The sequence below is a fragment of the Oncorhynchus keta genome, chromosome 19 (assembly GCF_023373465.1).
Source record: "Oncorhynchus keta strain PuntledgeMale-10-30-2019 chromosome 19, Oket_V2, whole genome shotgun sequence".
NCBI lineage: Eukaryota > Metazoa > Chordata > Actinopteri > Salmoniformes > Salmonidae > Oncorhynchus > Oncorhynchus keta.
Window position 1 is genome coordinate 1,217,715 of NC_068439.1, and position 72,089 is coordinate 1,289,803.

Below are 72,089 nucleotides of genomic sequence, written 5' to 3' on the forward strand. Positions count from 1 at the left end.
AATATATAATAATATATGCCATTTAGCAGACGGTTTTATCCAAAGCGACTTACAGTCATGTGTGCATACATTCTACGTATGGGTGGTCCTGGGGATTGAACCCACTATGGCATTGTAGCGCCATGCTCTACCAACTGAGCTACAGAAGGATATGGTATGGTAGGATATGGCATTGTAGGATATGGCATTGTAGGATATGGTATTGTAGGATATGGTATGGTAGGATATGGTATTGTAGGATATGGCATTGTAGGATATGGTATTGTAGGATATGGTATTGTAGGATATGGTATTGTAGGATATGGCATTGTAGGATATGGCATTGTAGGATATGGTATTGTATGGTAGGATATGGTATTGTAGGATATGGTATTGTAGGATATGGCATTGTAGGATATGGTATTGTAGGATATGGTATTGTAGGATATGGCATTGTAGGATATGGTATTGTAGGATATGGTATTGTAGGATATGGTATGGTAGGATATGGCATTGTAGGATATGGTATGGTAGGATATGGTATTGTAGGGTAGGATATGGTATACTAGGGTAGGATATGGTATAGTAGGATATAATGATGTATGGTAGGATATGGTATAGTAACGTATGGTAGGATATGGTATTGTAGGGTATAATAATGTATGGTAGGATATGGTATACTAGGGTAGGATATGGTATAGTAGGGTATAATGATGTATGGTAGGATATGGTATACTAGGGTAGGATATGGTATAGTAGGGTATAATGATGTATGGTAGGATATGGTATTGTAGGGTATAATAATGTATGGTAGGATATGGTATAGTAGGGTAGGATATGGTATGGTAGTATATGGTATTGTAGGGTATGGTAGGATATGGTATGGTTGGATATTGTATTGTAGGGTATGGTAGGATATATTATTGTAGGGTATAAAATTGTATGGTATTCTATGGTAGGGTGGTGTGTTATGGTAGGATAGTGTAAGATATGTTATGATATAGCAATCCAACTGCAATGGATACCTAGGCTGTTATGCTAAATTATTAACAGGGTAGAGCTGGAAATATAAACTGAAAAAATGTAGACACCGACCATACCGGTAAGATTGCAGACATTTTACTGATATCCTTCATTACGATAAGTAGCACATACTAGATAGGGAACTGTATGGTAGGGAACTGTATGGTAGGGTATAATATGGTAGGCTGCATCCTTCATTACGATAAGTAGCCCATACTAGATAGGGAACTGTATGGTAGGGTATAATATGGTAGGCTGCACCCTTCATTACGATAAGTAGCCCATACTAGATAGGGAACTGTATGGTAGGGTATAATATGGTAGGCTGCATCCTTCATTACGATAAGTAGCCCATACTAGATAGGGAACTGTATGGTAGGAACTGTATAGGGTATAATATGGTAGGCTGCATCCTTCATTACGATAAGTAGCCCATACTAGATAGGGAACTGTATGGTAGGGTATAATATGGTAGGCTGCATCCTTCATTACGATAAGTAGCCCATACTAGATAGGGAACTGTATGGTAGGGTATAATATGGTAGGCTGCATCCTTCATTACGATAAGTAGCCCATACTAGATAGGGAACTGTATGGTAGGGTATAATATGGTAGGCTGCATCCTTCATTACGATAAGTAGCCCATACTAGATAGGGAACTGTATGGTAGGGAACTGTATGGTAGGGTATAATATGGTAGGCTGCATCCTTCATTACGATAAGTAGCCCATACTAGATAGGGAACTGTATGGTAGGGTATAATATGGTAGGCTGCATCCTTCATTACGATAAGTAGCCCATACTAGATAGGGAACTGTATGGTAGGGTATAATATGGTAGGCTGCATCCTTCATTACGATAAGTAGCCCATACTAGAGAAATGTGATGTTGAAATTCAATAACTTTGTTAATATGGGTGAATGTTCATGGGACAATTGATGGCCACAACCATCAAACAAGCAGTAGTAGTTTAACGGATAGTAGGAAACTAACTGTGGTGCACATTAATGTTAGAAACTGTGGTGCACATTAATGTTAGAAACTGTGGTGCACATTAATGTTAGAAACTGTGGTGCACATTAATGATAGAAACTGTGGTGCACATTAATGATAGAAACTGTGGTGCACATTAATGTTAGAAACTGTGGTGCACATTAATGTTAGAAACTGTGGTGCACATTAATGATAGAAACTGTGGTGCACATTAATGTTAGAAACTGTGGTGCACATTAACGATAGAAACTGTGGTGCACATTAATGTTAGAAACTGTGGTGCACATTAACGATAGAAACTGTGGTGCACATTAATGTTAGAAACTGTGGTGCACATTAATGTTAGAAACTGTGGTGCACATTAATGTTAGAAACTTAGAAACTGTGGTGCACATTAATGTTAGAAACTTAGAAACTGTTGGTGCACATTAATGTTAGAAACTGTGGTGCACATTAATGTTAGAAACTGTGGTGCACATTAATGTTAGAAACTGTGGTGCACATTAATGTTAGAAACTGTGGTGCACATTGATAGAAACTGTGGGGCACATTAATGATAGAAACTGTGGGGCACATTAATGATAGAAACTGTGGTGCACATTAATGTTAGAAACTTAGAAACTGTGGTGCACATTAATGTTAGAAACTTAGAAACTGTGGTGCACATTAATGTTAGAAACTGTGGTGCACATTAACGTTAGAAACTGTGGTGCACATTAACGATAGAAACTGTGGGGCACATTAACGATAGAAACTGTGGTGCACATTAATGTTAGAAACTGTGGTGCACATTAATGTTAGAAACTGTGGTGCACATTAATGTTAGAAACTGTGGTGCACATTGATAGAAACTGTGGTGCACATTAACGATAGAAACTGTGGGGCACATTAACGATAGAAACTGTGGTGCACATTAATGTTAGAAACTGTGGTGCACATTAATGATAGAAACTGTGGTGCACATTAATGTTAGAAACTGTGGGGCACATTAACGATAGAAACTGTGGTGCACATTAATGTTAGAAACTGTGGTGCACATTAATGATAGAAACTGTGGTGCACATTAACGATAGAAACTGTGGTGCACATTAACGATAGAAACTGTGGTGCACATTAACGATAGAAACTGTGGTGCACATTAATGTTAGAAACTGTGGTGCACATTAACGATAGAAACTGTGGTGCACATTAACGATAGAAACTGTGGTGCACATTAATGATAGAAACTGTGGTGCACATTAATGTTAGAAACTGTGGGGCACATTAACGATAGAAACTGTGGTGCACATTAATGTTAGAAACTGTGGTGCACATTAACGATAGAAACTGTGGTGCACATTAATGTTAGAAACTGTGGTGCACATTAATGATAGAAACTGTGGTGCACATTAATGTTAGAAACTGTGGTGCACATTAACGATAGAAACTGTGGTGCACATTAATGATAGAAACTGTGGTGCACATTAACGATAGAAACTGTGGGGCACATTAACGATAGAAACTGTGGTGCACATTAATGTTAGAAACTGTGGTGCACATTAACGATAGAAACTGTGGTGCACATTAATGATAGAAACTGTGGTGCACATTAATGATAGAAACTGTGGTGCACATTAACGATAGAAACTGTGGTGCACATTAACGATAGAAACTGTGGTGCACATTAATGTTAGAAACTGTGGTGCACATTAATGATAGAAACTGTGGTGCACATTAATGTTAGAAACTGTGGTGCACATTAATGTTAGAAACTGTGGTGCACATTAACGATAGAAACTGTGGTGCACATTAACGATAGAAACTGTGGTGCACATTAATGATAGAAACTGTGGTGCACATTAACGATAGAAACTGTGGTGCACATTAATGTTAGAAACTGTGGTGCACATTAATGATAGAAACTGTGGTGCACATTAATGATAGAAACTGTGGTGCACATTAATGTTAGAAACTGTGGTGCACATTAATGTTAGAAACTGTGGTGCACATTGTTAGAAACTGTGGTGCACATTGTTAGAAACTGTGGTGCACATTGTTAGAAACTGTGGTGCACATTATTGTTAGAAACTGTGGTGCACATTCATACTAGAAACTGTGGTGCACATTGTTAGAAACTGTGGTGCACATTAATACTAGAAACTGTGGTGCACATTAATGTTAGAAACTGTGGTGCACATTAATGATAGAAACTGTGGTGCACATTAATGATAGAAACTGTGGTGCACATTAATGATAGAAACTGTGGTGCACATTAATGTTAGAAACTGTGGTGCACATTAATGTTAGAAACTGTGGTGCACATTGTTAGAAACTGTGGTGCACATTGTTAGAAACGGTGGTGCACATTGTTAGAAACGGTGGTGCACATTGTTAGAAACTGGTGCACATTGTTAGAAACTGTGGTGCACATTCATGTTAGAAACTGTGGTGCACATTCATGTTAGAAACTGTGGTGCACATTCATACTAGAAACTGTGGTGCACATTGTTAGAAACTGTGGTGCACATTCATGTTAGAAACTGTGGTGCACATTCATACTAGAAACTGTGGTGCACATTGTTAGAAACTGTGGTGCACATTCATACTAGAAACTGTGGTGCACATTAATGATAGAAACTGTGGTGCACATTAATGCTAGAAACTGTGGTGCACATTCATGTTAGAAACTGTGGTGCACATTATTGTTAGAAACTGTGGTGCACATTATTGTTAGAAACTGTGGTGCACATTAATGATAGAAACTGTGGTGCACATTAATGTTAGAAACTGTGGTGCACATTAATGATAGAAACTGTGGTGCACATTGTTAGAAACTGTGGTGCACATTCATGGTTAGAAACTGTGGTGCACATTGATACTAGAACCTGTGGTGCACATTGATACTAGAAACTGTGGTGCACATTAATGATAGAAACTGTGGTGCACATTAATGCTAGAAACTGTGGTGCACATTAATGCTAGAAACTGTGGTGCACATTAATGCTAGAAACTGTGGTGCACATTAATGTTAGAAACTGTGGTGCACATTAATGTTAGAAACTGTGGTGCACATTAATGATAGAAACTGTGGTGCACATTAATGATAGAAACTGTGGTGCACATTAATGATAGAAACTGTGGTGCACATTAATGATAGAAACTGTGGTGCACATTGTTAGAAACTGTGGTGCACATTAATGTTAGAAACTGTGGTGCACATTAATGTTAGAAACTGTGGTGCACATTAATGTTAGAAACTGTGGTGCACATTAATGTTAGAAACTGTGGTGCACATTGTTAGAAACTGTGGTGCACATTAATGATAGAAACTGTGGTGCACATTAATGATAGAAACTGTGGTGCACATTAATGTTAGAAACTGTGGTGCACATTAATGTTAGAAACTGTGGTGCACATTAATGTTAGAAACTGTGGTGCACATTGTTAGAAACTGTGGTGCACATTAATGTTAGAAACTGTGGTGCACATTAATGTTAGAAACTGTGGTGCACATTTGTTAGAAACTGTGGTGCACATTAATGTTAGAAACTGTGGTGCACATTAATGATAGAAACTGTGGTGCACATTAATGATAGAAACTGTGGTGCACATTAATGATAGAAACTGTGGTGCACATTAATGTTAGAAACTGTGGTGCACATTAATGATAGAAACTGTGGTGCACATTATTGTTAGAAACTGTGGTGCACATTATTGTTAGAAACTGTGGTGCACATTAATGATAGAAACTGTGGTGCACATTAATGTTAGAAACTGTGGTGCACATTAATGTTAGAAACTGTGGTGCACATTGATAGAAACTGTGGTGCACATTGATAGAAACTGTGGTGCACATTGTTAGAAACTGTGGTGCACATTAATACTAGAAACTGTGGTGCACATTGATACTAGAAACTGTGGTGCACATTGATACTAGAAACTGTGGTACACATTGATACTAGAAACTGTGGTACACATTGATACTAGAAACTGTGGTACACATTGATACTAGAACTGTGGTGCACATTGTTCGAAACTGTGGTGCACATTAATACTAGAAACTGTGGTGCACATTAATACTAGAAACTGTGGTGCACATTGATACTAGAAACTGTGGTGCACATTGATACTAGAAACTGTGGTGCACATTGATACTAGAAACTGTGGTGCACATTGATACTAGAAACTGTGGTGCACATTGATAATAGAAACTGTGGTGCACATTGATACTAGAAACTGTGGTGCACATTAATACTAGAAACTGTGGTGCACATTAATAATAGAAACTGTGGTGCACATTGCTAGAAACTGTGGTGCACATTGCTAGAAACTGTGGTGCACATTGCTAGAAACTGTGGTGCACATTGCTAGAAACTGTGGTGCACATTTGAAAGAAACTGTGGTGCACATTGCTAGAAACTGTGGTGCACATTGCTAGAAACTGTGGTGCACATTGCTAGAAACTGTGGTGCACATTGCTAGAAACTGTGGTTCACATTGATACTAGAAACTGTGGTGCACATTGCTAGAAACTGTGGTGCACATTGCTAGAAACTGTGGTGCACATTGCTAGAAACTGTGGTGCACATTGCTAGAAACTGTGGTTCACATTCATGTTAGAGACGGATCCGTTATTATATCAATTCAGGCAATTTATGGGCATATCATCCAGCTCTGTTACAGGGCTTCAATCAGTGTTATGTGGACTTAGTTTGTGTAGGGGAGCGTTGGTCTGAAATGACACCCTATTCCCTTGTCTTGACCAGAGCCTACCCTATTCCCTATGTAGTAAACTAGTTCTGACCAGAGCCTACCCTATTCCCTATGTAGTAAACTAGTTCTGACCAGTAGTCGTGAACTGTATAGGGAATAGGGTGTCATTTCAGATTTACCCTTGGAGGAGTGTGGAGACTCTGTCCTCCGATCTCCCTCCCTCCCTCCCTCCCTGAGGCCAATGTGACACCTCTGCCTGCCAGCTACGATCTCAGGTTTTGATTTAGAAGGCCACAGATGCTAACATCAAGACCATGTCTGAGGCGTGTGTTGACGTCCTGTGACTGTGTGAGAGAAGAGACCAACGTCTGTCTGTTCAGATGGTTTCCGATCCCAGCTGTGGTGTCCAATTATAACTGCTGTGAAGGAGTAACATGACAGGTAGCTAGATTAGGTTAGGAGCCGGCTAGGCTAGGAGTCCAAGGAGTTTTGGGGATGTTGTGGGTCACTCATCAGAGAGATCATATACAGTTTGTGGACCAGCTCAAATGTGACAACGGACTGGAGGAGTGGAGGACATTGCATCTGTAATGGGGGACAGAGAGGCAGCTGTAGAAGTCAGTCCCACTGTTCACCCTACTGTTGAACTCCAGACGACCAGATGATGTTGATCAGATGTTGTGGGTCACTCAGGGGGGGTTGGGTCTGTTGGAGACACAGACCAGAGGCAGGGAGCCGTGGTCGAACAGTTTGTATGGCAGCGTCCCCTTGGAGGTCCACGCGTCCGTCTTGGGGTCGTAACACTCGAAGCAGTCCGAGTCCTCGATGGTGTCGTGCCCGTTCAGGAAGCGCCCCCCCGTCACGTACAGCTTGTTGTTGATGACCGTGGCGCTGTGGTGCATTCGCCTCTCCTTCAGGTTCTCACACTTTACAAACTTATTGGCTTTGGTGTCGTAGGCGATCATCCGTCTAGTGTACCCTACAAATGAAACATTTCAAATACACATGACTTAAGGGAGCCGGCGTCCCAAATGGCAGCCTATTCCCTACGTAAGTGCACTCCTTTTGACCAGAGGGAATAGGGTGCCACTGGGGACAAAGCCTACCCACAGATTGTTCAGAATCACAACATCAAAGTAAATCAAGTTGAAAGGAGATGACTCCATTTAAGATGAAAAAGAGACACATGCTATCAGCTCATGTGGACTGTAACAGCTGTGGGTATTCTACATGATAGACCCGGTAAACCAGATAAACATGTTGAAATTGGCAGCCTGTTCACCTCCAATGATGTAGATCTTATCTTCGATGACAGCAGCAGGTGCACAGACGTTCTTCACTGTCCTGGTTTCCAATCTGGACCACAGGTTCCTGGAGATGTGGTACACCTGAGAGACAGAGATACCAGAGAGAGTTTTAGTCAGCCAGCCAGCCAGCCAGTCAGCCAGCCAGTCAGTGACAAGGGCTGCCAGAACATGTGTGGTGAGGCAAAGTGCTGTTTTTTTAGACCAATTTGCCTCAATTGCGTATCTTGACCAATCAGATTAATGGAAATCGCAGGTCTTGTGGGCCGGGCACAAAGCTCAAGGGTCACTGCTATTGGGATGTCCCTGTTCTAAAACTCTAACATTAACCTAATCCCTACCCTGTCCCTTAACCCTTACCTAACCTAGCCTTAACCCTTACATTAAACATTTTACAATGGGATAGGTTGTTCCCAAGGGAACTGGGACAGCACAGACAAAAGCTTAAGGTGTGCTCTTCCAGTATTGATTTAGCAAGCATGATAACACATCACTCCTGACAGACACAACCAAAAATGTACATAAATGTAGCAGCCTATAGACCAGTGGTCGCCGACTGGTCGATCTAAAAGGCATTCCTAGGCGATCACCAAATATTACTGTAGAAAAGCCAAAGAACCATAAAGGCTTACGATCCTTTTATTTAAATCGTGTTGAGCTGTTGCCGGTGGGTGCACTTGTTTCAAAAGTCCTGCGCACCGGGTAGCAAAGTGTTCCCAAGAGACAAACTCCGCCTACCCGGCGGAACGGCAAATCTGTGACTAAATCGAGTGCACCTACTGCGCTGCCGATCAGATGGCTCAAATCACCGTGGGAACAGAGCTTCCCCGACCCTGGCCACAGCCACGTCTAATAGGCTACTCGCCTACGTCAGATTTAATCACTTTTAAAACCATGACAACAGAGAGACTGTCAACAAATACAGCAAAGAGCTGCTGTTTTTATGTCATGTTTAAGTTTATATTCAACACTATTACAAAACGCACTTCTCCGTACATCCGTTCGGGGCTGCGGCTGCAATGAATGAGTAGCCAAGTATCGACAGCCCTACGTTTTTTATTATTATTAGCAGCTCGTCGTTTCCATTTTAATATGAATGAATATTTCACTTTCTCTGGTCATAGGAACAACATGAATTTGCGCATACAGTGCGACTCGAGTTTCGCCATCAGGTGGAAGACGGTGTCCCCTCTCTCTGGTCAGTCTCACCGGAGGAAAGGACGGAGAGAGCAGGGACGGTGTCCCCTCTCTCTGGTCAGTCTCACCGGAGGAAAGGACTGAGAGAGCAGGGACGGTGTCCCCTCTCTCTGGTCAGTCTCACCGGAGGAAAGGACTGAGAGAGCAGGGACGGTGTCCCCTCTCTCTGGTCAGTCTCACCGGAGGAAAGGACGGAGAGAGCAGGGACGGTGTCCCCTCTCTCTGGTCAGTCTCACCGGAGGAAAGGACGGAGAGAGCAGGGTCCCCTCTCTCTGGTCAGTCTCACCGGAGGAAAGGACCCGGTGTCCCCTCTCTCTGGTCAGTCTCACCGGAGGAAAGGACGGAGAGAGCAGGGACGGTCCCCCTCTCTGGTCAGTCCCTCTCTCTGGTCAGTCTCACCGGAGGAAAGGACGGAGAGAGCAGGGACGGTGTCCCCTCTCTCTGGAGAGCAGGGACGGTGTCCCCTGGTCTCTCTGGTCAGTCTCAGTCCGGAGGAAAGGACGGAGAGAGCAGGGACGGTGTCCCCCTCTCAGTCTGGTCAGCAGGGACGGTGTCCCCTCTCTCTGGTCAGTCTCACCGGAGGAAAGGACGGAGAGAGCAGGGACGGTGTCCCCTCTCTCTGGTCAGTCTCACCGGAGGAAAGGACTGAGAGAGCAGGGACGGTGTCCCCTCTCTCTGGTCAGTCTCACCGGAGGAAAGGACTGAGAGAGCAGGGACGGTGTCCCCTCTCTCTGGTCAGTCTCACCGGAGGAAAGGACGGAGAGAGCAGGGACGGTGTCCCCTCTCTCTGGTCAGTCTCACCGGAGGAAAGGACGGAGAGAGCAGGGACGGTGAGAGGCGGCTGGGAAACATCGTTTTGAACGGTCATCCAAGTCGGAATCTCGGGCATCTTTCTAGAGCTCCGATTTTTCGACCTGAAGATCAATGACGTCGTGATTTGACCTCGATGCAGGTACCACCAGTCCAGTTAAATCAAATATATAATTATTTAAATTCATGCTCCACAAACCAACTGATCTATTTTGTTATCAAAGCTCGAGTTTTGAAATATAATATGGTCTGATTAACAATATTGGCAATCATATAGCCAACATGCTGTGATAATGGACTAGGTTTACTGCCCAAACCTCATTCCTACAAAACTGTTTGTGTGGGTTAATGTAAAAAAAAAAAAATCTGAGCAGTAGATCTCAGTTTGCTTTTTGCCTGGGAAAGTGATCTTGACTCAAAAGGTTGGTGACCACTGATATATAGACCTAAAACATTAGCTGTCTTGCATGGCAAATATAACAGATGTCTCTGTCTGGTCAACTGTAGGCTACTAACAACAGCAGCTTCATAGTCAACAGCCTGGACTGAGAGGTAGATGTAACATGGTAAATGTACTAACAACAGCAGCTTCATAGTCAACAGCCTGGACTGAGAGGTAGATGTAACATGGTAAATGTACTAACAACAGCAGCTTCATAGTCAACAGCCTGGACTGAGAGGTAGGTAGATGTAACATGGTAAATGTACTAACAACAGCAGCTTCATAGTCAACAGCCTGGACTGAGAGGTAGATGTAACATGGTAAATGTACTAACAACAGCAGCTTCATAGTCAACAGCCTGGACTGAGAGATAGATGTAACATGGTAAATGTACTAACAACAGCAGCTTCATAGTCAACAGCCTGGACTGAGAGGTAGATGTAACATGGTAAATGTACTAACAACAGCAGCTTCATAGTCAACAGCCTGGACTGAGAGGTAGATGTAACATGGTAAATGTAACTCTCAGACACTCCAATTAGTATGTTTCGTTTCGTATGTTTTAATTTGTGGATGTCCATCATCCATTTCATACAACATGTTATGAATTTGAAAATCGTATTATATGTAGCAAATCCAATTTGCCGTGGCCAACGTTAGCTAGGGGTTCAAGTTAGCGGAAGGGTTAGCTAACATGCAAAGTAGCTAAAAAGTAGAAAGTAGTTGCAAAGTTGTTAATTAACTAATGTACTCCTTGATGAGATTCGAACACGCAACCTTTGGGTTAGAGTAATATGCCCACCCATTCACCCCGACCATCCACCCTTATTTTGCCTTATTATATAAAGTTCTGTCTTGTGTAACCATACCAAACGTAACATATCATACTAATTTTAGTATCCCGGATTTACTTTACTATGTTACGTTGAGTTCATGAGACCAGGCTTTAGTGTAGCTTACTATGCGCCCTGCCCCTCTGGCCAGTGTAAAGGAAGTGGTAAAGTTTAATATTTATAGCCCATTTGTTTGTGAGAAAAATGTGAACGGGATCAAATTTGATTGATATTCAAACTTGGGCTGACGAGACTACCTACACTTTACAATCCAAAATGTATGAATTAATTCCAGTTAATAATTAACACAATAGCTGACAGTCTGTTAGGTAATGTGTAATTAGGCCTACAGTTGCATAGGGCAGGACTACACGATGAAAAGCTGCATAAAACAAGCTCTGTGAGATTTATTGTCCAATCACGTTGCTTTCTCTGTGTATAGGAAACGCCCCTAGTTCTTCTTTAAAACACAACTCATATGAACAAGAACAGGGTAGCTGCAGTTTGACAGGGTTTTCATCCGCCCCAAGGCCAGGAGTTTTTCAAAACCATGTGACCTGATTAGAAAAAGGATCTTTTTTACAAACGGATTAGTCGCGTCATACCGTATACGGTCCAGAGTTTTACATGGTTAGGTCACCAAATCAGGAAAAACTACGGGCCCCATCATTTTCTTCTTTTCTTCGCCTCACCACTCTCTCCACCTCTGGTCAATGATATCAAAGATTAATATCCATCAACCATCTGTCAGTCTGTTAGCATAATACACGCTAAAGTTTAAACTGGTTCTGTTCTGGATGGATTAGTTGGTTGATTGATGGGTTGATTGGTGGGTTGATTGATTGATTGATGGGTGGATTGATTGATTGATTGATTGGTGGGTTGATTCATTGATTGGTGGGTTGATTGATTGATTGGTGGGTTGATTGATTGATTGGTGGGTTGATTGATTGATTGGAGGGTTGATTGATTGATGGATTGATTGATTGATTGGTGGGTTGATTGATTGATGGGTGGGTTGATTGATTGGTGGGTTGATTGATGGATTGATTGATTGATTGATTGATGGGTGGGTTGATTGATTGATTGATTGGTGGGTTGATTGATTGATTGATTGATTGATTGATTGATTGGTGGGTTGATTGATTGGTGGATTGATTGATTGATTGATTGATTGATTGATTGATGGGTGGGTTGATTGATTGGTGGGTTGATTGATTGATTGATTGATTGATTGGAGGGTGGGTTGATTGATTGATTGGTGGGTTGATTGATTGGTGGATTGATTGATTGATTGGTGGGTTGATTGATTGATGGGTGGGTTGGTGGATTGATTGATGGGTGGGTTGATTGATTGATTGATTGGTGGGTTGATTGATTGATTTATTGATTGGTGGGTTGATTGATTGGTGGATTGATTGATTGATTGATTGGTGGATTGATTGATTGATTGATGGGTTGATTGATTGATTGGTGGGTTGATTGATTGATTGATTGGTGGGTTGATTGATTGATTTATTGATTGATTGATTGGTGGGTTGATTGATTGATTGATTGATTGGTGGATTGATTGATTGATTGATTGGTGGGTTGATTGGTGGATTGATTGATTGATTGATGGGTGGGTTGATTGATTGATTGGTGGGTTGATTGGTGGATTGATTGATTGATTGATGGGTGGGTTGATTGATTGATTGATTGATGGGTGGGTTGATTGATTGATTGATTGATTGATTGATTGGTGGGTTGATTGATTGGTGGATTGATTGATTGATTGATTGGTGGGTTGATTGGTGGATTGATTGATTGATTGATGGGTGGGTTGATTGATTGATTGGTGGATTGATTGATTGATTGGTGGGTGGGTTGATTGGTGGATTGATTGATTGATTGATTGGTGGGTTGATTGATTGATTGATTGGTGGGTTGATTGATTGGTGGATTGATTGATTGATTGATTGGTGGGTTGATTGGTGGATTGATTGATTGATTGATGGGTGGGTTGATTGATTGATTGGTGGGTTGATTGATTGATTGATGGGTTGATTGGTGGGTTGATTCATTGATTGGTGGGTTGATTGATTGATTGGTTGATTGATTGATTGATTGATTGGTGGGTTGATTGATTGATTGATTGGTGGGTTGATTGATTGATTGATGGGTGGGTTGATTGATTGATTGGTGGGTTGATTGATTGATTGGTGGGTTGATTGATTGATTGGTGGGTTGATTGATTGATTGATGGGTGGGTTGATTGATTGGTGGGTTGATTGATTGATTGATTGATTGATTGGTGGATTGATTGATTGATTGGTGGGTTGATTGATTGATTGATTGATGGGTGGGTTGATTGATTGATTGGTGGGTTGATTGATTGATTGATGGATGGGTGGGTTGATTGATTGGTGGGTTGATTGATTGATTGATTGATTGATTGGTGGGTTGATTGATTGATTGGTGGGTTGATTGATGGGTGGGTTGATTGATTGGTGGGTTGATTCATTGATTGGTGGGTTGATTGATTGATTGGTGGGTTGATTGATTGATTGATTGGAGGGTTGATTGATTGATTGGTGGGTTGATTGATTGATTGGAGGGTTGATTGGAGGGTTGATTGATTGATTGGAGGGTTGATTGATTGATTGGTGGGTTGATTGATTGATTGGTGGGTTGATTGATTGATTGGTGGGTTGATTGATTGATTGGTGGGTTGATTGATTGATTGGTGGGTTGATTGATTGATTGGTGGGTTGATTGATTGATTGGAGGGTTGATTGATTGATTGGAGGGTTGATTGATTGATTGGTGGGTTGATTGATTGATTGGAGGGTTGATTGATTGATTGGTGGGTTGATTGATTGATTGGAGGGTTGATTGATTGGTGGGTTGATTGATTGATTGGAGGGTTGATTGATTGATTGATTGATGGATTGATTGATTGGTGGGTTGATTGATTGATTGGTGGGTTGATTGATTGATTGGAGGGTTGATTGATTGATTGATTGGTGGGTTGATTGATTGATTGGTGGGTTGATTGATTGATTGGTGGGTTGATTGATTGATTGGTTGGGTTGATTGATTGATTGGTGGGTTGATTGATTGATTGGAGGGTTGATTGATTGATTGGTGGGTTGATTGATTGATTGGAGGGTTGATTGATTGATTGGTGGGTTGATTGATTGATTGGTGGGTTGATTGATTGATTGATTGATTGATTGGTGGGTTGATTGATTGATTGGAGGGTTGATTGATTGATTGGAGGATTGATTGATTGATTGATTGGTGGGTTGATTGATTGATTGGTGGGTTGATTGATTGATTGGTGGGTTGATTGATTGATTGGAGGGTTGATTGATTGATTGGAGGGTTGATTGATTGGAGGGTGGGTTGATTGATTGGAGGGTTGGTTGATTGATTGATGGGTGGGTTGATTGATTGATTTGTGGGTTGATAGATTGACTGATGGTTACCTGTATCTCCCTGACAGGGTTCTGCATGGCGTCCTCCCCTCCGAACACATAGACCCTCTGGTCGTTGGCGGCGACGGCGGGGTGCAGCACGGCGCTGGGGAGAGGAGCCATGGCCTCCCATTGGTTAAACATACTGTTGTACCTCTCCACGGAGTTGGATATCTGTTTGTCAACTCCGATCCCCCCCAGGACAAAGATGAAGTGGAGATAGGAGACACTCTGATGGGCGTAGCGCGGCTCCAACATGGGCTCAGCCGTCCTCCACTGGTCACAGAGACATGCGGGTTTCAATAAGGCAGCATTACATGGTATCAATAGAAGGTTGAAATGTTCCATTTTCATAAATACACAATACAAAATAATTATCCATCAGCACAATAAAATCTCATTTAAAAATACCTATTTTCTGGACAAACCGTCAGTGCTGTGGGTATGCTAGCCCCTTCATACCTGGTTGGTCTTGAGGGAGAGGGTGTAGACGGTGGAAGACACAGAGCTGTCTCCTGAGGCCATGCTGAGGCTGAGCCCCCCCACCACATACAGGATGCTGTGGATACAGACGTAGGAGGCCTTGTAGAGTCGCAGGGGCAGCTTGGCCAGCCACTGCCAGCGCTGGGTCCTCTCGTCATAGAGCAGGGCTTCCCGGGATGTCTGCTCGTTATTCTTGCGCCCGCCGACCACAACGAGCGTCTCTCGGCAGGTGTAGCGGCGCGGTGTGGTCCAGAGGGGCTTCAGCTCACGACCGCACTTGGCACTGACCGAGAGCATGAGGCGACGGACGGACTCAATGATCTCAGTGCAGAGCGTGGAGGACTGCACTAGCGGGTCGTTGGCGATGAACTGGAACAGGTAGGTGGGGTGGATGTAGCGCAGGCGCACCTTCTTGAAGAGGTCGTGGATGGCGCCGCGCCGGGAGAACGGGTCGTGGTGGATCCACGCCAGGAGGGTCTCAAACACCTGCGAAATTGGACTTTTAGTACCTCCCCATGTTAGAAACAATATTATTGTCTAATCCTATTTTTTCACATCTCTTCTCTACTCATCTCCACCCAATCTCATCTCATATCACCTGCTCCTCCTCTGCACACAGTCGGTCGTCCTCCAGGTAACACATAAGCTCCGGTAAGGAGAGCTCACAGAAGTCTTCGGAGGCAGCTACGTCTGAGAAGCTCCTCACGGCCATCTCCTTCGCCTTCTCCTTCAGACTGTCGCAGTGGAGGATCTCAGACAACCTGATCATACTGAGACAGTTGTCTGGGCTCAGCTGCTCCTGAAATATATTATAATTTAACAAAGACCGTGTCTGTGCACATTATTATTATTATTATGTATTTAATTGAAATGTTTATTTAAGCAGGAAAGTCCCATTGAGACAAAAGTCTATTTTGCAAAGGGAGGCCTGATTCACAAACACAATCTGGAGTTAGTGGCACAATCACATCAATCAATGCTGCAGTTTCTAAATCAATCTAACAGTCCCAGAGTGAGCAACAAAGCTGATTTCCATCTGTAGTCACCTGAAGGAAGGTGGAGCAGGCCTCAAACAGCCGTCCATAGTGCAGCATAGAGGCAGCCTGCATTAGAGGCAGCACTATGTCCATGCTGATGGTGATGGCTCCTGTATACACATAGTCCACTATGCCACTGAGCACGTCAGGGGAGATACCCTTCAGATCCACACGCCCTTGTCTGCTCTCTACGAAGTTACTGCAGAACATGGCCCTGAGGAACAGACATGACAAGTTACTGCAGAACATGGCCCTGAGGAATAGACATGACAAGTTACTGCAGAACATGGCCCTGAGGAACAGACATGACAAGATACTGCAGAACATGGCCCTGAGGAATAGACATGACAAGATACTGCAGAACATGGCCCTGAGTTACTGCAGAACATGGCCCTGAGGAATAGACATGACAAGTTACTGCAGAACATGGCCCTGAGTTACTGCAGAACATGGCCCTGAGTTACTGCAGAACATGGCCCTGAGTTACTGCAGAACATGGCCCTGAGTTACTGCAGAACATGGCCCTGAGGAACAGACATGACAAGTTACTGCAGAACATGGCCCTGAGGAACAGACATGACAAGTTACTGCAGAACATGGCCCTGAGGAATAGACATGACAAGATACTGCAGAACATGGCCCTGAGGAATAGACATGACAAGTTACTGCAGAACATGGCCCTGAGGAACAGACATGACAAGTTACTGCAGAACATGGCCCTGAGGAATAGACATGACAAGTTACTGCAGAACATGGCCCTGAGGAACAGACATGACAAGTTACTGCAGAACATGGCCCTGAGTTACTGCAGAACATGGCCCTGAGGAACAGACATGACAAGTTACTGCAGAACATGGCCCTGAGGAATAGACATGGCCCTGAGTTACTGCAGAACATGGCCCTGAGTTACTGCAGAACATGGCCCTGAGTTACTGCAGAACATGGCCCTGAGGAATAGACATGACAAGTTACTGCAGAACATGGCCCTGAGGAATAGACATGACAAGATACTGCAGAACATGGACCTGAGGAACAGACATGACAAGTTACTGCAGAACATGGCCCTGAGTTACTGCAGAACATGGCCCTGAGGAATAGACATGACAAGTTACTGCAGAACATGGCCCTGAGGAATAGACATGACAAGATACTGCAGAACATGGCCCTGAGGAATAGACATGACAAGATACTGCAGAACATGGCCCTGAGGAATAGACATGACAAGATACTGCAGAACATGGCCCTGAGGAATAGACATGACAAGTTACTGCAGAACATGGCCCTGAGTTATTGCAGAACATGGCCCTGAGGAATAGACATGACAAGTTACTGCAGAACATGGCCCTGAGTTACTGCAGAACATGGCCCTGAGTTACTGCAGAACATGGCCCTGAGGAATAGACATGACAAGTTACTGCAGAACATGGCCCTGAGTTACTGCAGAACATGGCCCTGAGGAATAGACATGACAAGTTACTGCAGAACATGGCCCTGAGGAATAGACATGACAAGATACTGCAGAACATGGCCCTGGGGAATAGACATGACAAGATACTGCAGAACATGGCCCTGAGGAATAGACATGACAAGATACTGCAGAACATGGCCCTGAGGAATAGACATGACAAGATACTGCAGAACATGGCCCTGAGGAATAGACATGACAAGATACTGCAGAACATGGCCCTGAGGAACAGACATGACAAGATACTGCAGAACATGGCCCTGAGGAATAGACATGACAAGTTACTGCAGAACATGGCCCTGAGGAACAGACATGACAAGTTACTGCAGAACATGGCCCTGAGGAATAGACATGACAAGTTACTGCAGAACATGGCCCTGAGGAATAGACATGACAAGATACTGCAGAACATGGCCCTGAGGAACAGACATGACAAGATACTGCAGAACATGGCCCTGAGGAATAGACATGACAAGTTACTGCAGAACATGGCCCTGAGGAATAGACATGACAAGTTACTGCAGAACATGGCCCTGAGGAATAGACATGACAAGTTACTGCAGAACATGGCCCTGAGTTACTGCAGAACATGGCCCTGAGTTACTGCAGAACATGGCCCTGAGTTACTGCAGAACATGGCCCTGAGGAATAGACATGACAAGTTACTGCAGAACATGGCCCTGAGTTACTGCAGAACATGGCCCTGAGTTACTGCAGAACATGGCCCTGAGTTACTGCAGAACATGGCCCTGAGGAACAGACATGACAAGTTACTGCAGAACATGGCCCTGAGGAATAGACATGACAAGTTACTGCAGAACATGGCCCTGAGTTACTGCAGAACATGGCCCTGAGTTACTGCAGAACATGGCCCTGAGTTACTGCAGAACATGGCCCTGAGGAATAGACATGACAAGTTACTGCAGAACATGGCCCTGAGGAATAGACATGACAAGTTACTGCAGAACATGGCCCTGAGGAACATGGCCCTGAGTTACTGCAGAACATGGCCCTGAGTTACTGCAGAACATGGCCCTGAGGAACAGACATGACAAGTTACTGCAGAACATGGCCCTGAGTTACTGCAGAACATGGCCCTGAGGAACAGACATGACAATAATAACAATAATAATGTCATCTGTACACCTGTTCTCACTACTGTACTGTCTAGACCCACCTGTTCTCACTACTGTCCTGTCTAGACCCACCTGTTCTCACTACTGTACTGTCTAGACCCACCTGTTCTCACTACTGTCCTGTCTAGACCCACCTGTTCTCACTACTGTCCTGTCTCACTACTGTCCTGTCTAGACCCACCTGTTCTCACTACTGTCCTGTCTAGACCCACCTGTTCTCACTACTGTCCTGTCTAGACCCACCTGTTCTCACTACTGTCCTGTCTCACTACTGTCCTGTCTAGACCCACCTGTTCTCACTACTGTCCTGTCTAGACCCACCTGTTCTCACCACTGTCCTGTCTCACTACTGTCCTGTCTAGACCCACCTGTTCTCACTACTGTCCTGTCTCACTACTGTCCTGTCTAGACCCACCTGTTCTCACTACTGTCCTGTCTCACTACTGTCCTGTCTAGACCCACCTGTTCTCACTACTGTACTGTCTAGACCCACCTGTTCTCACTACTGTCCTGTCTAGACCCACCTGTTCTCACTACTGTCCTGTCTCACTACTGTCCTGTCTAGACCCACCTGTTCTCACTACTGTACTGTCTAGACCCACCTGTTCTCACTACTGTCCTGTCTAGACCCACCTGTTCTCACTACTGTCCTGTCTAGACCCACCTGTTCTCACTACTGTCCTGTCTAGACCCACCTGTTCTCACTACTGTCCTGTCTAGACCCACCTGTTCTCACTACTGTACTGTCTAGACCCACCTGTTCTCACTACTGTCCTGTCTAGACCCACCTGTTCTCACTACTGTCCTGTCTAGACCCACCTGTTCTCACTACTGTCCTGTCTAGACCCACCTGTTCTCACTACTGTCCTGTCTAGACCCACCTGTTCTCACTACTGTCCTGTCTAGACCCACCTGTTCTCACTACTGTCCTGAGTGTAAGCGGAGGCAGGTACCCTAGTGGTTAGAGTGTAGAGGCGGCAGGTACCCTAGTGGTTAGAGTGTAGAGGCGGCAGGTACCCTAGTGGTTAGAGTGTAGAGGCGGCAGGTACCCTAGTGGTTAGAGTGTAGAGGCGGCAGGTACCCTAGTGGTTAGAGTGTAGGGGCGGCAGGTAGCCTAGTGGTTAGATTGTAGGGGCGGCAGGTACCCTAGTGGTTAGAGTGTAGGGACGGCAGGTAGCCTAGTGGTTAGAGTGCAGGGGAGGCAGGGTAGCCTAGTGGTTAGAGTGTAGGGACGGCAGGTAGCCTAGTGGTTAGAGTGTAGGGACGGCAGGTAGCCTAGTGGTTAGAGTGTAGGGGAGGCAGGGTAGCCTAGTGGTTAGATTGTAGGGGCGGCAGGTACCCTAGTGGTTAGAGTGTAGGGACGGCAGGTAGCCTAGTGGTTAGAGTGCAGGGGAGGCAGGGTAGCCTAGTGGTTAGAGTGGAGGGGCGGCAGGTACCCTAGTGGTTAGAGTGTAGGGGCGGCAGGTACCCTAGTGGTTAGAGTGTAGGGACGGCAGGTACCCTAGTGGTTAGAGTGTAGGTACGGCAGGTACCCTAGTGGTTCAATGTAGGGGCGGCAGGTACCCTAGTGGTTAGAGTGTAGGGGCGGCAGGTACCCTAGTGGTTAGAGTGTAGGGGCGGCAGGTACCCTAGTGGTTTGAATGTAGGGACGGCAGGTACTTATTGCCTTCTTGGTTATATGCTGGGACATAAGGGAAAATGGTGTATTATACAGTATATGTAATGACGGAGGGTACCCTAGTGGTTAGAATGTAGGGACTGCAGGTACCCTAGTGGTTAGAATGTAGGGACGGCAGGTACCCTAGTGGTTAGAATGTAGGGACGGCAGGTACCCTAGTGGTTAGAATGTAGGGACTGCAGGTACCCTAGTGGTTAGAGCATTGGGCCAGTAACTGAAGGGTTGCTGGATCAAATCCCAGAGCCGACAAGGGGAAAATCTGTCATCATTGTAAGTAAGAATTTCTTCTTAACTGACTTGCCTAGTTAAATTTTTAAAAGTTTAAAAAGATAAAATAAATAAAATAAAGATTAATCAGGAATCTACACCTCTTCTATTACAAGCATTTCGTTACACTCGCAATAACATCTGCATGTGACCAATACAATTAGATTTGATTTGAACAGTAGGTGGCAGCATAGCCTCTCCAACCTCACTCCTCTAAATATTCAACGGCCATTTTTTGGAATGTAACAAAAAACCCACATTGGTTGACCATCTCTTTAGGTTGATGGAGCCCATATGCACAAACCATGTAGTTAGTTAGACTTCTTGATTTTGTTTTATTTATTTAAGAACCTGATCAAAGTTAACCTTGTCTCTTCCGTCCGTCACTGAAGAACCTGATGATCAAAGTTAACCTTGTCTGTTCCGTCTGTCACTGAAGAACCTGATCAAAGTTAACCTTGTCTGTTCCGTCTGTCACTGAAGAACCTGATCAAAGTTAACCTTGTCTGTTCCGTCTGTCACTGAAGAACCTGATCAACGTTAACCTTGTCTGTTCCGTCTGTCACTGAAGAACCTGATCAAAGTTAACCTTGTCTGTTCCGTCTGTCACTGAAGAACCTGATCAACGTTAACCTTGTCTGTTCCGTCCGTCACTGAAGAACCTGATGATCAAAGTTAACCTTGTCTGTTCCGTCTGTCACTGAAGAACCTGATCAAAGTTAACCTTGTCTGTTCCGTCCGTCACTGAAGAACCTGATGATCAAAGTTAACCTTGTCTGTTCCGTCTGTCACTGAAGAACCTGATGATCAAAGTTAACCTTGTCTGTTCCGTCTGTCACTGAAGAACCTGATCAAACCATTTAAGAGATGAGGGCAGCGGACATCCCATTGAATGGTAGGATCATGTGTACATACATAGTTATTGTCTACACCACATGTATAGAGCATGTGGACTGACACACAAAACAAAGCGTACTTATTTCTTCACTTGTTTTAGGGCTTTTAAGGACCAACTCGTCTCCTAATGTACCAAAAGCCGAGGGATTATGTATATACATAATATATATATATATATATACATACACATGACAATACATTGGAGAAGGACTGCCACTTACTGTGCTTTAAAGACAGTATTTCACACCACTTTGACATTTTACAACATTAGTTGTACTACAGCCTGAATTTAAAATGGGTTAAATTGTCCCTGGCCTACACACAATACCCCATAATGTTAAAGTGGAATTATGTTTAAAGAAATGTTTACAAATGAATTAAAAATGAAAAGCTGAAATGTCTTCAGTAAGTATTCAACCACTTTGTTATGGCAAGTCTACATATTTTCAGGAGTACAATTTTGCTTAATAAGTCCCATAATAAGATGGAATTACTCGGTCTCCAGTAATAGTATTTAACATCTCTGTACCCCACACATACAATTATCTGGTTGGTTCCTCAATAGAGAATTACATTTCAACCACAAAGACCAGGGAGGTTTTCCAATGCCTCACAGAGAAGGGCTCCTATTGGTAGATGGGTACAAATTAAAAACAGACATTGAATATCCCTTTGAGCATGGTGACGTTATTAATTACACTTTGGACGGTGTATCAATACACCCAGTCACTACAAAGATACAGGCGTCCTTCCTAACGCAGTTACCGGAGAAGAAGGAAACAGCTCAGGGGTTTCACCATAAGGTGACTTTAAAACAGTTACAGAGTTTAATGGCTGTGATGGGAGAAAACTGAGGATGGATCAACAACATTGTAGTTACTCCACAATACTAACCTAAATGACAGAGTGAAAAGAAGGAGGCCTGTACAGAATAAAAATATTCCAAAACATGAATACTGTTTGCAAATAATGTAGCTAAGAAATGTACTTTTCATCGACCTGGCCAAGGCTTTCGACTCTGTCAATCACCACATCCTCTTCGGCAGACTCTACAGCCTTGGTTTCTCAAATGACTGCCTCGCCTGGTTCACCAACTACTTCTCTGATAGAGTTCAGTGTTCAGTTATTGCATTAACTCCCTTATCTCATTTGCACTCGCTGTATATAGACTTTTTGTTTTCTTTTGTTCTACTGTATTATTAACTGTATGTTTTGTTTATTCCATGTGTAACTCTGTGTTGTTGTTTTTGTCACACTGCTTTGCTTTATCTTGGCCAGGTCACAGTTGCAAATGAGAACTTGTTCTCAACTGGCCTACCTGGTTAAATAAAGGTGTTCTCAACTGGCCTACCTGGTTAAATAAAGGTGTTCTCAACTGGCCTACCTGGTTAAATAAAGGTGTTCTCAACTAGCCTACCTGGTTAAATAAATGTGTTCTCAACTAGCCTACCTGGTTAAATAAAAGGTGTTCTCAACTGGCCTACCTGGTTAAATAAAGGTGTTCTCAACTGGCCTACCTGGTTAAATAAAGGTGTTCTCAACTAGTCTACCTGGTTAAATAAATGTGTTCTCAACTAGCCTACCTGGTTAAATAAAGGTGTTCTCAACTAGCCTACCTGGTTAAATAAAGGTGTTCTCAACCAGACTACCTGGTTAAATAAAGGTGTTCTCAACTAGCCTACCTGGTTAAATAAAGGTGTTCTCAACTGGCCTACCTGGTTAAATAAAGGTGTTCTCAACTGGCCTACCTGGTTAAATAAAGGTGTTCTCAACTGGCCTACCTGGTTAAATAAAGGTGTTCTCAACTGGCCTACCTGGTTAAATAAAGGTGTTCTCAACTAGCCTACCTGGTTAAATAAATGTGTTCTCAACTAGCCTACCTGGTTAAATAAAAGGTGTTCTCAACTGGCCTACCTGGTTAAATAAAGGTGTTCTCAACTGGCCTACCTGGTTAAATAAAGGTGTTCTCAACTAGTCTACCTGGTTAAATAAATGTGTTCTCAACTAGCCTACCTGGTTAAATAAAGGTGTTCTCAACTAGCCTACCTGGTTAAATAAAGGTGTTCTCAACCAGACTACCTGGTTAAATAAAGGTGTTCTCAACTAGCCTACCTGGTTAAATAAAGGTGTTCTCAACTGGCCTACCTGGTTAAATAAAGGTGTTCTCAACTGGCCTACCTGGTTAAATAAAGGTGTTCTCAACTGGCCTACCTGGTTAAATAAAGGTGTTCTCAACTAGCCTACCTGGTTAAATAAAAGGTGTTCTCAACTGGCCTCCCTGGGTAAATAAATGCATGGTAAGTATTGTGGTTGTAATACCTTGTGATTTAATAATACTATACAGAGCATTCAGACCTTTCCCTTTTATACATTTTGTTACGTTACAGCCGTATTCTAAAACTGATTAAAGTCTTGATTTTTATCTCATCATTATACATACAATACCCCATAATGACATCACAATACCCCATAATGGCATCACAATACCCCATAACGACATCACAATACCCCATAACGACATCACAATACCCCATAACGACATCACAATACCCCATAACGACATCACAATACCCCATAACGACATCACAATACCCCATAACGACATCACAATACCCCATAATGACATCACAATACCCCATAACGACATCACAATACCCCATAACGACATCACAATACCCCATAATGACATCACAATACCCCATAACGACATCACAATACCCCATAACGACATCACAACACCCCATAATGACATCACAATACCCAATAACGACAAAGCGAAAATATGTTTTTAGAAAAAAAACAGATACCTTATTTACATAAGTATTCAGACCCTTTGCTATGAGACTGTAAATTGAGCTCAGGTGCATCCTGTGTCCATTGATCATCCTTGAGATGTTTCTACAACTTGATTGGAGTCCACCTGTGGTAAATTCAATTGATTGGACATGATGTGGAAAGGCACACACACCTGTCTATATAAGGTCCCACAGTTGACGGAACATGTCAGCAAAAACCAAGCCATGAGGTCGAAGGAATTGTCCGTAGAGCTCTGAGACAGAATAGTGTCGAGGCAGAGATCTGTTGAAGGGTACCCAAAAATGTCTGCAACATTGAAGGTCCCCAAGAACACAGTGGCCTCCACCATTCTTAAATGGAAGAAGTTTGGAAACACCAAGACTCTTCCTGGAGCTGGCTGCCCGGCCAAACTGGGCAATCAGGGGAGAATGGCCTTGGTCAGGGAGGTGACCAACAACCTGATGGTCACTTTGACAGAGCTACAGAGTTCCTTTGTGGAGATGGGAGAACCTTCCCGAAGGACAACCATCTCTGCAGCAGTCCACCAATCAGGCCTTTATGGTAGAGTGGCCGTAGACATTCCTCAGCAAAAGGCACACGACAGCCCGCTTGGAGTTTGCCAAAAGGCACATAAAGACTCTCACAAACCTGGCACCATCCCTCCGGCGAAGCATGGTGATGGCAGCATCATGCTGTGGGGTTGTTTTTCAGTGGCAGGGACTGGGAGACTAGTCAGGATCGAGGCAAAGATGAACAGAGCAAAGGACAGAGAGATTCTTGATGACAACCTGCTCCAGAACGCTCGGGACCTCAGACTGGGGCGAAGGTTCACCTTCCAACAGGACAATGACCCTAAGCACACAACACAGGAGTGGCTTTGGAACATTTCTCTGAATGTCTTTGAGTGGCCCAGCCAGAGCCCGGACTTGAACCCGGTCAAACATCTCTTGAGAGACCTGAAAATAGCTGTGCAGTGACGCTCCTCATCCAACCTGACAGAGCTTGAGAGGATCTGCAAGAGAAGAATGGGAGAAAATACCCAAATACAGGTGTGCCAAGCTTGTAGCATCATACTTAAGATTCAAGGCTGTAATCACTATCAAAGGTGCTTCAACAAAGTACTGAGTAAAGGGTCTGAATACTTATTATTCTTTTTTTAACCTTTATTTAACTAGGCAAGTCAGTTAAGAACAAATTATTATTTACAATGACAGCCTAGGAACAGTGGGTTAACTATCTTGTTCAAGGGAACAGTGGGTTAACTACCTTGTTCAGGGGGAACAGTGGGTTAACTACCTTGTTCAGGGGAACAGTTGGTTAACTATCTTGTTCAGGGGAACAGTGGGTTAACTGCCTTGTTCAGGGGAACAGTGGGTTAACTATCTTGTTCAGGGGAACAGTGGGTTAACTACCTTGTTCAGGGGAACAGTTGGTTAACTATCTTGTTCAGGGGGAACAGTGGGTTAACTATCTTGTTCAGGGGAACAGTGGGTTAACTATCTTGTTCAGGGGAACAGTGGGTTAACTATCTTGTTCAGGGGAACAGTGGGTTAACTATCTTGTTCAGTGGAACAGTGGGTTAACTATCTTGTTCAAGGGAACAGTGGGTTAACTATCTTGTTCAGGGGAACAGTGGGTTAACTATCTTGTTCAAGGGAACAGTGGGTTAACTATCTTGTTCAGGGGAACAGTGGGTTAACTATCTTGTTCAGGGGGAACAGTGGGTTAACTACCTTGTTCAAGGGAACAGTGGGTTAACTATCTTGTTCAAGGGAACAGTGGGTTAACTATCTTGTTCAAGGGAACAGTGGGTTAACTATCTTGTTCAGGGGAACAGTGGGTTAACTACCTTGCTCAGGGGAACAGTGGGTTAACTATCTTGTTCAGGGGAACAGTGGGTTAACTACCTTGTTCAGGGGAACAGTGGGTTAACTAACTTGCTCAGAACAACAGATTTGTATCTTGTCAGCTCGAGGATTCTGAATACATACAGTGGGGCAAAAAAGTGTTTAGTCAGCCACCAATTGTGCAAGTTCTCCCACTTAAAAAGATGAGAGAGGCCTGTAATTTTCATCATAGGTACACTTCAACTATGACAGACAAAATGAGAAAAAAATCCAGAAAATCACATTGTAGGATTTTTTAATGAATTTATTTGCAAATGTTCGTCTCTTTCTTGTGCATTCCGAATGTTGATTTTGGTCTGATAGTTTGAAACCATGCAAAGATATATTCTGTTTCCCACCAAATCCTCTGGCATCGTTCCAGATCTACTAGTTTTATACCCACGCCAAGTTCCTCTGATATCAGCTGGACCACGTAGCTGGAAAGGTCTCCTTTTTCCTTGTCTTCCGGTAAGGACAGTATCCTCATCTTGTTTTGTGTCAATTCTGTTTTCTCGCTGGTCCAATTCAACTTCTAAAGTTTGCATCTTTGTTTCCTTAAGGCTCATGTTACTGAGGGAAGGAGGTTGTTGGCCAAGATCTCGCGATACATGGCCCCATCCATCCTCCCCTCAATACGGTGCAGTCGTCCTGTCCCCTTTACAGAAAAGCATCCCCAAAGAATGTTTCCACCTCCATGCTTCACGGTTGGGATGGTGTTCTTGGGGTTGTACTCATCCTTCTTCTTTATCCAAACACGGCGAGTGGAGTTTAGACCAAAAATACATATTTTTGTCTCATCAGACCACATGACCTTCTCCCATTCCTCCTCTGGATCATCCAGATGTTCATTGGAAAACTTCAGACGGGCCTGGACATGCGCTGGCTTGAGCAGAGGGACATTGCGTGAGCTGCAGGATTTTAATACATGACGGCGTACTGTGTCACGAATGGTTTTTTTGAGACTGTGGTCCCAGCTCTCTTCAGGTCATTGACCAGGTCCTGCCGTGTAGTTCTGGGCTGATCCCTCACCTTCCTCATGATCATTGATGCCTCACGAGGTGAGATCTTGCATGGAGCCCCAGACCGAGGGTGATTGACCGCCATCTTGAACTTCTACATATTATCACAGTCTGGTTTCTACATGTAACTCAGTCTGGATTCTACATTTAACCACAGTCTGGTTTCTACATGTAACTCAGTCTGGATTCTACAGATAAACACAGTCTGGTTTCTACATGTAACTCAGTCTGGTTTCTACATGTAACTCAGTCTGGTTTCTACATGTAACTCAGTCTGGATTCTACATTTAACCACAGTCTGGTTTCTACATGTAACTCAGTCTGGATTCTACAGATAAACACAGTCTGGTTTCTACAGATAAACACAGTCTGGTTTCTACATATAACTCAGTCTGGATTCTACATGTAACTCAGTCTGGTTTCTACATATAACTCAGTCTGGATTCTACAGATAAACACAGTCTGGTTTCTACATGTAACTCAGTCTGGATTCTACAGATAAACACAGTCTGGTTTCTACATGTAACTCAGTCTGGTTTCTACATGTAACTCAGTCTGGATTCTACAGATAAACACAGTCTGGTTTCTACATATAACTCAGTCTGGATTCTACAGATAAACACAGTCTGGTTTCTACATGTAACTCAGTCTGGATTCTACAGATAAACACAGTCTGGTTTCTACATATAACTCAGTCTGGATTCTACATGTAACTCAGTCTGGATTCTACAGATAAACACAGTCTGGTTTCTACAGATAAACACAGTCTGGTTTCTACATGTAACTCAGTCTGGTTTCTACATGTAACTCAGTCTGGTTTCTACAGATAAACACAGTCTGGTTTCTACATGTAACTCAGTCTGGTTTCTACATATAACTCAGTCTGGATTCTACAGATAAACACAGTCTGGTTTCTACATGTAACTCAGTCTGGATTCTACAGATAAACACAGTTTGGTTTATACATATAACTCAGTCTGGATTCTACAGATAAACACAGTCTGGTTTCTACATATAACTCAGTCTGGTTTCTACATGTAACTCAGTCTGGATTCTACAGATAAACACAGTCTGGTTTCTACATGTAACTCAGTCTGGTTTCTACATGTAACTCAGTCTGGATTCTACAGATAAACACAGTCTGGTTTCTACATATAACTCAGTCTGGTTTCTACAGATAAACACAGTCTGGTTTCTACATGTAACTCAGTCTGGATTCTACAGATAAACACAGTCTGGTTTCTACATATAACTCAGTCTGGATTCTACATGTAACTCAGTCTGGTTTCTACATATAACTCAGTCTGGATTCTACAGATAAACACAGTCTGGTTTCTACATATAACTCAGTCTGGATTCTACAGATAAAAACACAGTCTGGTTTCTACATGTAACTCAGTCTGGTTTCTACATGTAATGTCTAACAGATAAACACAGTCTGGTTTCTACATGTAACTCAGTCTGGATTCTACAGATAAACACAGTCTGGTTTCTACATGTAACTCAGTCTGGTTTCTACAGATAAACACAGTCTGGTTTCTACATATAACTCAGTCTGGTTTCTACATGTAACTCAGTCTGGATTCTACATGTAACTCAGTCTGGATTCTACATGTAACTCAGTCTGGATTCTACATTTAACCACAGTCTGGTTTCTACATGTAACTCAGTCTGGTTTCTACATATAACTCAGTCTGGATTCTACAGATAAACACAGTCTGGTTTCTACATGTAACTCAGTCTGGATTCTACAGATAAACACAGTCTGGTTTCTACATGTAACTCAGTCTGGTTTCTACATGTAACTCAGTCTGGATTCTACAGATAAACACAGTCTGGTTTCTACAGATAAACACAGTCTGGTTTCTACATGTAACTCAGTCTGGATTCTACAGATAAACACAGTCTGGTTTCTACATGTAACCACAGTCTGGTTTCTACATGTAACTCAGTCTGGATTCTACAGATAACCACAGTCTGGTTTCTACATGTAACTCAGTCTGGATTCTACAGATAAACACAGTCTGGTTTCTACATATAACTCAGTCTGGTTTCTACATGTAACTCAGTCTGGATTCTACAGATAAACACAGTCTGGTTTCTACATATAACTCAGTCTGGTTTCTACATGTAACTCAGTCTGGATTCTACAGATAAACACAGTCTGGTTTCTACATATAACTCAGTCTGGATTCTACATGTAACTCAGTCTGGATTCTACATGTAACTCAGTCTGGATTCTACATTTAACCACAGTCTGGATTCTACATTTAACCACAGTCTGGTTTCTACATGTAACTCAGTCTGGTTTCTACATATAACTCAGTCTGGATTCTACAGATAAACACAGTCTGGTTTCTACATGTAACTCAGTCTGGATTCTACAGATAAACACAGTCTGGTTTCTACAGATAAACACAGTCTGGTTTCTACATGTAACTCAGTCTGGATTCTACAGATAAACACAGTCTGGTTTCTACATGTAACCACAGTCTGGTTTCTACATGTAACTCAGTCTGGATTCTACAGATAACCACAGTCTGGTTTCTACATGTAACTCAGTCTGGATTCTACATATAACCACAGTCTGGTTTCTACATATAACTCAGTCTGGTTTCTACAGTGCCTTGCAAAAGTATTCACCCCTTGGCATTTCTCCTATTTTGTTGCATTACAAACTGTAATTTAAATAGATTTGTATTTGCATTTCATGTAATGGACATGCACAAAAAGTCCAAATTGATGAAGTGAAATGAAAAAAAAATTACTTGTTTCACAAAATTTGAAATAATAAAAACTGAAAAGTGGTGCGTTCATATATATTCCTCCCATTTACTATGAAGCCCCTAAATAAGATATGGTGCAACCAATTGCCTTCAGAAGTCACATAACCAGACAAGTCCACCTGTGTGCAACTTAAGAGTGGCATGATCTGTCACATCATCTCAGTATATATACACACACTTGTTCTTAAAAGCCCCAGAGTCAGCAACACGACTAAGCAAGCGGCACCATGAAGACCAAGGAGCTCTCCAAACAGGTCAGGGTCGAAGTTGGGGAGAAGTACAGATCAGGGTTGGGTTATAAAAAATTATCAGAAACTTTGAACATCCCACGGAGCACCATTAAATCCATTATTAAAATGGAAAGAAAGAATATGGCACCACAACATACCTGCCAAGAGAGGGCCGCCCACCAAAACTCACAAACCAGGCAAAGAGGGCATTAATCAGTGAGGCAACAAAGAGACCAACGATAACCCTGAAGGAGCTGCAAAGCTCCACAGAGGAGATTGGAGTATCTGTCCATAGGACCACTCACCGAAGGGCATGTGGGAGACTCCCCAAACATATGGAAGAAGGTACTCTGGTTGGATGAGACTAAAATTGAGCTTTTTGGCCATCAAGGAAAATGATGTCTGGCACAAACCCAACACCTCTCATCACCCCGAGAATTCCATCCCCACATTGAAGCGTGGTGGCAGCATCATGTGGTGGGTATGTTTTTCATCGGCAGGGACTGGGAAACTGGTCAGAATTGAAAGAATGATGGATGACGCTAAATACAGGGAATTTCTTGAGGGAAACCTGTTTCAGCCTTCAAGAGATTTGATACTGGGACAGAGGTTCACCTTCCAGCAGGTCACTGACCCTAAGCATACTTGTCACGTTCTGACCTAAGTTCCTTTGTGATGTCTTTGTTTTAGTGTGGTCAGGGCGTGAGTTGGGTGGGCAGTCTGTTCTTTTTTCTATGATCTGGTATTTCTGTGTTTGGCCTGGTATAAGAGGCAGTTGTCAATCGTTATCCCTGATTGAGAACCATACTTAGGCAGCCTGTTTTCACCCTTGAGTGGTGGGTGATTGTTTCCTGTTTTGTTGTTTGTGTCACCGTTCAGGACTGTTTCGGTTTTCCTTTCCATTCACTTTGTTATTTTTGTGTTGAGTCGTGTTCCGTTATTATTAAAGTAGCATGGACACTTACCACACTGCGTATTGGTCCGATCCTTGCTACTCCTCCTCAGAAGAGGAAGAGGAAAGCCGTTACAATACTGCTGAAACAACACTCAAGTGGTTTAAGGGGAAACATTTACATGTCTTGGAATGGCCTAGTCAAAGCCCAGACTTCAATCCAATTGAGAATCTGTGGTATGACTTAAAGATTGCTGTACACCAGCGGAATCCATCCATCTTGAAGGAGCTGGAGCAGGATGCCTTGAAGAATGGTCATAAATCCCGTGGCTAGATGTACCAAGCTTATGCAGACATACCCCAAGAGACATGCAGCTGTAATTACTGCAAAAGGTGGCTCTATAAAGTATTGACTTTGGGGGATGAATAGTTATGAATGCTCAAGTTTTTATTAGATTTTTTATTATTTCTAGTATGTTTCACAATAAAAACACATTTTGCATCTTCAAAGTGGTTGGCATGTTGTGTAAATCAAATGATACAAACCCCCCCCCCCCCAAATAAATGTTAATTCCAGGTTGTAAGGCAACAAAATAGGAAAAATGCCAAGGGGGTGAACACTTTCGCAAGCCACTGTACATATAACCACAGTCTGGTTTCTACAAACAGAGCAACTCACACCTCATGAGTCCTATCGGTACACGCATGCACCTCATGAACATTGTACTGTACATTGTACTGTACCCTCCTACAGTATACCCACTTTTCAAAACACCTGCTCTGCTCCCAGCCTGGTGTATTAACGAAAATGTGGTAGTCTCTGTATAATGTTGTCTTGTTCTAGGTGAGGTTGTGTTGTGTTAGGTTCTGTAGTCATGTTGTGTTTGGTGAGGTTCTGTAGTCATGTTGTGCTAGGTGAGGTTCTGTAGTCGTTATGTGCGGTTCTGTAGTTGTGTTATGTTAGGTGAGGTTCTGTAGTCGTCTTGTGCTAGGTAAGGTTCTGTAGTTGTGCTAGGATAGGTTCTGTAGTTGTATTAGGTGAGGTTCTGTAGTCATGTTGTGCTAGGATAGGTTCTGTTGTTGTATTAGGTGAGGTTCTGTAGTCGTGTTGTGCTAGGTAAGATTCTGTAGTTGTATTAGGTGAGGTTCTGTAGTCGTTATGTGTTTGGTGAGGTTCTGTATTTGTGTTGTGCTAGGTGAGGTTCTGTAGTTGTGCTAGGTAAGGTTCCGTAGTTGTGCTAGGTAAGGTTCTGTATTCGGGTTGTCTTCTGCTCTCCGTATAATGAATCAATGAGTTTGTACTGTATTGTATCTGACCTGAAGTATCGGCTGGAGGACACCAGTACGTTCCTATGGCAGGGGATCTCTGTGTTGTCTGAACAGAGCAGCACGTCCGTTAGGATCCTCTCCTGTCTCAGCCTGTTCAGCTGGGACAGCAGGAGGGAAGACAGCTCTGGGTCTCTAAACGGGAACCCCTGGAGGGTCTTCAGGGACTCACAGAGAGCCATTCTGTTGGGGGGGAGAGGGAATAAGGGGAGAGGGAATAAGGGGAGAGGGAATAAGGGGAGAGGGAATAAGGGGAGAGGGGGAAATGGGGAGAGGGGAAATGGGGAGTGGGGAGGGGCAGAGGGAGTGGGGGAGAGAGAATAACTATATTGACTGGTTGTATGAGCATTTTACCAGAGTTGGGGTCAATTTTTGTTCAATATAAGTCAGATCACACAATGAATAAATGTAAATAATGAATAGAAACATTAAGAGTTCATTCTGTCTTCAGGAAGTCTTCAGACCCCTGGATCCAATCCCCAGTTTGTTGTGTTGCAGCCTGAATTCAAAATAGATTACATTTATGTTTCCTCTCACCCATCTACGTACAAACATAAACACCACATAATGATAAAGTGATTACAGCTGTGAGACTTTCTGGGTAAGTCTCTAAGAGTGATTACAGCTGTGAGTCTTTCAGGGTGAGTCTCTAAGAGTGATTACAGCTGTGAGTCTTTCAGGGTGAGTCTCTAAGAGTGATTACAGCTGTGAGTCTTTCTTCTAAGAGTGATTACAGCTGTGAGTCTTTCTGGGTAAGTCTCTAAGAGTGATTACAGCTGTGAGTCTTTCTGGGTAAGTCTCTAAGAGTGATTACAGCTGTGACTAAGAGTGATTACAGCTGTGAGTCTTTCTGGGTAAGTCTAAGAGTGATTACAGCTGTGAGTCTTTCTGGGTAAGTCTCTAAGAGTGATTACAGCTGTGAGTCTTTCTGGGTAAGTCTAAGAGTGATTACAGCTGTGAGTCTTTCTTTCTAAGAGTGATTACAGCTGTGAGTCTTTCTGGGTAAGTCTAAGAGTGATTACAGCTGTGAGTCTTTCTGGGTAAGTCTCTAAGAGTGATTACAGCTGTGAGTCTTTCTGGGTAAGTCTAAGAGTGATTACAGCTGTGAGTAAGTCTAAGAGTGATTACAGCTGTGAGTCTTTCTGGGTAAGTCTAAGAGTGATTACAGCTGTGAGTCTTTCTGGGTAAGTCTCTAAGAGTGATTACAGCTGTGAGTCTTTCTGGGTAAGTCTAAGAGTGATTACAGCTGTGTCTTTCTGGGTAAGTCTAAGAGTGATTACAGCTGTGAGTCTTTCTGGGTAAGTCTCCTAAGAGTGATTACAGCTGTGGGTCTTTCAGGGTGAGTCTCTAAGAGATTTGCACACCCGGATTGTACTATATTTGTACAATATTCAAGCTCTATCAAGCTGGTTGTTGACCATGGCTCGACATTCAACAGTTTTGCCACATATTTTCAAGCAGATTTAAGTCAACTGTAACCACTCAGGAACATTCACTGTCTTCTTGGTAAGCAACTCCAGTGTTTGTTTGTCCTTGTGTTTTAGGTTATTGTCCTGCTGAAAGGTGAATTCATCTCCCAGGGTCTGTTGGATAGCAGATTGAAGCAGGGTTTATTGTCCTGCTGAAAGGTGAATTCATCTCCCAGGGTCTGTTGGATAGCAGACTGAAGCAGGGTTTATTGTCTTGCTGAAAGGTGAATTCATCTCCCAGGGTCTGTTGGATAGCAGACTGAAGCAGGGTTTATTGTCCTGCTGAAAGGTGAATTTGCCTGTGCTTATCTCTATTCCATTTATTTTTTTTATCCTAAACAACTCCCTAGTCCTTGTCGATGACAAGAATATCCATAACATGAAGCAGCCACCATGCTTGAAAATATGAAGAGTGGTAATCGGTGATGTGATGTGTTGGACTTTCCCCAAACACAATGCTTTGTATTCAGGACATAAAGTACATATTTTTGCTATATATTTTGCAGTATTACTTTAGTGCCTTGTTGCAAACAAGATGCATGTTTTGGAATATTTTTATTCTGTACAGGCCTCCTTCTTTTCACTCTGTCATTTAGGTTAGTATTGTGGAGTAACTACAGTGTTGTTGATCCATCCTCAGTTTTCTCCCATCACAGCCATTAAACTCTGTAACTGTTTTAAAGTCACCATTGGCCTCATGGTGAAATCCCTGAGCGGTTTCCTTCCTCTCCGGTAACTGAGTTAAGAAAGGACGCCTGTATCTTTGTAGTGACTGTGTGTACTGATACACCATCCAAAGTGTAATTAATAACTTCACCATGCTCAACGGGATATTCAATGTCTGTATTTAATTGCATTTTTGCCCAGACTAAATACGTTTTGATGCGAGGCATTGGAAAACCTCCCTGGTCATTTTAGTTGAATCTGTGTTTGAAATGCACTTCTAGACTGAGGGATCCTACAGACCCTGCCTGATACAGTGCATTCGGAAAGTATTCAGACCCCTTGACTTTTTACACATTTTGTTACGTTACATAATAATGACAATGTCGAAAACATATTTTTATTCATGTTAGCAAATTTGCAAAAGATGTAAAACAGAAAAACCTTATTTAAATAAATATTCAGACCTTTTGCTATGAGACTCAAAATTGAGCTCAGCTGCATCCTGTTTCCATTGATCATCTTTGAGATGTTTCTACAACTTGTTTGGTGTCCACCAGTGGTAAATTCAATTGATTGGACATGATTTGGAAAGGCACATGTCTATATAAGGTCCCACAGTTGACAGTGCATGTCAGAGAAAAAACCAAGCCATGAGGTCAAAGGAAATGTCCGTACAGCTCCGAGACAGAATTGTGTCGAGGTACAGATCTGGGGAAGGGAACCAAAACACTTATGCAGCATTGAAGGTCCCCAAGAATACAGGGGCCTCCATCATTCTGCAGCATTGAAGGTCCCCAAGAACACAGTGGCCTCCATCATTCTGCAGCATTGAAGGTCCCCAAGAACACAGTGGCCTCCATCATTCTGCAGCATTGAAGGTCCCCAAGAACACAGTGGCCTCCATCATTCTGCAGCATTAAAGGTCCCCAAGAACACAGTGGCCTCCATCATTCTGCAGCATTGAAGGTCCCAAGAACACAGTGGCCTCCATCATTCTGCAGCATTGAAGGTCCCCAAGAACACAGTGGCCTCCATCATTCTGCAGCATTGAAGGTCCCCAAGAACACAGTGGCCTCCATCATTCTGCAGCATTGAAGGTCCCCAAGAACACAGTGGCCTCCATCGTTCTGCAGCATTGAAGGTCCCCAAGAACACAGTGGCCTCCATCATTCTGCAGCATTGAAGGTCCCCAAGAACACAGTGGCCTCCATCATTCTGCAGCATTAAAGGTCCCCAAGAACACAGTGGCCTCCATCATTCTACAGCATTGAAGGTCCCCAAGAACACAGTGGCCTCCATCATTCTTAAATGGAAGAAGTTTGGAACCACCTAGACTCTTCCTAGAGCTGGCCGCCCGGCCAAACTGAGCAATCGGGGGAGAAGGGCCTTGGTCAGGGAGGTGACCAAGAACCCAATGGTCACTCTGACAGACGTCCAGAGTTCCTCTGTGGAGATGGGAGAACCTTCCAGAAGGACAACCATCTCTACAGCACTCCACCAATCAGGCCTTTATGGTAGTGCGGCCAGACGGAAGCCACTCCCCACTAAAAGGCACATGACAGCTCGTTTAGAGTTTGCCAAAAGGCACCTAAAGACTCTCAGACCATGAGAAACAAGTCTCTAGTCTGATGAAACCAAGATTGAACTCTTTGGCCTCAATGCCAAGCGTCACGTCAGGAGGAACCCTGGAACCATCCTTATGGTGACGCATGGTGGTGGCAGCATCATGATGATGGTATGCTTTCATCCGCAGGTACTGGGAGACTAGTCAGGATCGAGGGAAAGATGAACGGAGCAAAACGCAGAGAGATCGTTGATGAAAACCTGCTCCAGAGTACTCAGGACCTCAGACTGGGCAATGGTTCACCTTCCAACAGGAGAAGAAGCCTAAGCACACAGCCAAGACAATGTCGGAGTGGCTTTAGGACAAGTCTCTGAATGTCCTCTGACCAGGGTACCTCTAACCAGGGTCCTAACTCACTACTTCTGATCAGGGTCCTAACTCACTGCTTCTGACCAGGGTCCTAACTCACTACTTCTGACCAGGGTCCTAACTCACTACTTCTGACCAGGGTCCTAACTCACTACTTCTGACCAGGGTCCTAACTCACTACTTCTGATCAGGGTCCTAACTCACTACTTCTGACCAGGGTCCTAACTCACTACTTCTGACCAGGGTCCTAACTCACTACTTCTGACCAGGGTCCTAACTCACTACTTCTGACCAGGGTCCTAACTCACTACTTCTGACCAGGGTCCTAACTCACTACTTCTGACCAGGGTCCTAACTCACTACTTCTGACCAGGGTCCTAACTCACTACTTCTGACCAGGGTCCTAACTCACTACTTCTGACCAGGGTCCTAACTCACTACTTCTGACCAGGGTCCTAACTCACTACTTCTGACCAGGGTCTTAACTCACTACTTCTGACCAGGGTCCTAACTCACTACTTCTGACCAGGGTCCTAACTCACTACTTCTGACCAGGGTCCTAACTCACTACTTCTGATCAGGGTCCTAACTCACTACTTCTGACCAGGGTCCTAACTCACTACTTCTGACCAGGGTCCTAAGGCTCTGGTCAGACATCTGACCAGTTTCCTCTTCCTGTTCCATTGGCTCAACAGAGCATTCTTAAAAAACATTCCCATAATTAAACCAACAACCACCACAACTGTCCATGTTGCTGCTGACTCCCTGCTAGGACACACGCTGAGTCCCGGGCTGAGGCCAGGAAGGCAGGCAGCTTTCTATTTCCATTCTGCCTCCTAAATCATCCAAATGGATCCATGTAGCAATTGGCCACATCTCCACGTCACTGGCTAACTTCATCAGAGCTGTTACATGAACCAGTTGTTTTTCTCTCTCCCCACCCCCTCTCTCTAACTCCCCCACCCCTCTAACTCCCCCCCACCCCCTCTCTCCCCACCCCTCTCTCTCTCTCTCTCTCTCTCTCTCTCTCTCTCCACCCCTCTCTCTCTAACTCCCCCCACCCCACTCTCCCTCTCCCCCAACCCTCTCCCCCACCCTCTCTCTCCCCATCTCTCTCTCCCCCACCCCCTCTCTCTCTAACTCCCCACCCCCTCTCTCTCTCTAACTCCCCCTCTCTCTCCCCCCCATCCCCCTCTCTCTCCCCCCATCCCCCCTCTCTCTCTCCCCACCCTCTCTCTAACTCACCCTCTCTCTCTCCCCCACCCCTCTCTCTAACTCTAACTCCCCCCTCTCTCTCTCCCCCATCCCTCTCTCTAACTCACTCCTCTCTCCCCCACTCCTCTCTCTCCCCACCCCCCTCTCTCTCTCCCCCCCCTCTCTCTCTCACCCACCCCTCTCTCTCTCCCCAACCACACCCCTCTCTCTCTCGCCCACCCCCTCTCTCCCCACCCCCCTCTCTCCCCCCCCCCTCTCTCTCCCCACCCCTCTCTCTCCCCACCCCCCTCTCTCTCTCTCTCTCCCCCCCCACCCCTCTCTCTATCCCCCACCCCTCTCTCTCTCTCTCCTCCCCACCCACCCCTCTCTCCCCCACCCCTCTCTCCCCCCCATCCCTCCCCATCCCTCTCTCTCTCCCCATCCCCTCTCTCTCCCCCATCCCCCTCTCCCCCATCTCCTCTCTCATCCCCATCCCCTCTCTCTCTCTCTCCCCCACCCCTCTCCACCCCTCTCTCTCCCCCACCCCTCTCCCCCTCTCTCCTCCCCACCCCTCTCTCTCCCCACCCCCTCTCTCTCTCTCCCCATCCCTCTCTCTCCCCCCATCCCCCTCTCTCTCCTCCCCACCCCTCTCTCTCCCCACCCCCTCTCTCTCTCCCCACTCCTCTCTCTCTCCCTCTCTCTCTCTGTGTCCCCCACTACCTCCCTCAGGGGTTTGCCCTTGACGATGGTCTAGCTGTGGTGTGTAGACGAGAGCATTTCCTAGGGCTAGTGTCAGCACTAAGTCAGCTCATCACCAGAGACAGCTATTCGTGTGATTTGTCCGGGATCACTGGGCCACCCTGTCTGGTATATTTGGAAACTTTAATCATTATTATGTATTATTAAATAGCTGCCATGGCTCACGAGGGGTGACGTCTGTCACAACACAGTAGTGAATTGGATTGTAACGGAAACACCTTTTTACGAATGTTAATATTGGAAGTTGAGTGGGTTGTACTGTAGCTACGTAAATAGTATTTACTATGGAAAGTTGGATGCCACAGAAATACCCTATAGATCTATAGATGAACGATAGGAGAATAAACAGAAATACCCTATAGATCTATAGATGAATGATAGGAGAATCAACAGAAATACCCTATAGATCTATAGATGAATGATAGGAGAATCAACAGAAATACCCTATAGATCTATAGATGAACGATGGGAGAATCAACAGAAATACCCTATAGATCTATAGATGAACGATAGGAGAATCAACAGAAATACCCTATAGATCTATAGATGAACGATAGGAGAATAAACAGAAATACCCTATAGATCTATAGATGAACGATGGGAGAATCAACAGAAATACCCTATAGATCTATAGATGAATGATAGGAGAATAAACAGAAATACCCTATAGATCTATAGATGAACGATAGGAGAATAAACAGAAATACCCTATAGATCTATAGATGAACGATAGGAGAATAAACAGAAATACCCTATAGATCTATAGATGAACGATGGGAGAATCAACAGAAATACCCTATAGATCTATAGATGAATGATAGGAGAATAAACAGAAATACCCTATAGATCTATAGATGAACGATAGGAGAATAAACAGAGATACCCTATAGATCTATAGATGAACGATAGGAGAATAAACAGAAATACCCTATAGATCTATAGATGAACGATGGGAGAATAAACAGAAATACCCTATAGATCTATAGATGAACGATAGGAGAATAAACAGAAATACCCTATAGATCTATAGATGAACGATAGGAGAATCAACAGAAATACCCTATAGATCTATAGATGAACGATGGGAGAATAAACATAAATACCCTATAGATCTATAGATGAACGATGGGAGAATCAACAGAAATACCCTATAGATCTATAGATGAACGATAGGAGAATCAACAGAAATACCCTATAGATCTATAGATGAACGATAGGAGAATAAACAGAAATACCCTATAGATCTATAGATGAACGATAGGAGAATCAACAGAAATACCCTATAGATCTATAGATGAACGATGGGAGAATCAACAGAAATACCCTATAGATCTATAGATGAACGATAGGAGAATAAACAGAAATACCCTATAGATCTATAGATGAACGATAGGAGAATAAACAGAAATACCCTATAGATCTATAGATGAACGATGGGAGAATCAACAGAAATACCCTATAGATCTATAGATGAACGATAGGAGAATAAACAGAAATACCCTATAGATCTATAGATGAACGATGGGAGAATCAACAGAAATACCCTATAGATCTATAGATGAACGATAGGAGAATCAACAGAAATACCCTATAGATCTATAGATGAACGGGGAGAATAAACAGAAATACCTATAGATCTATAGATGAACGATAGGAGAATAAACAGAAATAAATACCTTAGATCTATAGATGGATGGGAGAATCAACAGAAATACCTATAGATCTATAGATGAACTGATAGGAGAATCAACAGAAATACCCTATAGATCTATAGATGAATGATAGGAGAATCAACAGAAATCCCTATAGATCTATAGATGAACGATAGGATAATCAACAGAAATACCTATAGATCTATAGATGAACGATAGGATAATCAACAGAAATACCCTATAGATCTATAGATGAACGATAGGAGAATCAACAGAAATACCTATAGATCTATAGATGAACGATAGGAGAATCAACAGAAATACCTATAGATCTATAGATGAACGATGGGAGAATCAACAGAAATACCCTATAGATCTATAGATGAACGACAGGAGAATAAACAGAAATACCTATAGATGACATAGGGTTGACCCTGACTATAGATGAACGATAGGAGAATCAACAGAAATACCCTAGATCTATAGATGAACGATAGGAGAATCAACAGAAATTCTCCCTATAAATCTGATTAACGAAATACCCTATCTGCCTCATCAAATGTCCTATAGATCTATAGATGAATGACAAACAGAAATACCCTATAGATCTTATGGGAGAATCAACAGAAATACCCTATAGATCTATAGATGAACGATAGGAGAATCAACAGAAATACCCTATAGGGTTGACCCTGACCCCCAATACCTTAGACACAGGGTTCACACTGACCCCCAATTCCTTAGATACGGGGTTGACCCTGTCCCCCAATACCTTAGACACAGGGTTGACACTGACCCCCAATACCTTAGACACAGGGTTGACACTGACCCCCAATACCTTAGACACAGGGTTGACCCTGACTCCCATACCTTAGACACAGGGTTGACCCTGACCCCCAATACCTTAGACACAGGGTTGACCCTGACTCCCATATCTTAGACACAGGGTTGACCCTGACCCCCAATACCTTAGACACAGGGTTGACCCTGACCCCCAATACCTTAGACACAGGGTTGACCCTGACTCCCATACCTTAGACACAGGGTTGACCCTGACCCCAATACCTTAGACACAGGTTGACCCTGACTCCCATACCTTAGACACAGGGTTGACCCTGACTCCCATGCTACCTTAGACACAGGGTTCCTCACTCCAGTCTCACGTTGACACAGGGTGACCCTGATGCTGGTCTTTAGACACAGGGTTGACCCTGACTCCCATACCTTAGACACAGGGTTGACCCTGACTCCCATGATGCACGGCACGACAAGGCTATATTTCTCCCAACAAATCTGTTAAATCTGCCTCATCAAATGTCCCGACACAAACAGACTTATAACTACAGCCAGCTGTATATACTACTGTTCAAACGTTTGGGGCCACTTTGAAATGTCCTTGTTTTTGAAAATAGTACCCGCAAAACACCCGTCTCAACGTCAACAGGGCGCAAAGCCATGGGGATCATATCTAAGTCGTTATTTTCACACCTGTGTCTGTGGGATCTTGTTTATATTTAGTTGCCTGTGAGCACTTCATTGACTTCACGTTTAGTTCGTTCTTCATTGTTTTTGTGCGTTTCATTAAATAAATATGTGGAAACCCTATCACGCTGCACCTTGGTCTGATGATTCTTAAAACGAACGTGACAGGGATGCTGGCCTTCTAGGCAGAGTTCCTCTGTCCAGTCTCAGCGTTAACAGTGAAGAGGTGACTCCTGGATGCTGGTCTTCTAGGCAGAGTTCCTCTGTCCAGTCTCAGCGTTAACAGTAAAGAGGAGACTCCAGGATGCTGGTCTTCTAGGCAGAGTTCCTCAGTCCAGTCTCAGCGTTGACAGTAAAGAGGTGACTCCAGGATGCTGGTCTTCTAGGCAGAGTTCCTCAGTCCAGTCTCAGCGTTGACAGTAAAGAGGTGACTCCAGGATGCTGGTCTTCTAGGCAGAGTTCCTCTGTCCAGTCTCAGCGTTAACAGTAAAGAGGTGACTCCAGGATGCTGGTCTTCTAGGCAGAGTTCCTCTGTCCAGTCTCAGCGTTAACAGTAAAGAGGTGACTCCAGGATGCTGGTCTTCTAGGCAGAGTTCCTCTGTCCAGTCTCAGCGTTAACAGTAAAGAGGTGACTCCAGGATGCTGGTCTTCTAGGCAGAGTTCCTCTGTCCAGTCTCAGCGTTAACAGTAAAGAGGTGACTCCAGGATGCTGGTCTTCTCGGCAGAGTTCCTCTGTCCAGTCTCAGCGTTAACAGTAAAGAGGTGACTCCAGGATGCTGGCCTTCTAGGCAGAGTTCCTCTGTCCAGTCTCAGCGTTAACAGTGAAGAGGTGACTCCAGGATGCTGGTCTTCTAGGCAGAGTTCCTCTGTCCAGTCTCAGCGTTAACAGTAAAGAGGTGACTCCAGGATGCTGGCCTTCTAGGCAGAGTTCCTCTGTCCAGTCTCAGCGTTAACAGTGAAGAGGTGACTCCTGGATGCTGGTCTTCTAGGCAGAGTTCCTCTGTCCAGTCTCAGCGTTAACAGTAAAGAGGTGACTCCAGGATGCTGGTCTTCTAGGCAGAGTTCCTCTGTCCAGTCTCAGCGTTAACAGTAAAGAGGTGACTCCAGGATGCTGGTCTACTAGGCAGAGTTCCTCAGTCCAGTCTCAACGTTAACAGTAAAGAGGAGACTCCAGGATGCTGGCCTTCTAGGCAGAGTTCCTCTGTCCAGTCTCAGCGTTAACAGTAAAGAGGTGACTCCAGGATGCTGGCCTTCTAGGCAGAGTTCCTCTGTCCAGTTTCAGCGTTAACAGTATAGAGGTGACTCCAGGATGCTGGTCTTCTAGGCAGAGTTGCAAATAAAAAGCCATATCTCAGACTGGCCAATAAAAATAAAAGATTAAGATGGGCAAAAGAACACAGACACTGGACAGAGGAACTCTGCCTAGAAGGCCAGCATCCCGGAGTCGCCTCTTCACTGTTGATGTTGAGACTGGTGTTTTGCGGGTACTATTTAATGAAGCTGCCAGTTGAGGACTTGTGAGGAATCTGTTTCTCAAACTAGACACTCTAATGTACTTGTCCTCTACTTGTCCTCTTGCTCAGTTTTGCACCGGGGCCTCCCACTCCTCTTTCTATTCTGGTTAGGGCCATTTTGTGCTGTTCTGTGAAGGGAGTAGTACACAGCGTTGTACGAGATCTTCAGTTTCTTGGCAATTTCTCGCATGGAATATCCTTCATTTCTCATAACAAGAATAGACTGACGAGTTTCAGAAGAAAGGTCTTTGTTTCTGGACATTTTGAGCCTGTAATTGAACCCACAAATGCTGATGCTCCAGATTCTCAACTAGTCTAAAGAAGGACCGTTTTATTGCTTCTTTAATCAGAACAACAGTTTTCAGCTGTGCAAACATAATTGCAAAAGGGCTTTATAATGTCTACACTGTGTTTCTGATAAATGGTATATTTCATTGGTCATTTCATTGATGTTATTTTAATGGACAATAAATGTGATTTTCTTTCAACAACAAGGACATTTCTAAGTGACCCCAAACTTTGAACGGTACTGTAACTATAGTCAGATCAGATCTATAGTCAGATCAGATCTATAACTATAGTCAAATCAGATCTATAACTATAATCAGATCTATAATTATAGTCAGATCAGATCTATAACTATAGTCAGATCAGATCTAGAACTATAGTCAGATCAGATCTATAGTCAGATCAGATCTATAACTATAGTCAGATCAGATCTATGACTATAGTCAGATCAGATCTATAACTATAGTCAGATCTATAACTACAGTCAGATCAGATGTATAACTACAGTCAGATCAGATCTATAACTACAGTCAGATCAGATGTATAACTACAGTCAGATCAGATCTATAACTACAGTCAGATCAGATGTATAACTACAGTCAGATCAGATCTATAACTACAGTCAGATCAGATGTATAACTACAGTCAGATCAGATGTATAACTACAGTCAGATCAGATGTATAACTACAGTCAGATCAGATCTATAACTACAGTCAGATCAGATCTATAACTACAGTCAGATCAGATCTATAACTACAGTCAGATCAGATCTATAACTACAGTCAGATCTATAACCAGACATCAATAACTTTTGCCACATTATGAGTTTCTTGAAGATGATGTATCTATAGTAATCTCACTAGCCTCATTGTGGAGGGGGGACTCCATCTTACCTCTCCTCAGTCTGGATCTTCGATCCACAGCCTCCAGGCAGAGAGTCTGTATCTTGGGGAATCAGAAAAAGCTCAGTCACAAAAAGGCTTAAACAATATACTCCTCACAGTCACAAATTAAACTTCAGCAAACGCGTTAAAGTTTCAGAGTGCGCATGGAGAAGAGGTTCTGTGAGGTTTCGGATCTGTGCCTGCCTACGTTAGTTGGCTTGCCATGAGGCCACTGTGTACATTCCTGCTGCTAATAATATCTGAGCGGGCCGCGGTCCTCCCCGTCCTCTCATGTGACAGACAGTCCGCCGTGCGTCCTGGCGGTGTGTTTACTATGGCAGCAAACTGGCTCCTCTCCCAGCCCAGAGACTAGAGACCTGGGGGTTGGTGGTGGGTGGGTGGGGGGCTCCTCTCTCAGCCCAGAGACTAGAGATCTGGGGGCTCCTCTCCCAGCCCAGAGACTAGAGACCTGGGGGTGGTGGTGGGGGGTCGCTCTCTCAGCCCAGAGACTAGAGACTAGTGACCTGGGGGGTTGGGGGGTCGCTCTCTCAGCCCAGAGACTAGAGACTAGTGACCTGGGGGTTGGTGGTGGAGCTGCTCTCTCAGCCCAGAGACTAGTGACCTGGGGGTTGGTGGTGGAGCTGCTCTCTCAGCCCAGAGACTAGAGACCTGGGGGTTGGTGGTGGAGCTGCTCTCTCAGCCCAGAGACTAGTGACCTGGGGGTTGGTGGTGGAGCTCCTCTCTCAGCCCAGAGACTAGAGACCTGGGGGTTGGTGGTGGAGCTCCTCTCTCAGCCCAGAGACTAGAGACCTGGGGGTTGGTGGTGGAGCTCCTCTCCCAGCCCAGAGACTAGAGACCTGGGGGGTGGTGGTGGGGGGGGTTGGTGGTGGTGGGGGGGGCTCCTCTCTCAGCCCAGAGACTAGAGACCTGGGGGTTGGTGGTGGAGCTCCTCTCCCAGCCCAGAGACTAGAGACCTGGGGGGGTTGGTGGTGGGGGTGGGGGGGCTCCTCTCCCAGCCCAGAGACTAGTGACCTGGGGGTTGGTGGTGGAGCTGCTCTCTCAGCCCAGAGACTAGAGACCTGGGGGTTGGTGGTGGAGCTGCTCTCTCAGTCCAGAGACTAGTGACCTGGGGGGTTGGTGGTGGAGCTCCTCTCTCAGCCCAGAGACTAGAGACCTGGGGGTTGGTGGTGGAGCTCCTCTCTCAGCCCAGAGACTAGAGACCTGGGGGTTGGTGGTGGAGCTCCTCTCTCAGCCCAGAGACTAGAGACCTGGGGGGTTGGTGGTGGAGCTCCTCTCTCAGCCCAGAGACTAGAGACCTGGGGGTTGGTGGTGGAGCCTCTCCCAGCCCAGAGACTAGAGACCGGGGAGGTTGGTGGTGGTGGGGGGCTCCTCTCCCAGCCCAGAGACTAGAGACCTGGGGGTTGATGGTGGGGGGACCTGGGGGTTGGTGGTGGTCAGCCCAGAGACTAGGGTCTGGGGGGTTGGTGCGCTCCTCTCTCAGCCCAGAAACCAGAGACCTGGGGGGTTGGTGGTAGGGCTGCTCTCTCAGCCCAGAGACTAGAGACCTGGGGGGTTTGGTGGTGGGGGTTGGTGGTGGAGCTGCTCTCTCAGCCCAGAGACTAGAGACCTGGGGGGTTGGTGGTGGAGCTCCTCTCTCAGCCCAGAGACTAGTGACCTGGGGGGTTGGTGGTGGAGCTCCTCTCTCAGCCCAGAGACTAGAGACCTGGGGGGGTGGTGGTGGAGCTCCTCTCTCAGCCCAGAGACTAGAGACCTGGGGGGTGGTGGTGGAGCTCCTCTCTCAGCCCAGAGACTAGTGACCTGGGGGGTGGTGGTGGAGCTCCTCTCTCAGCCCAGAGACTAGTGACCTGGGGGGTTGATGGTGGGGCTCCTCTCTCAGCCCAGAGACTAGTGACCTGGGGGGTTGATGGTGGGGCTCCTCTCTCAGCCCAGAGACTAGAGACCTGGGGGGTGGTGGTGGGGGCCGCTCTTTCAGCCCAGAGACTAGAGACCTGGGGGGTGGTGGTGGAGCTCCTCTCTCAGCCCAGAGACTAGAGACCTGGGGGGTTGGTGGGGGGCTCCTATCTCAGCCCAGAGACTAGAGACCTGGGGGGGTGGTGGTGGGGCTGCTCTTTCAGCCCAGAGACTAGAGACCTGGGGGGGTGGTGGTGGAGCTCCTCTCTCAGCCCAGAGACTAGAGACCTGGGGGGGTGGTGGTGGAGCTCCTCTCTCAGCCCAGAGACTAGAGACCTGGGGGGGTGGTGGTGGAGCTCCTCTCTCAGCCCAGAGACTAGTGACCTGGGGGGTTGATGGTGGGGCTCCTCTCTCAGCCCAGAGACTAGTGACCTGGGGGGTTGATGGTGGGGCTCCTCTCTCAGCCCAGAGACTAGAGACCTGGGGGGTGGTGGTGGGGCCGCTCTTTCAGCCCAGAGACTAGAGACCTGGGGTGGTGCTCCTCTCTCAGCCCAGAGACTAGAGACCTGGGGGGGGGTTGGTGGGGGGCTCCTATCTCAGCCCAGAGACTAGAGACCTGTGGGGGTGGTGGTGGGGCTGCTCTTTCAGCCCAGAGACTAGAGACCTGGGGTGGTGCTCCTCTCTCAGCCCAGAGACTAGAGACCTGGGGGGGTTTGGTGGGGGGGCTCTTCTCTCAACCCACAGAATACAGACCTGGGGGGGGTTGGTGGTTAGGTAACAGGGCAGGCAGGGCGCTGCGGTGGGCTGGCTGACTGGTGTAACCCAGGAAGCTGGTAAATATAGTCCAGCGCTGATGGCTGGGGACCTAAGGCTGAGCAGGGCAAACAGCTGAAACTCCAAGGCCTGGTTACCTTGTTCATTTTGGCACGTTTCGGTTGTGTTGGGGGTGGAACTTGAATCTAGGCCTTAGTTTTGTTTTAGTCATGTCGACTAAAATTTCAAGTTTTTGTCACATTTTTGTCATTTGAATAATGATTTAGTCTAATTATTGTAATAATGACAGAAACAATGGGACACATTAGTAAACTAAATGCCCTTTGAAATGAGTCACAACACATTTCTATTGTCTCCTATAGTAATAAATCATTGACATCCATGTGCACTAACATACATATAGTTAAGGTCGGAGGTTTACATACACATTTCTTTTGATTTTCCCGTGATGTCAAACAGAGGCACTGAGTTTGAAGGTAGGCCTTGAAATACATCCACTGGATTATCTACCCAGTCAGATATAGGCTAGTAACAAGAGGGATTATCTACCCAGTCAGATATAGGCTAGTAACAAGAGGGATTATCTACCCAGTCAGATATAGTCCATATAGTAACAAGAGGGATTATCTACTCAGTAAAATATAGGCTAGTAACAAGAGGGATTATCTACCCAGTAAGATATAGGCTAGTAACAAGAGGGATTATCTACCCAGTCAGATATAGGCTAGTAACAAGAGGGATTATCTACCCAGTCAGATATAGGCTAGTAACAAGAGGGATTATCTACCCAGTCAGATATAGGCTAGTAACAAGAGGGATTATCTACCCAGTCAGATATAGGCCATATAGTAACAAGAGGGATTATCTACCCAGTAAGATATAGGCTAGTAACAAGAGGGATTATCTACCCAGTCAGATATAGGCTAGTAACAAGAGGGATTATCTACCCAGTCAGATATAGGCTAGTAACAAGAGGGATTATCTACCCAGTCAGATATAGTGTTTTGCTTGTTATCCCTTTTCCTTCCTTTCTGTGCCTCTAAATATTTGCATATTGACTACTGGTAATGTTACCATGGCTACATTCAGTAGACTACTGGTAATGTTACCATGGCTACATTCAGTAGACTACTGGTAATGTTACCATGGCTACATTCAGTAAACTACTCGTAATGTTACCATGGCTACATTCAGTAAACTACTGGTAATGTTACCATGGCTACATTCAGTAAACTACTGGTAATGTTACCATGGCTACATTCAGTAGACTACTGGTAATGTTACCATGGCTACATTCAGTAGACTACCATGGCTACATTCAGTAAACTACTGGTAATGTTACCATGGCTACATTCAGTAAACTACTGGTAATGTTACCATGGCTACATTCAGTAGACTACTGGTAATGTTACCATGGCTACATTCAGTAAACTACTGGTAATGTTACCATGGCTACATTCAGTAGACTACTGGTAATGTTACCATGGCTACATTCAGTAGACTACTGGTAATGTTACCATGGCTACATTCAGTAAACTACTGGTAATGTTACCATGGCTACATTCAGTAAACTACTGGTAATGTTACCATGGCTACATTCAGTAGACTACTGGTAATGTTACCATGGCTACATTCAGTAGACTACTGGTTATGTTACCATGGCTACATTCAGTAAACTACTCGTTATGTTACCATGGCTACATTCAGTAGACTACTGGTAATGTTACCATGGCTACATTCAGTAAACTACTGGTAATGTTACCATGGCTACATTCAGTAGACTACTGGTAATGTTACCATGGCTACATTCAGTAGACTACTGGTAATGGTACCATGGCTACATTCAGTAGACTACTGGTAACATTACCATGGCTACATTCAGTAGACTACTGGTAATGTTACCAGGACCACGTTCAGTTGAAAGCTTTCTGGAATGTTGCCAATAGGAAGTCCACGTTGTCAATTTGCATACCAGTATTTCTTCTTGCACATCATCTGCTCATCTATCACTCCACTGTTATTTGCTAAATTGTAATTACTTCGCCACTATGGTCTATTTATTGCCTTACCTCACTTGCACACACTGTATATAGAGTTTTCTATTGTGTTATTGACTGTATGTTTGTTTACTCCATGTGTAACTGTGTTGTTGTTTGTGTCGCACTGCTTTGCTTTATCTTGGTCAGGTCGCAATTGTAAATGAGAACTTGTTCTCACCTGGCCTACCTGGTTAAATAAAGGTGAAATGAATCAAATTTAACAGAGCTGATGTTTTTCCTTTTTCAGCAGGTCATACCAGCAGAGGCTGCTGGAGGCAGTGGAACTGTATCAAACAGGTGGTTTCCATGTGGTTTCCCATGTGGTTTCCCATGTGGTTTTCCATGTGGTTTCTATGTGGTTTCTATGTGGTTTCCATGTGGTTTCTATGTGGTTTCTATGTGGTTTCTATGTGGTTTTCCATGTGGTTTCCATGTGGTTTCCATGTGGTTTCTATGTGGTTTCTATGTGGTTTCTATGTGGTTTCCATGTGGTTTCTATGTGGTTTCTATGTGGTTTTCCATGTGGTTTCCATGTGGTTTCCATGTGGTTTCCATGTTGTTTCCATGTTGTTTCCATGTGGTTTCTATGTGGTTTCCAGGTGGTTTCCATGTGGTTTCCATATTGGTTTCCATGTGGTTTCCAGGTGGTTTCCATATTGGTTTCCAGGTGGTTTCCATGTGGTTTCCATGTGGTTTCCATGTGGTTTCCATGTGGTTTCCATGTCGTTTCCAGGTGGTTTCCAGGTGGTTTCCATGTGGTTTCCATGTGGTTTCCAGTTGGTTTCCAGGTGGTTTCCATGTGGTTTCCAGGTGGTTTCCAGGTGGTTTCCATGTGGTTTCCAGGTGGTTTCCATGTGGTTTCCATGTGGTTTCCATATTGGTTTCCATGTGGTTTCCAGGTGGTTTCCATATTGGTTTCCAGGTGGTTTCCAGGTGGTTTCAGGTGGTTTCCATGTTGTTTCCAGGTGGTTTCCAGGTGGTTTCCAGGTGGTTTCCATGTGGTTTCCAGGTGGTTTCCATGTGGTTTCCAGGTGGTTTCCATGTGGTTTCCATGTGGTTTCCATGTTGTTTCCATGTGGTTTCCAGGTGGTTTCCAGGTGGTTTCCATGTGGTTTCCATGTTGTTTCCATGTTGTTTCCATGTTGTTTCCATGTTGTTTCCATGTGGTTTCCATGTGGTTTCCATGTGGTTTTCCATGTGGTTTCCATGTGGTTTCTATGTGGTTTCCAGGTGGTTTCCAGGTGGTTTACAGGTGGTTTCCAGGTGGTTTCCATGTGGTTTCCAGGTGGTTTCTATGTTGGTTTTCAAATCAAATCAAATCAAATGTATTTATATAGCCCTTCGTCGTACATCAGCTGATATCTCAAAGTGATGTACAGAAACCCAGCCTAAAATCCCAAACAGCAAGCATTGCAGGTGTAGAAGCACGGTGGCTAGGAAAAACTCCATAGAAAGGCCAAAACCTAGGAAGAAACCTAGAGAGGAACCAGGCTATGTGGGGTGGCCAGTCCTCTTCTGGCTGTGCCGGGTGGAGATTATAACAGAACATGACCAAGATGTTCAAATGTTCATAAATTACCAGCATGGTCGAATAATAACAAGGCAGAACAGTTGAAACTGGAGCAGCAGCATGGCCAGGTGGACTGGGGACAGCAAGGAGTCATCATGTCAGGTAGTCCTGGGGCACGGTCCTAGGGCTCAGGTCCTCCGAGAGAGAGAAAGAAAGAAAGAGAGAATTAGAGAGAGCATATGTGGGGTGGCCCGTCCTCTTCTGGCTGTGCCGGGTGGAGATTATAACAGAACATGGCCAAGATGTTCAAATGTTCATAAATGACCAGCATGGTCGAATAATAGTAAGGCAGAACAGTTGAAACTGGAGCAGCAGTTTCCCATGTGGTTTTCCATGTGGTTTCTATGTGGTTTCTATGTGGTTTCCATGTGGTTTCTATGTGGTTTCTATGTGGTTTCTATGTGGTTTTCCATGTGGTTTCCATGTGGTTTCCATGTGGTTTCTATGTGGTTTCTATGTGGTTTCTATGTGGTTTCCATGTGGTTTCTATGTGGTTTCTATGTGGTTTTCCATGTGGTTTCCATGTGGTTTCCATGTGGTTTCCATGTTGTTTCCATGTTGTTTCCATGTGGTTTCTATGTGGTTTCCAGGTGGTTTCCATGTGGTTTCCATATTGGTTTCCATGTGGTTTCCAGGTGGTTTCCATATTGGTTTCCAGGTGGTTTCCATGTGGTTTCCATGTGGTTTCCATGTGGTTTCCATGTCGTTTCCAGGTGGTTTCCAGGTGGTTTCCATGTGGTTTCCATGTGGTTTCCAGTTGGTTTCCAGGTGGTTTCCATGTGGTTTCCAGGTGGTTTCCAGGTGGTTTCCATGTGGTTTCCAGGTGGTTTCCATGTGGTTTCCATGTGGTTTCCATATTGGTTTCCATGTGGTTTCCAGGTGGTTTCCATATTGGTTTCCAGGTGGTTTCCAGGTGGTTTCCAGGTGGTTTCCATGTTGTTTCCAGGTGGTTTCCAGGTGGTTTCCAGGTGGTTTCCATGTGGTTTCCAGGTGGTTTCCATGTGGTTTCCAGGTGGTTTCCATGTGGTTTCCATGTGGTTTCCATGTTGTTTCCATGTGGTTTCCAGGTGGTTTCCAGGTGGTTTCCATGTGGTTTCCATGTTGTTTCCATGTTGTTTCCATGTTGTTTCCATGTTGTTTCCATGTGGTTTCCATGTGGTTTCCATGTGGTTTTCCATGTGGTTTCCATGTGGTTTCTATGTGGTTTCCAGGTGGTTTCCAGGTGGTTTACAGGTGGTTTCCAGGTGGTTTCCATGTGGTTTCCAGGTGGTTTCTATGTTGGTTTTCAAATCAAATCAAATCAAATGTATTTATATAGCCCTTCGTACATCAGCTGATATCTCAAAGTGATGTACAGAAACCCAGCCTAAAACCCCAAACAGCAAGCATTGCAGGTGTAGAAGCACGGTGGCTAGGAAAAACTCCATAGAAAGGCCAAAACCTAGGAAGAAACCTAGAGAGGAACCAGGCTATGTGGGGTGGCCAGTCCTCTTCTGGCTGTGCCGGGTGGAGATTATAACAGAACATGGCCAAGATGTTCAAATGTTCATAAATTACCAGCATGGTCGAATAATAACAAGGCAGAACAGTTGAAACTGGAGCAGCAGCATGGCCAGGTGGACTGGGGACAGCAAGGAGTCATCATGTCAGGTAGTCCTGGGGCACGGTCCTAGGGCTCAGGTCCTCCGAGAGAGAGAAAGAAAGAAAGAGAGAATTAGAGAGAGCATATGTGGGGTGGCCCGTCCTCTTCTGGCTGTGCCGGGTGGAGATTATAACAGAACATGGCCAAGATGTTCAAATGTTCATAAATGACCAGCATGGTCGAATAATAGTAAGGCAGAACAGTTGAAACTGGAGCAGCAGTTTTCCATGTGGTTTCCATGTGGTTTCTATGTGGTTTCCATGTTGTTTCCATGTGGTTTCCAGGTGGTTTCCATGTGGTTTCCAGGTGGTTTCCATGTGGTTTCCAGGTGATTTCCAGGTGGTTTCCATGTGGTTTCCAGGTGGTTTCCAGGTGGTTTCCATGTGGTTTCCATGTGGTTTCCCATGTGGTTTCCATGTGGTTTCCATGTGGTTTCCATGTGGTTTCCATGTGGTTTTCCATGTGGTTTCCATGTGGTTTCCATGTGGTTTCCATGTTGTTTCCATGTGGTTTCCATGTGGTTTTCCATGTGGTTTCCATGTTGTTTCCATGTGGTTTCCATGTGGTTTTCTATGTGGTTTCCATGTGGTTTCCAGGTGGTTTCCAGGTGGTTTCCATGTTGTTTCCATGTGGTTTCCATGTGGTTTCCATGTGGTTTCCAGGTGGTTTCCATGTGGTTTACAGGTGGTTTCCATGTGGTTTCCAGGTGGTTTCCAGGTGGTTTCCATGTGGTTTCCATGTGGTTTCCATGTGGTTTCCAGGTGGTTTCCAGATGGTTTCCATGTGGTTTCCATGTGGTTTCCATGTGGTTTCCATGTGGTTTCCAGGTGGTTTCCAGATGGTTTCCAGATGGTTTCCATGTGGTTTCCATGTGGTTTCCAGGTGGTTTCCATGTGGTTTCCATGTGGTTTCCAGGTGGTTTCCATGTGGTTTCCATGTGGTTTCCATGTGGTTTCCATGTGGTTTCCAGGTGGTTTCCATGTGGTTTCCATGTTTCCATGTGGTTTCCATGTTTCCATGTGGTTTCCAGGTGGTTTCCATGTGGTTTACAGGTGGTTTCCATGTGGTTTACAGGTGGTTTCCAGGTGGTTTCCATGTGGTTTCCATGTGGTTTCCAGGTGGTTTCCATGTGGTTTCCATGTTGGTTTCCATGTGGTTGATACCATTCCTTTGACTCCATTTCAGCCATTACTATGAGCCGTCCTCCCCTCAGCACATTCTGCTGTGTTCTACATGCTGTAGCATATTTGTATCTGAACGTTCCAAAACGTTGCATACTGCACCCAGGTTGTTAGATACAGCCAGCTGATGAGGTAACATGACTGTAGGCTAAACAAGTCCGGTCCGCAAGTAGCCTAGCTTAGAACGGCGGAGATGCTTTATGAACATAAAGTGCGACCTGCCAATGCAAGATAGAGAGAAAAAAATGTAGCAGCGGTGTCATGGGTCATGTCTTTTGAAGGGTTACTAGAATGAAGCTGTTTTCTCTGAGGAAAAGAGGGAGACTTAGCTAAGTTTGGCTACAGAACCTGTATTTGAAATTCAAAATGTGGGAGGGTTGAGCGAGAGTACAAATACAAACACAGCTACTTTTCTATAGCCTCCTCAAGGGAGAGAAAAACATAGCTTGACTGTTGTTTAACTATTAAACTCAATGCTGCGATTGCTTTTAATTTCGTAAAGCAGCTTGTATTTCTTAAAACCTCTTAAGGATCCGCCCCTTTAAAAAAATGTTTGGCTAAAATAACAAACTCAAATCTAACTGCCTGTAGCTCTGGACCTAAAATAACATACCCAAATCTAACTGCCTTTAGCCCAGGACCTAAAATAACATACCCAAATCTAACTAGCTGTAGCTCAGGACCTAAAATAACATACCCAAATCTAACTGCCTGTAGCTCAGGACCTAAAATAACATACCCAAATCTAACTAGCTGTAGCCCAGGACCTAAAATAACATACCCAAATCTAACTAGCTGTAGCTCAGGACCTAAAATAACATACCCAAATCTAACTAGCTGTAGCCCAGGACCTAAAATAACATACCCAAATCTAACTGCCTGTAGCTCAGGACCTAAAATAACATACCCAAATCTAACTGCCTGTAGCTCAGGACCTAAAATAACATACCCAAATCTAACTAGCTGTAGCCCAGGACCTAAAATAACATACCGAAATCTAACTAGCTGTAGCTCAGGACCTAAAATAACATACCCAAATCTAACTAGCTGTAGCCCAGGACCTAAAATAACATACCCAAATCTAACTGCCTGTAGCTCAGGACCTAAAATAACATACCCAAATCTAACTGCCTGTAGCTCAGGACCTAAAATAACATACCCAAATCTAACTGCCTGTAGCTCAGTACCTAAAATAACATACCCAAATCTAACTAGCTGTAGCCCAGGACCTAAAATAACATACCGAAATCTAACTAGCTGTAGCTCAGGACCTAAAATAACATACCCAAATCTAACTAGCTGTAGCCCAGGACCTAAAATAACATACCCAAATCTAACTGCCTGTAGCTCAGGACCTAAAATAACATACCCAAATCTAACTGCCTGTAGCTCAGGACCTAAAATAACATACCCAAATCTAACTGCCTGTAGCTCAGGACCTGAAGCAAGGATATGCATATTCTTATAACCATTTGAAAGGAAACACTTTGAGGTTTGTGATAATGTGAAAGGAATGTAGCAGAATATAACACAATAGATCTGATAAAAGATAATACAAAGAAAAAACAACAGTTATTTTGTAATTCCTTTGTACCATCAGCGTTGAAATGCAAGAGAAAGGCCATAATGTATTATTCCAGCCCAGGTGCAATTTAGATTTTGACCACTAGATGGCAGCAGTGTGTGTGTGTGTGTGTGAAGTTTTCGATTGATCCAATGAACCATTGTATTTATGTCAAAAATGTTGTATCAAGACTTCCCAAATGTGCCTAATTGGTTTATTAATAACTTTTCATGTTCAAAACGATGCACTCTCTTCAAACAATAGCATGGTATTCTTTCACCAAAGAAGTTGCAAAGGGGATCTAACAAGAAGGCTGGTGAGGACTGGTTAGCTACGGTGAAGCAAGTCACCTTTATAATGTGAGGTGGAGCCAGAGCGCAGCCTGTCTGCTAACACTCATCTGCATCTCAACAGCTGGTGTAGGCTCGGCTGTAGGTGCCGGGTGTGGTGCGTCCTTCCCACCACTGAACAGCGCATCTCTGCTGCTTATATTAATTGTCACTGAAAAGGTCACAATCTCTCCAAAAACTCTTGTCCAGTCCACTTAGTTGTCAGATTTTAGTCACCGAGATAATTTTGTCTCGTTTTAGTTAACTGAAATGAAAAATAATTTTTGTTTCGTTATAGATCTGACTCTTGAGTCTATTAAGTCAGTCTCTCCACTGAAAAATAAGTGTTTGATTAATATCTTTGTCACTATTTTTGTTTACGAAATGAATACTGTTTCCTTGGGGTGAAGGAGAGGAGGTGGGGGAGAAGAGTAGCTGCTGCCTTTGCAAGAATAATGGGGATCCAAAATAAACCCCAGGAAGAGTAGCTGCTGCCTTTGCAAGAATAATGGGGATCCATAATAAACCCCAGGAAGAGTAGCTGCTGCCTTTGCAAGAATAATGGGGATCCATAATAAACCCCAGGAAGAGTAGCTGCTGCCTTGACAGGAACTTATGGGGATCCATAATAAACCCCAGGAAGAGTAGCTGCTGCCTTGACAGGAATTAATGGGGATCCATAATAAACCCCAGGTAGAGTAGCTGCTGCCTTGACAGGAATTAATGGGGATCCATAATAAACCCCAGGAAGAGTAGCTGCTGCCTTGACAGGAACTAATGGGGATCCATAATAAACCCCAGGAAGAGTAGCTGCTGCCTTGGCAGGAACTAATGGGGATCCATAATAAACCCCAGGAAGAGTAGCTGCTGCCTTGACAGGAACTAATGGGGATCCATAATAAACCCCAGGAAGAGTAGCTGCTGCCTTGGCAGGAACTAATGGTGATCCATAATAAACCCCAGGAAGAGTAGCTGCTGCCTTGACAGGAACTAATGGGGATCCATAATAAACCCCAGGAAGAGTAGCTGCTGCCTTGGCAGGAACTAATGGGGATCCATAATAAACCCCAGGAAGAGTAGCTGCTGCCTTGGCAGGAACTAATGGTGATCCATAATAAACCCCAGGAAGAGTAGCTGCTGCCTTGGCAGGAACTAATGGGGATCCATAATAAACCCCAGGAAGAGTAGCTGCTGCCTTGACAGGAACTAATGGGGATCCATAATAAACCCCAGGAAGAGTAGCTGCTGCCTTGGCAGGAACTAATGGGGATCCGTAATAAATACAAATATGTGACCAACAGGATTTAAAACCTTGGCCATCCAGTTTCCTGCACACCATCAGACTGCTTTAGCCTACCGAGCCAAAGGCATTAGCTCTAGGAGCCAACCGCAGTCATCTGGTGTCAGTGAAGTTTATAATAATAGCATTATTCACTGATTCGTCCTCAGATAGCACTCCACTCCTTCATCCAATCGTGAAAGAGAAAGACTAGCAAATGTTTCAATAAAGATTCGTTATCAAGGCAAAACGAGTGAAAATGTTCTCCTGCAAAAAAATAAGCTGCTCGAGCATGAACAGACATCCTGACGAGAATACGTTGGTGAATAAATAATCCGCCTCTACGATCCGTGCTACTGGCGAACGTACAATCACTGTAGAAGAAACTGGCCAAGCTCAGTTTGAGACTATCCTATCAACGGGACCTGAAGAACTGTGATATCCTATGTTTCTCGAAGTCGTGCCTGAAATAGGACAATAATAATACACATTTAGGCAGTTTTTCAATGCATCGTCAAGACCATACGGCAGCGTCGGTCAGGGGGAGGAGGTCTCTCTTAGCGTACCTCATGATAAGCTGTAGACCATGCTATTTACCGAGAGAGTTTACATCTATATTTTTCGTAGCTGTCTATTTATATCATCAAAAACCGATGCTGGCACCTCATTCAACGAGCTGTATAAGGCCATAAGCAAACAAGAGAATGCTCATCCAAAGGTGGCGCACTGGTGGCTGGTGATTTGCAGGGAAACTGAAGTATGTTTAACCTAATTTCTACCAGTATGTTACCTGTGCAACTAGTGGAGACAAAACCTTTATTCCACACACAGAAACACATACAATCTCTATTGCACTCCACACTGCCCTCTCCCACCTGGAAAAGTGAAACACCTATGTGAGAATGTTATTCATTGACTACAGCTCAGCGTTCTACACCATAGTGCCCTCCAAGCTCATCACTAAGCTAAGGACTCTGGGACTGAACACCTCCATCAGCAACTGGATCTTCCTGACGGACTGCTCCCAGGTGGTAAGGGTAGGTAACAACACATCCGCCATGCTGACCTTAAACACGGGGGCCACTCAGAGGTGTGTTCTTAGTCCCCCGCTGTACTTCCTGTTCATCCACGACTGTGTGTACGCGCACGACTCCAACATCATCATTAAGTTTGCTGACAACACGACGGGGGTAGGCCTGATCACCGACAACGACGAGACAGCCTATAGGGAGGAGGTCAGAGACCTGGCAGTGTGGTGCCAGGACAACAACCAGGTCAGCAAAACAAAGGAGCTGATCGTGGACGACAGGAAACAGAGGGCCAAGCACGCCCCATTCACATCTACGAGGCTGTAGTGGAGTGGGTCGAGAGCTTCAAGTTCCTCGGTGCCCACATCACCAAGGATCTATCATGGTCTACACACACCAACACAGTCGTGAAGAGGGCACGACAACACTTCTTCCCCCTCAGGAGGCTTAAAAGAATTTGGCATGGGTCCTCAGATCCTGAAAAAGTTCTACAGCTGCACCATTGAGAGGACTGACGCTTCTCTTTGCTTATTTGAGCTTGCCATAATATGGACTTGGTCTTTTACCAAATAGGGCTATCTTCTGTATATCACCCCTACCTTGTCATAACACAACTGATTGGCCCAAACGTATTAAGAAGGAAAGAAATTCCACAAATGAACTTTTAACAAGGTGCACCTGTTATTTGAAATGCATTCCAGGTGACTACCTCATGAAGCTAGTTGAGAGAATGCCAAGAGTGTACAAAGCTGTCATCAAGGCAAAGGGGGGTTACGTTGAAAATCTCAAATATAAAATATATTTAGATTTGTTTAACACTTTTTTGGTTACGCGTTACATCGTACCCCTGCACATGGACTCAGTACCTGTTACATCGTACCCCTGCACATGGACTCAGTACCTGTTACATCGTACCCCTGCACATGGACTCAGTACCCCTGCACATGGACTCAGTACCTGTTACATCGTACCCCTTCACATGGACTCAGTACCTGTTACATCGTACCCCTTCACATGGACTCAGTACCTGTTACATCGTACCCCTGCACATGGACTCAGTACCTGTTACATCGTACCCCTGCACATGGACTCAGTACCTGTTACATCGTACCCCTGCACATGGACTCAGTACCCGTTACATCGTACCCCTGCACATGGACTCAGTACCTGTTACATCGTACCCCTGCACATGGACTCAGTACCTGTTACATCGTACCCCTGCACATGGACTCAGTACCTGTTACATCGTACCCCTGCACATGGACTCAGTACCTGTTACATCGTACCCCTGCACATGGACTCAGTACCTGTTACATCGTACCCCTGCACATGGACTCAGTACCCGTTACATCGTACCCCTGCACATGGACTCAGTACCTGTTACATCGTACCCCTGCACATGGACTCAGTACCTGTTACATCGTACCCCTGCACATGGACTCAGTACCTGTTACATCGCACCCCTGCACATGGACTCAGTACCTGTTACATCGTACCCCTGCAGTACCTGTTACATCGTACCCCTGCACATGGACTCAGTACCCGTTACATCGTACCCTGCACATGGACTCAGTACCCGTTACATCGTACCCCTGCACATGGACTCAGTACCTGTTACATCGTACCCCTGCACATGGACTCAGTACCTGTTACATCGTACCCCTGCACATGGACTCAGTACCTGTTACATCGTACCCCTGCACATGGACTCAGTACCCGTTACATCGTACCCCTGCACATGGACTCAGTACCTGTTACATCGTACCCCTGCACATGGACTCAGTACCTGTTACATCGTACCCCTGCACATGGACTCAGTACCTGTTACATCGTACCCCTGCACATGGACTCAGTACCTGTTACATCGTACCCCTGCACATGGACTCAGTACCTGTTACATCGTACCCCTGCACATGGACTCAGTACCCGTTACATCGTACCCCTGCACATGGACTCAGTACCTGTTACATCGCACCCCTGCACATGGACTCAGTACCTGTTACATCGTACCCCTGCACATGGACTCAGTACCTGTTACATCGTACCCCTGCACATGGACTCAGTACCTGTTACATCGTACCCCTGCAGTACCTGTTACATCGTACCCCTGCACATGGACTCAGTACCCGTTACATCGTACCCCTGCACATGGACTCAGTACCCGTTACATCGTACCCCTGCACATGGACTCAGTACCTGTTACATCGTACCCTGCACATGGACTCAGTACCTGTTACATCGTACCCCTGCACATGGACTCAGTACCTGTTACATCGTACCCCTGCACATGGACTCAGTACCTGTTACATCGTACCCCTGCAGTACCTGTTACATCGTACCCCTGCACATGGACTCAGTACCCGTTACATCGTACCCCTGCACATGGACTCAGTACCGTTACATCGTGCCCCTGCACATGGACTCAGTACCTGTTACATCGTACCCCTGCACATGGACTCAGTACCTGTTACATCGTACCCCTGCACATGGACTCAGTACCTGTTACATCGTACCCCTGCACATGGACTCAGTACCCGTTACATCGTACCCCTGCACATGGACTCAGTACCTGTTACATCGTACCCCTGCACATGGACTCAGTACCCGTTACATCGTACCCTGCACATGGACTCAGTACCTGTTACATCGTACCCTGCACATGGACTCAGTACCCGTTACATCGTACCCCTGCACATGGACTCAGTACCTGTTACATCGTACCCCTGCACATGGACTCAGTACCTGTTACATCGTACCCCTGCAGTACCTGTTACATCGTACCCCTGCACATGGACTCAGTACCTGTTACATCGTACCCCTGCACATGGACTCAGTACCTGTTACATGGACCCCTGCAGTACCTGTTACATCGTACCCCTGCACATGGACTCAGTACCTGTTACATCGTACCCCTGCACATGGACTCAGTACCTGTTACATCGTACCCCTGCACATGGACTCAGTACCTCTTACATCGTACCCCTGCACATGGACTCAGTACCCGTTACATCGTACCCCTGCACATGGACTCAGTACCTGTTACATCGTACCCCTGCACATGGACTCAGTACCTGTTACATCGTACCCCTGCACATGGACTCAGTACCTGTTACATCGTACCCCTGCACATGGACTCAGTACCCGTTACATCGTACCCCTGCCCTTGGACTCAGTACCCGTTACATCGTACCCCTGCACATGGACTCAGTACCTGTTACATCGTACCCCTGCACATGGACTCAGTACCCGTTACATCGTACCCCTGCACATGGACTCAGTACCCGTTACATCGTACCCCTGCACATGGACTCAGTACCTGTTACATCGTACCCCTGCACATGGACTCAGTACCTGTTACATCGTACCCCTGCACATGGACTCAGTACCTGTTACATCGTACCCCTGCACATGGACTCAGTACCTGTTACATCGTACCCCTGCACATGGACTCAGTACCCGTTACATCGTACCCCTGCACATGGACTCAGTACCCGTTACATCGTACCCCTGCACATGGACTCAGTACCTGTTACATCGTACCCCTGCACATGGACTCAGTACCCGTTACATCGTACCCCTGCACATGGACTCAGTACCTGTTACATCGTACCCCTGCACATGGACTCAGTACCTGTTACATCGTACCCCTGCACATGGACTCAGTACCTGTTACATCGTACCCCTGCACATGGACTCAGTACCTGTTACATCGTACCCCTGCACATGGACTCAGTACCCCTGCGCATGGACTCAGTACCTGTTACATCGTACCCCTTCACATGGACTCAGTACCTGTTACATCGTACCCCTTCACATGGACTCAGTACCTGTTACATCGTACCCCTGCACATGGACTCAGTACCCGTTACATCGTACCCCTGCACATGGACTCAGTACCCGTTACATCGTACCCCTGCACATGGACTCAGTACCTGTTACATCGTACCCCTGCACATGGACTCAGTACCCGTTACATCGTACCCCTGCACATGGACTCAGTACCCGTTACATCGTACCCCTGCACATGGACTCAGTACCTGTTACATCGTACCCCTGCACATGGACTCAGTACCTGTTACATCGTACCCCTGCACATGGACTCAGTACCTGTTACATCGTACCCCTGCACATGGACTCAGTACCTGTTACATCGTACCCCTGCACATGGACTCAGTACCCGTTACATCGTACCCCTGCACATGGACTCAGTACCCGTTACATCGTACCCCTGCACATGGACTCAGTACCTGTTACATCGTACCCCTGCACATGGACTCAGTACCCGTTACATCGTACCCCTGCACATGGACTCAGTACCTGTTACATCGTACCCCTGCACATGGACTCAGTACCTGTTACATCGTACCCCTGCACATGGACTCAGTACCCGTTACATCGTACCCCTGCACATGGACTCAGTACCCGTTACATCGTACCCCTGCACATGGACTCAGTACCCGTTACATCGTACCCCTGCACATGGACTCAGTACCCGTTACATCGTACCCCTGCACATGGACTCAGTACCTGTTACATCGTACCCCTGCACATGGACTCAGTACCCGTTACATCGTACCCCTGCACATGGACTCAGTACCCGTTACATCGTACCCCTGCACATGGACTCAGTACCTGTTACATCGTACCCCTGCACATGGACTCAGTACCTGTTACATCGTACCCCTGCACATGGACTCAGTACCTGTTACATCGTACCCCTGCACATGGACTCAGTACCTGTTACATCGTACCCCTGCAGTACCTGTTACATCGTACCCCTGCACATGGACTCAGTACCCGTTACATCGTACCCCTGCACATGGACTCAGTACCTGTTACATCGTACCCCTGCACATGGACTCAGTACCTGTTACATCGTACCCCTGCACATGGACTCAGTACCCGTTACATCGTACCCCTGCACATGGACTCAGTACCCGTTACATCGTACCCCTGCACATGGACTCAGTACTCATTTAGTATTTAAAAAAACAAAACAATTTCTGTGTCTCTGCATTGTTGAGAATGGCCCTTATTCTTTTCACTATTAGTCTACACCTGTTGTTTATGAAACGCGTGAAAAATTAAATAAGAATAACATTTGATTTGATGACACTTATTAAAAGCAGGATGCACAGTGGCAGACCAGATGTTGGTTTTGTTATTAGAATTATTATAATAATAATAATAATAATAATCTCCTCCTTACATCATCTATCTCCATCTCAACTCATCTATATAATCAGATTGCTGTCCTTTTCCCATAACTGGATATTTCCCTATGGGCCTGGTCTAAAGTTGTGCACTATGTAGGGAATAGGGTTCCATTTGGATCATGCCTTTCTCTATAGGACAGCAGGGTGCAACTTGTTAGACCCATTCCCCTTCCCCCACCTCCCCTAAAACTCCCGAGGCATTGAGATGAGTTACTGTCATGTTTGCTTTACAGCATATGGGGAGGAAAACAGAGAGATTGAATAACAAGATTGAGATGTCAGCCACTAGGCAGCTAGTTGTCGTCAGAGCGAGGAGCTGAGCACACAGCGCTATGTGACTCTGAGCTGTACCCCAACACTGTTTACACTGGTTGGTTACCAAGTGACTTGAGGTCTGCGTCACAAATGGCCAATAGGGTTTTGTTCTAAAGTAGTGCACTAATGGTCCATGTAAGGAATAGGGCGCGTTTGGGACTTAATCCAAGTGAGTTGAGGTGCAGATATTGATCTTTGAGCTCTCCAAGAACAGTGTCTAATCACACTGAAAGCCTGTGGCAAGGTTGACTCACAGTCCAGGCGTTTCAGACAGTTGATTTATCTCATTCATTTTTACAGTATGAAAACTGGGATATATGTTGTGAAATGCAAATAGAATTGTCATGTCATATTTGACCAACTTTGCTTTTGGAAAGTATTCAGACCCCTTGACTTTTTCAACATTTTGTTATGTTACAGCCTTATTCTAAAATTAATTCAATAAAAATCCTTATCAATCTACACGCAATAACCCATAATGACAAAGAAAAACTGTTTAAAAAAATATAATAATAATAATAATAATAAATGCCATTTAGCAGACGCTTTTATCCAAAGCGACTTACAGTCATGTGTGCATACATTCTACGTATGGGTGGTCCCGGGAATCGAACCCACTACCCTGGCGTTACAAGCGCCATGCTCTACCAACTGAGCTACAGAAGGACCACTATATATATGTTTGGCAAGTGTATAAAAACCCCCAAACAGAAATACCTAATTTACATAAATATTCAGACCCTTTGCCATGACACTTGAAATTGAGCTCAGGTGCATCATGTTTCCATTGATCATCCTTGAGATGTTTCTACTACTTGATTGGGTCCACCTGTGGTAAAACCAAAAAATGTCTGCAGCATTGGAGGTCCCCAAGAACACAGTGGCCTCCATCATTCTTAGATGGAATAAGTTAGTGTTGTTTTGTAGTGGCTTTGCTGGCATGCATCTAAAACCATTTTTTTTTAGTTCGCATTTTAGATGTAAATGTAAAATCGACACTGGTTATTATTTATTTATATCTAATACGTTTATATATATAAAAATCTCAATTAGACCTTGTCAGACCAGTTTCATGTGGACAGGTGTGATAGTTTGACAGTTGTAGCCACTAGCAAGACAGTTTATATGACCACTATGCTAGACCAGGTCTCTCTTGGAAAAGAGATATTATCTCAATGAGAAAAAACCTGTATAAATAAAGGTAAAATAACAAATAAAATAAATGCTCTATGTAAGAAATATGAAATAATACAGGCCACGTATTTTACAAGGTCAGTACACATTGCTGGAATGGAGCCAACCATTTGAGTTGCTTCCTTACTTCCGTAACAAGAAAATGTAGTAAGTTTGACTGTATAATCATTCTGTCATGTGATCACATCAACCGCCATGTTTCCGTTGGTTACGCCTCGGACGGAAGTGACGAACGATCGTTCCAAAATACAACAAGGAAGTGGACATTTATTAAAAAGGGGTGAAAAAATTGCTATTTTCAGATCTGAAACATTCGGATTATTAAGTTACTGTATACATTTATTTTTTAAATATTTTTTATGTTTCGGTATTTTCTATAAGTCATCTTGGAAAACCCGCTGTTGTTCGTTTCGTGGATCCCGATTCAAACTAGTTAGCGATGAACACGGACGTGGAATTTCACATTAGGCAGAATTATCCGTGGAACAAGCTACCAGCAAATGTCAAACAGGTATTTCATCTAGCTCAGGGTTTCCCATACGTCCCCCCCAACAATACACAGTTGATTCAAATGACCAACTCATCATTCAAGCTTTGGTTATTTGAATCAGCTGTGTAGTGTTAGGGCAAAAGAAACCGAAACGTTTGGGAACCCCTGATCCAGCTAAAAAGCTATTCACAGCCAGCTAGTTAACTGACAAGATGTAAACTTTCTCCCGTGGGTTCATTAGCAACTGATTTAGTCGTTCACCTGAAAGCATCGTCAGAGCACCGCTCCGTTACCTAACTAGCTGACTGCCTCACTTGGTAAAGCAGCTAATTCTTAATCACGTGATTTTGACAGCTGGTGTAATGTCATGATTATAGCTGAACAGCTATCAGCTAGCGGCCGAATGAAAATGAGCTGCATTGTGTTACCTATTATCAACCATGTCAAGCAACTAGGGTTACTCGAAATGTTTTTGATCAGCAAAGAAATGTAGTTATAATACCGCAATTATCTATTCATAACTACCACATACCGTTAATAAATCCCACCTCATCATAAGTGTTGAGCTACTATGCCGAGATGTCAGAGACATCTTTTTTTTTTAGAGCAGCGGTATGAATGAGATTGAATGCATTGTGTATAATGCAATATTCAATCACCTCTACATTTCTGTAGGCTTTAATACATACTGTGTATGTTATTGTACAGAGGGTAGCGCTTACAGACTGCCATGCAGGACCTCTATACCAGGCAGTGTCAGAGAAAGGTCCTAAAAATGATCAGGCTCCAACCAACCAAGTCAGTCTGTTCTCTCTGCTACCGCACGGCAAGCAGTACCGGAGCGATCCAAGTCTGGGACCAAAAGGCTCCTGAACAGCTTCTACCCCAAAGCCATAAGACTGATGAACAGTTCATTAAACGGCTACCTGGACGTTCTGCTTTTCACCCCCTACCTACACCCCTACATGTACACATAGTATTTCAATCACCTAACCAAACCTACATATGCAAATGACCTCAATCAATCACCCCAACGACCTCGTCCCCCAGTACACTGACTTGGTACCGGTACTCCTTGTATATAGCCTGTATTTAGCCTCATTATTATTTTGTGTTACTATTATCTTTTTATCTATTTGTTAATTGTCTTTTTAACTGAATTGTTGGGAATGGGTTCCTAAGTAAGCATTTCACGGTATGGTCTACATTTGTTGTATTCGGGGCATGTGACAAATTAAAATTTTATTTAATTTGTATATTAGTGCATTTAAATGTCCTGTTTTCATTTACAGAGTGTTGGGAACTCGCAGCGTGAATATGAGAAACATGTGCAGTTGTACAGTATCCGCAACCAGCTAAGGTTCCGCAATAACCTAGGTGAGTCAGCATGGGAGGAGTCAGCATGGGAGGAGTCAGCATGGGAGGAGTCAGCATGGGAGGAGTGGAATGCATGGAAGTCTCAGGCTTGTCAGAATAACTATGTTGTAGACTACAATATCCACCCCTCATTTCAGGGCAAGCACAGAAAGTGTTCACACCCCTTGACTTTTTCCAGATTTTGTTGTGTTACAAAGTGGGATTAAAATGGATTTAATTTTTTTTTTTTGTAAATCTACACAAAATATTAGGGATACATGATGGTGAACATATCAGAATCGGCCGATATTAGCTAAAAATGCCAACATTGGTATCGGCCGGTGTCTAGTTTAACGCCTAATGTGCAAAACCGATTTCAAAGCTGCCGTGCATACCTATATAACGTAGGGACATTACGTAATTACGTAAAATGTTGCGCTACACATGCAACACAGCATTCCTAACCTGGTCCACAATGTCTGCTGTGTGGATCGAGCAGTCAACAAGTCGAGCAGTCATTGGAAAGAGTAAGAACATTTCAGCGAGACAACTCAAAGGCGAAATCCATTAACTGCAAGATAATGGAATTCATTGCCCTTGACAATCAACCGTTGGCTTTCGCTGACTGGTTGAGCACCGGTACACACAACCAAGTGCCCTATTTTTCAGTTGTTGCCCTACCGGAGTTGCACAGTAATAGCGTCACTGTGATTAGCTTCACGACATACCTACTATGGAACTCCGTTTGGGTCTTTACGTGTCAGAAAAGATACAGTAGCACTGTCAAGCTGTACAAAAAAGTCTGCAAACAAGCAAACACCGGCCACGACTGATGTTTACAATACCGCGTTGGTAATAAAACCTCATTTGTTTGACTGCAACTTCTGGGGTAGCTAGCTAGCTTTAGCTTGGTACCTAGCTAACTCCAATACAACCAGCCTAAATACAATGACCAGTAGACACTGCAGTCATCTTCATTATTCTTAGCAATGATTTAGGAATCCTTGTGAGTATTGTTGTTCGCCTATTTAAATTGAACTTCAGTTCATGAAAATAAATAAATAATAAATATCTAGCCAGCTACTTAAACCAAAGCTAATGTTATAAGCAGCCTGCTAGCTTCATCTGGCTCGTGAGGCTCAACTGGACCGAGTTATATGTTGTGAAGCTTGCCACAATAAGGATTAGGCACGCACAATAGTGGAATTTGCGTTTTGCCTTCAAAATAAAAGTATGTCATTGACAGTGATGCTAATGAATACACACTATTGTGGCTAATCAATCAATCAAACAATCAATCAAATGTATTTATAAAGCCCTTCTTACATCAGCTGGTGTCACAAAGTGCTGTACAGAAACCCAGCATAAAACCCAAAACAGCAAGCAATGCAGGTGTTGAAGTATGGTGGCTAGGAAAAACTCCATAGAAAGGCCAAAACATAGCCTGGTTCCTCTCCAGGTTTCTTCCTATGAGGGGTGGCCAGTCATCTTCTGGCTGTGCCGGGTGGAGATTATAACAGAACATGGCCAAGATGTTCAAATGTTCATAAATGACCAGCAGGGTCAAATAATAATAATCACAGTGGTTGTCGAGGGTGCAACAGGAGTAAATGTCAGTTGGCTTTTCATAGCATTTACATTTAAGTCATTTAGCAGACGCTCTTATCCAGAGCGACTTACAAATTGGTGCATTCACCTTATCATTCAGAGTATCTCTACCGCTCCTGCTGTCTCTAGAGAGTTGAAAACAGCAGGTCTGGAACAGGTAGTATGTCCGGTGGACAGGTCAGGGTTCCATGGCCGCAGGCAGAACAGTTGAAACTGGAGCAGCAGCACGGCCAGGTGGACTGGGGGCAGCAAGGAGTCATCATGCCAGGTAGGCCTGAGGCATGGTCCTAGGGCTCAAGTCCTCCGAGAGGGAGAAAGAGCGAATTAGAGAGAGCGTACTTAAATTCACACAGGACACCAGATAAGACAGGATAAATACTCCAGATATAACAGACTGACCCTAGCCCCCCAACACACAAACTATTGCAGCATAAATACTGGAGGCTGAGATAGGAGGGGTCAGGGGACACTGGCCCCATCTGACAGGGCTAAACAGGCAGGATATAATCCCACCCACTTTGCCAAAGCACAGCTCCCACACCACTAGAGAGATATCTTCAACCACCAACCATCCTGAGACAGGGCCGAGTATAGCCCACAAAGATCTCCGCCACGCGAACCAGGGACCCTCTGCACACATCAACAACAGTCACCCACGAAGCATCGTTACCCATCGCTCCACAAAAGCCGTTGCCCTTGCAGAGCAAGGGGAACTACTACTTCAAGGTCTCAGAGCAAGTGACGTCACCGATTGAAACGCTATTTAGCGCCACCGCTAACTAAGCTAGCCGTTTCACATCCGTTACATCAGAACCACCGCTAACTAAGCTAGCCGTTTCACATCCGTTACATCAGAACCACCGCTAACTAAGCTAGCCGTTTCACATCCGTTACATCAGAACCACCGCTAACTAAGCTAGCCGTTTCACATCCGTTACATCAGAACCACCGCTAACTAAGCTAGCCGTTTCACATCCGTTACATGTGTTAACCATTTAACTAGAATCCTTAAAAGGTCGCTAAAATTGTAAATAACGGTTATCAGTTGCAGGTTTTTTTGTCAAGGAAAATATCGGGTATCGGTATCGGCCAAAAATGTCATATCGGTGCATCACTACAAAATACTCTGTCAAAGTGGACATTTGTAAAACATTTATGAAAAATAAAACACGATAATATCTTGATTTAGATAAGTATTTAACCCCCTGACAAAATACATGTTAGAAGCACCTTTGGCAGCAAGTACAGCTGTGAGTGCTTCTGGGTAAGTGTCAAAGAACTGTCCACACCTGGATTGTGCAACATTTGCCCATTATAATTCTTCAAGCTTGTTGATCATTGCTAGAAAGTAAAATTCACGTCCTGCCATAGATTTTCACGCAGATTTAAGTCAAACCTGTTACCCAGCCACTCGGGAGCATTCACTCTTTTGGTAAGCAACTCCAGTGTTATTTGGCCTTGTGTTTTAGGTTATTGTCCTCTCCCAGTGTCTGTTGGAAAGCAGACTGAACCAGGTGGTTTTTCTCTAGGATTTTGCTTGGCATCATTCCTTTTCTTTTTTTATCCTGAAAAACTCCCTAGTCCTGAACGATTACCATCATACCCATAACATGATGCAGCCAACACTATGCTTGAATATATGGAGAGTGGTACTCAGTAATGTGTTGTATTATATTTGCCCCAAACATAACACTTTGTATTCAGTACAAACAGTTAATTGTATTGCCACATGTTTTGCAGTATGACTTTACTGCCTTGTTGCTTCCTTCCTTTCACTCTGTCATTTAGGTTAGTATTGTGGAGTAACTACAATGTTGTTGATCCATCCTCAGTTTTCTCCCATCACAGCCATTAAACTCTGTAACTGTTTTAAAGTCACCATTGGCCTCATGGTGAAATCCCTGAGCAGTATTGACACATCCAAAGTGTAATTAATAACTTCACTATGCTCAAAGGGATATTCAATGTCTGTTTTTTTACCCATCTACCAATAGGAGCCCTTCTCTGTGAGGCATTGGAAAACCTCCCTGATCTTTGTGGTTCAATCTGTGTTTGAAATTCACTGCTCGACTGGGGGGCCTTACAATTATCTGTATGTGTGGGGTACAGAGAGGAGGTAGTCATTAAAAAATCATGTTGAACACTACTATTACACACAGTCCATGCAACTTATAATATAACTTGTCAAGCACATTTCTTTTCTCCTGAACTTGAGGCTTGCCATAAAAAATGGGTTGAATATTTATTGACTGAAGGCATTTTAGCTTTTCATTTTTTATAGTGTAAACTTGTCATTATATTATGTATGAAAAACTTTCATATGGTTTCTTTCAAATATCATAACATTTCATGACCATTGTGGAAAAAGTCAATGTGTGAATACTTTCTGAAGGCCAATTTATAACCAATGATAAATAATTGTATTGCTCAGTACTTACAGTGCATTATTAGGGGGCCCTATGTATCTGAAAGTATCTACTATTATTATTGTTTTTTAAGTTGTCAGTAGGCCTAATGGACTAGCTTTCTTTCCCTATCTGATCACAGTGTCTGTCCTTATCAGTCCCTATCTGATCTGACTGTCTTTCCTAACCTGTCCCTATCTGATCTTTCTGTCCTAACCTGTCCCTATCTGATCTGTCTGTCCTAACCTGTCCCTATCTGATCAGTCTGTGCTAACCTGTCCCTATCTGATCTGTCCTTATCAGTCCCTATCTGATCTGACTGTCTCTGTCCTTATCAGTCCCTATCTGATCTGACTGTCCTAACCTGTCCCTATCTGATCTGACTGTCTCTGTCCTGCCCTGTCACTATCTGATCTGTCTGTCTCTGTCCTTATCAGTCCCTATCTGATCTGTCTGTCCTTATCAGTCCCTATCTGATCTGTCTGTCTCTGTCCTTATCAGTCCCTATCTGATCTGTCTGTCCCAACCTGTCCCTATCTGATCTGACTGTCTCTGTCCTTATCAGTCCCTATCTGTTCTGACTGTCCTTATCAGTCCCTATCTGATCTGTCTGTCTCTGTCCTTATCAGTCCCTATCTGATCTGTCTGTCCCAACCTGTCCCTATCTGATCTGAGTGTGTCTGTCCTCTCCCCCATGTCTGTCCAGTGAGACACGTGAGGAAGGATGAGAGGAAGTACTATGAGGAGCTGCTGAAGTACAGCCGAGATCACCTGATGCTCTACCCCTACCACCTGTCAGACATCATGGTCAAAGGCCTCCGGATCACCCCCTTCTCCTACTATATCAGCATCATGGAGGTACTATAATACTATATACTATTACTATATATAATATATCTACTGTAGTCACCCCTTCTCCTACTATATCGGCATCATGGAGGTAATATAATACTATATAATATATCTACTGTAGTCACCCCTTCTCCTACTATGTCAGCATCATGGAGGTACTATAATACTATATAATATATCTACTGTAGTCACCCCTTCTCCTACTATGTCAGCATCATGGAGGTACTATAATACTATATACTATTACTTTATATAATATATCTACTGTAGTCACCCCTTCTACTATATCAGCATCATGGAGGTACTATAATACTATATACTATATCTACTGTAGTCACCCCTTCTCCTACTATATCAGCATCATGGAGGTACTATAATACTATATACTATTACTATATATAATATATCTACTGTAGTCACCCCTTCTCCTACTATACTGCTCAAAAAAATAAAGGGAACACTTAAACAACACAATGTAACTCCAAGTCAATCACACTTCTGTGAAATCAAACTGTCCACTTAGGAAGCAACACTGATTGACAATAAATTTCACATGCTGTTGTGCAAATGGAATAGACAACAGGTGGAAATTATAGGCAATTAGCAAGACACCCCCAATAAAGGAGTGGATCTGCAGGTGGTGACCAGACCACTTCTCAGTTCCTATGCTTCCTGGCTGATGTTTTGGTCACTTTTGAATGCTGGCGGTGCTTTCACTCTAGTGGTAGCATGAGACGGAGTCTACAACCCACACAAATGGCTCATGTAGTGCAGCTCATCCAGGATGGCACATCAATGCGAGCTGTGGCAAGGAGGTTTGCTGTGTCTGTCAGCGTAGTGTCCAGAGCATGGAGGCGCTACCAGG

General features: G+C 44.4%; 1 protein-coding gene and 1 pseudogene across 1 annotated transcript; one reads left to right on the forward strand and one right to left on the reverse strand.

Annotated features, from left to right (window-relative positions):
* Positions 1-6,925: 6,925 nt before the first annotated feature.
* On the reverse strand, positions 6,926-44,667 carry klhl38a (kelch-like family member 38a). Its single transcript, XM_052469097.1, has 8 exons — positions 44,481-44,667; positions 32,621-32,812; positions 16,261-16,465; positions 15,813-16,013; positions 15,194-15,700; positions 14,744-15,007; positions 7,970-8,075; positions 6,926-7,666 (listed from the first exon to the last, which is right to left on the reverse strand). The coding sequence occupies exons 2-8, from the start codon at positions 32,809-32,811 to the stop codon at positions 7,377-7,379; spliced, it is 1,764 nt and encodes a 587-aa protein (XP_052325057.1). The 5' UTR covers position 32,812; positions 44,481-44,667; the 3' UTR covers positions 6,926-7,376.
* Positions 44,668-64,746: 20,079 nt separating this feature from the next.
* The window catches only part of LOC118381944 (protein FAM91A1-like), a 152,676-nt pseudogene continuing 145,333 nt past the window's right edge, over positions 64,747-72,089 (forward strand).

Coding starts and splice junctions, on each gene's coding strand:
- klhl38a (XM_052469097.1), bottom strand. CDS start 32,811: ATGGCTCTCTGTGAGTCCCTGAAGACCCTCCAGGGGTTCCCGTTTAGA. Junction 16,466..32,620: donor TCCTCCAGCCGATACTTCAG/GTCAGATACAAT, acceptor TCTGTTCCTCAG/GGCCATGTTCTGCAGTAACT. Junction 8,076..14,743: donor ACCCTGTCAGGGAGATACAG/GTAACCATCAGT, acceptor TCTGTCTCTCAG/GTGTACCACATCTCCAGGAA.